The following is a 71,224-nucleotide window of genomic DNA, read 5'->3' as shown; positions in this document are numbered from 1 at the left end:
TAGCTGTACTCATACTGCACGTGTTCATGGAAGAAATACAAGTATCCTGGAAATGGAAAGAGAACAGAATGGGCTAATTATTAGACAATACAGTACAGTAGTGATGTTGAAAAAAATCCTACTTTTGTGTACTTCTGGATATTTGAGACTGGGAGATTTTGTGTTACCGTAGTGATAAGCAGCTGCATCCACTTCGTCTTCCATTCCAGGGAAATCTGTCTCAATGGATCTTGGGTAGCCGCTGTCCATGGTGCCGGTGTTCTCATCATAGCTATAGGTGATAAACGCAAGTAATACAACATAGATGAAATACAGAAATGCTATTGGGATGAATGACTCAAGTAGGCCCGCTCACCAACATTACTGTTGACTACAATGAGTATATAAATTATAAGGAACAATTGCTCTTTTTCCACAAAATAAGCTCATCAGATGAATGCAGGTCAATTATTTTCCCCTGTTGAATCCACTTCAGCTATCAAGGCATGAGACACAAGTTTTCAGTGTTCTTCATGTTTTGTACCGTCAGTGCATCTCATCAACACTTACCTCCAATAGTCCTCCTCAGCGAAGAATAGTGTTTTCCCTGTGTCTCTGATGTACACAGCTGCATCAATTTCCCTTACGGTCTTGGGAAAGCCCAGTTTGTGTATATACTTTGGGTAGCCCTCCACAAGGTCGTATCCATTCAGGGCCCACATTCGGATCCCTGTTGAAAGAGTTTTGTTGCAAAATCAGGCATATACTATCTGAAAAAAACAACAACAAAAAAACTAGCACCAATTGTTTGTGTGTTTTTAAAGGATAGCTGGCAATCATTTTTTCAGCAAAATGGATATATAGCACTAGGGGATTTAACTCCTAATGCGCTCTTGATTATACACCTTAAATGGGTTTGTTATTTTGAATAGCTCTTTTAATGCAACTAAAGAAAAACTTTTGTGCTTATGAGTGGAGATTAGTGTTCAGCTGATAGGAGAGGAAGAGAGAGGGAGACAGAGAGAAAGAAATCAAATATCAAATGCTGAATGGTATCAATAGTCTACTGTCTATCGTCTGTTTTGCACTGTGAGTGAGTGTGCTGTTGCACCATGACTGTCAGTATGTGCTGTGAAACTGCAACTTGTCAAGATACCAAGACAAATTCCTGTTTATCCCACTTGATGATTAACGTGATTCTGGTTGTGATTTAAGGGCAACCCACCACTAAATATGAAGACTAGATCCTTCTCTGGGTTCTCGTATGCTGCGTCCACCTTGTTGGGGATAGAGGGCCAGGTGGACTTGATCAGTGTCTGCTCAGGCTCAGGCATCTGCGGGTGGAGACGCCAGTAGAACCTGCAACATGGTAGCACGCTTTAACAAATGCATAGTGAAGACAGAAGATGATAAAACCATTCTACAATATGTAAATTTCATCAATGATACATGCAATACGTTACGATATGATACAATACAACAGTCCGGACAGGAGAAAACTCCATTAAAAGAGCACACTGTGTATTTCCACATAGGACTTTTCACACTGCATTCTTAGCCAAGGGTTATCGTTAACTCTGGGTTAACAGTTAGCCCCAGGTTAGTTCAACCCCGTTTCACACACACCCTATTAAACCAGGGCTTGTCTTAAACCAGAGGCAAAGGGATTCACACTGTGCTCTTCTTATCCCAGGGTTAAAGCTGCACTGGGCAACTTTGCATGTTGGCAGCTCCAACGGCGACAGTTGGCAGTGAGAGCCAGCTGCCTGAAAAACTTCAATACCTATAAATCAGTGAACTGCACATTATGCTCCCGTGTAACAACCATACAATAGCTTCTACTGTACCTATCTTTGAAGATGATGGTTTCCCCTCTGAGCTCTGTGACGGCATCGAAACTTAACATGGGGTCACACTTGTTTGGGGCGTCAGGCTTTGGCTTCACTTTCCTATGGTTTGGGTTCGGGCCTGCGGTTGGACATTTGACATTGTGTGATATTTCCATAACAAAACAATGACAAACAGTGTGTTTAACTACTCTTCATGTTTTGGTAATCTCTATGGAATGAGTCAGAGTCAGTGAGTCAGAGTAAGAATGCTGCTCACTGTGCAGAGGCAGAGAGACACACGCACACACAACCATACACACATACACACACATGCATCCATGACATACACACAAGCCCATGCCACATACATAAAAATTTAGATTTTTTTTTTTTGTCGTTCCCTGTAAAGCATTTGTGTCAATCCTATTTTTTTTTTTAAAGCATTTTCTACATACATTTGATTTGACTGCTCCAGTCTTATCGGTATTTTCATTCTCTAAATGAACAGGAATCCTGTGACTGCTCACCATAGAGAGACTGAATGCCTTCAATGTCGTCTTCAGACAGTGGGTAACCTCTACCATAAGAGTAGACAGGGAACATCAGGGCACCCGGGTCTGAGGAGTGGGACAAACCAAGGGCGTGGCCAAACTCATGGGTCGCCACTAGAAACAGGTTGTACGCTGTTGGCAATACAAGTACATCAGTCAAAATATTGTTAATATCAACCTCACTGATTACATCCTTTAGGGGCATTATTACAATGGTCGACTGTTATCACGTCATGCAAAAGACTTACCGCTTGAATCTTTGGACCAGTGTTCGTCCTCGTCAAAGTGTGTGTCTCCTCCGATGTCCTTGCCAGGCGGATAGGCATGGGCCAGCAGTCCATCAGGCCCATCAAAAGGGTTGAAGTCTCCATGCTCTGGAGAATACAGGAGCCATGACAAGGTGGAGGAATTTTAGATATGGAGAGCTGAATGTGCACTACTATAGTCTATTAGACCCACCAAGGCTCATGTATTTTTGATGTATCTTTTTCTATTCATCTTGCTCATGGTTCACTGGACCAATAGCAATGCACTGATTAGTCTCGACACTTCTCTGTATAACTGCAACCATAATGTATGCTACACTGCTCCAACACATAGAGCTATTAAACAGTGAATATATACATTATGAGTGTGCTTTGTGTCAGTAGTAATGTACTAAACTACTGAGCACCATCACCAGGACAAATTCTTGTACATTTATTGTACTTCACTGAGTCCATCTACCCTTTCTCCACATGAGAACCATATCACACCCCTCTGAATAACAAGTAGATGTTACGATATTTCAAGATTTCATTGTAAATCTTGAATTCTAAAAGGAGAGTGGCTGCCCTAAGGTACACACTGAATGTATAAAATATTAGGGACGTATTCCTGATATTGAGTTAGAGCCCATCAGAGTATAAAAATCCTTCCTTCTATGCTTCTCTTTATCTACATCTCCTCCTTTGAGATTGATAGAGATTTAATAATAATATCAATAAGGGATAATGGCTTTTACCTAGATTCACCTCAATAGTGTACTACATGAAAAGAGTAAGTGTCCCTGATATTTTGTACATGTAGTGTATATCAGAATTAATACTAAGGGTTTATTGTACCTTTTGTTCCGAAGCCTATCATAATGTCAGCGTTGCCCTCATACAGTTTCTTGAAGGTCAGAGGGGTGACACCGGCCCAGATGTTCAGAGCGTTGCGGATGGCTCTGTCCACATCAGCCTTCTCCAGATCTGGTGTATAATTCACTATCCTGGAACATCAGGGGATAGAAGACATGTCACTGGCAGGGAAAGTGAATGAATGAATGATGATGGTGTTTCGATGTATGAACGACAGTGGAATTCATCGCAGGTTTTTCTTTTTGCCGCAATGATATGTTTTCCATTACATTCACATGTATTAGGTTGATACACACCTGAAGGTGACATTGTTGTTTTGCCATTTGAGGTTTCTGGGGAAGTGGTTGTATTCCCCAATATCCGGGACGCCGCATCTGGCCAACTTCATCACTTCCAAAGTGTTGGCATCCAGATTCCCTGTCACCTTCAGAGGCGGAAAGAGTATTGAAATATTTTACAAAAGTAGATGTGCTACTAGAGTACTTTTTGGTTTCTTTTTACAGTACAGTACTTGTTTAGAAAGTTACTCAAGTAAAAGTGTGTTCCAATAAAAAAAGATATGCTAAAGACATTAAGATTTTGCCCCTTCCTCCCCCAAAAAACACAAAAATGAAATGTACAGTCTTGGAATCACAGGTATTCACAAGAAAACATGTAGAGAGGACTGCAAGAGTATTGTGGATCAAGAGTATCTACACAAGCTGGGGGCTGATGGGTTGCCTCGGTGAGGGTGTTTGATGTTGAAAGAACCTAAACACCCAGTGATATCAGGTTACAACACCAATAATGTGTTTAAGTGCATTACAAGATATAAGTTTAAATCACATCTCATTGTACTCACCTCTATTTCGTCTATGAATAAAACTTAGCTTCCTGAAAATACTCGAGTAGAAGTAGTATATTCTTTAAAAAATGCTTTGAATATCTGCTCGATCTCAGTAAGTACAGTAGTTGTAACTAGTTACTTTCCAGATTTGGTCACCTTCAGTTTGAAGAAACTCTGCATCTCCTTGATCTTGGTCCGCATGCCATCTGAAGATTTTTGGGTTCCAAAGAGACCAGCTGGAAGGTCATAGAACCGCCGAAGGTATTTCTGTATATAGAGAGAGAACAAAAGCTGTCAACTGAATTGAATGACATAGGTAGTGTTTAAAAAAATAAGGATTGAATTGGTGGAGCCATTCTAACACTATGTGCAGTCTGAAGATGTATATTTTTTCTTAGCTTATGACAGATGTAAGGTCTCTCAGCTAATTCAGTTTTACAAGATTGAGTAACAGGTAAGTCAAGCCTAGTAGTATTGATGCTTTTGATGCTTATTTCAATTTAATAAAAAGTCATAAATAGAGACCCCAGATCTTACCTCTGCTAACAGCCAGTTGTCTGTGTCCCCAGTCGGCAGAGGCAGAGCAAAGGAGTGAGCCGCCATCAGCAGGAGCAGTAAAGCTGTCATTGCTGTTGTCTGTGTGTCGTCCCAGCCAGTCATTGGGGTCGAGGAGCTCTGAGGGGTATTTATAGTGTCTCAGGTCCACGTTTTTTCTAAGGGTCCCAGTGATTCATGTAAAAGCACCTAGCCACTTCCTCCATGGTCATTGCAAAAAGTGCTTGTAGCTCTGAAACCAGAGTGCCTGTGGTTTGAATGGACTGCTTTGAACCCACCTCAAATGCTATGATATGACTTTTTTTGCCAAATGGCCATGATTTAACGAGTTTCTCAATAATTTCATTGAATCTAATGTATATATGGCAGCATGTTTGACTTTTCAATGGACTTGAAAGAGTTTTTACAAAGGAATATACAGAGAATTTGGTGATTCTGATCTTATGTTGTTGGCAAATTTAGAGGGGATGACTTTTGTTGGCAGAAAAAGACACAGGACGTCCTGTCTGGCTTGTGTAGGAGGATAACACACCTTCTCTACATCTTCTAATAAGAATTATGGTTAGATATTTATTAAAACCATCCTCTTCGCTTTGGAAAAAATAATAATGCCCCACTGTACAAAATGGAAGCAGTTTTGTGTGTTCTTTGAATTATTCAGGCGCTTGTCCCATGATAGTCATTCTGCTTATTGTTATTTTAGGATAAGACATCAGAAGTGACTAACACAAGCCAGTCACACTAAAAAAATAGATTAAATTTAACATTAAAATGTGACATGTTGCTTTATGCTATATTACGTAGCCCTTTATTTTGAAAACCAATGAGCTGGTTCCATGCAAACCGGCCCAGCTTGATTTTTGTCTGGTTCTAATTAAAATGTGTACTCCCTGATTCAAGTCTCTTCTTGTGGCCACTTTGTCTGATTCAGTTTCCTGTAAAAACTGAGCGGCATTAAAATGACTAATTGAATAAGTAAATAATTCCATGTTTCATTCTTCTTTCATTCATTCTTCTGAATTATGAGGAACTCCAGTAAACATGAATGGGTTTTCTGACTTTCTGAATTGTCCCAACCCTAATCTGTGTTATTTGCTTTTATTTTGGTGATGACATTAAAACACATATGTGGATGCAAACAAATTATTAATCATTCTGTAAATGTAAAATTATTGAGGATAACCCTGAGGTCCTAATGATGTTAAGATGGGAAGGCCTTAGAAGCTCATAGGATGGGTTGGAAAACAGAGAGGGTAACTGTAACAAAACCTGGTTTTCTTTGGATAAGGTTAAAGTATCTCGAAGGGAACTGACAGCACTGCTGCAATATGAAGCTCATTTGGATGAAAAAGATCTGACAAACTATGTATGAGTACACTGAGTCCAAAAGGTCAGTTTATTGACATTGTAGTAGCACTAAGCTATACATAAGTATAAAATCAAAGAGTTTTGATGTGATTTATTTCTGAGTTCTACAGCAGTACTGAGACAAACTTCTTCTTGTTCACAAGTTCAAATGATTGGCTATCCAAGACCATGACAATGTAATGCCAATGAAATGCCATATGAGAATGAAAGAGTATAACTGTAGGTGGATACCTGGAGTCAAGGCAGGTCAAGACATGCTGTCTGTTGCTGTGTTTTCTACTGCATCCATCCCCCTGTGTGACAACTAAGGTGTATAATTATTAGCAATTGCTACAACAATGGAATTCCTCAACTTCTACGTACTCTAAGGACTACATATGACCATCAGTATGTCACATTTTGAAATACCTTGCATACATCCTTGTATTTCAAAGTGAAAATCCACCCAAAACCAGAATTCCCACATGTCATTGCTATGAATTTGGCCAATTTATATTTGTATACATGAAGAATTCTCTCCCAAAGACAAGCATCCAAAGACTCTTTCTCAGTTCAAGCAACACTTGAACTGAAGTTGCTCCATTGACAAAAATTAGGAGATGGGTCTAAAAAGCTAAGAAAACATTCTGTGATTCCACAGAGTCACTGTTCCAGTCTCGTCTTGTCCCAGCGTTGCATGATTGAAGTTCATCTTGCACCCAGTTGCAGCTTATGTAATTTTGTAAAGAAGTAGCAATAGTTAAAACTCTGAATATTTGTCACATACTGGGAGTTAATGTGACACATTAACTTTGGTCACATTATGATTACAGATAACGCCTACAAGCTTCCTTCAAGAAAAAAGAAACATAGTAAGTCTATCATACATTAGGGTTAGGGTTAGAGGGAAACTATTCAAGTATGACAGTAAAATTCTAATAATCCTGTAAATCCCTATGGTAATAATGTGTAATAATCTGTACAATCATTTTGCCACAACACTGCTGTCCCAGAGCGAGATATCTGCGGAGTAACATCATTGTTTAGACGGTGGTTAACAGACTGCTCCTGAGTCATGCTAGGGGAAGTTGGCAGTTAGGGGGATTTTTGGTGTTATTTTGAGTTGGTCACTGACAAACACACACACAAACAGAATGGAAGCAGAGACACTGCTGATCACTGTTGTGACCCACTGACTGTATTCAAGGAACAGGCTTGAAGCTAGATAAAAAGTTGCAGTATTGTGTTCTGAGAGATATGTGGTTGTGATCTTAACATTGTCTGAATGGCAGGTCTGATTCCTGGAAACTGTGGCCCACATACAGTACATCTGGTGCACAGAATGATTTTACTTGCTGGGAACCTTATTGTTAGAGAAGAAAGCATGTGATCGATGGTTGCTGGTTTGAATCTGAAGTAACCAACATACCAGTATGAGCCTGTTGGCTACTGGAAGCTCATATTTGTGGATATTTGTAGCCTACCCTCCCTCCCCCTGCAACTATTCCCAGCAGGTCATTGCTAAATAAAAATGTAATCTTAGTCAACTTGCCTTAAAGGAAAAATCCATCTTATACTGTTAAATATCATCTTTTTTTTTTATATTTAATGCATTCCAGGAGTTATTTTGTGATTCATGTAATTTACCTTTTTGTTTCAACCCCTTTTTCTCAACCTGCCTAAGAATTCTGACCTTTCTTTTGTCAACATTTTCTCTTTCAAAGTTCTTCTTGTCTACACGAATGATGTACAGCAAAGATGTATTTTCAGTAACTAATCATTTACCCTGTTGCCCCACCATTGCCACTGACTGCATCAGCAGCCCAGCCAAGCATTCGCTGCAATTATATGGAATACACAATTTTCACTTAAACTGTTAGTAGTTGTAACTACACACAACAGGATATTTACTAAGTATTTAGTATTATGTGTATCAAGCTGGTGCTCCTCAATTAGTTTTGTCTTTCACATCATTGTGATGTGTTAGGGTCAATGAGATTTCGTGTTCCCCTAGGGGCCCTCAGACATGCTATGTGTTTTAGATTTTATTTTTTGATAAATATTTGCTAAATACATTTTTGATGATTGCTAAAATTTAAACTTTAAACCTTTAAACCCTGTGTAGCCTAATTTTAGCCTATAGACGCCTATATAATTTTTTAAACGGCTAATCAACGTAAAATAGCTCAGTGGTACATTTATATTTTCCACATACTTAAGAATATGTTGTTTCAACATACAAAACTGAATGTATTTGTACCTACCTGTAGCTCAAATTCAGTTCAAATTCAGTTTCAGACTTGTATGGCCAAAATATGTTTTGGTAACCTTGCGGACATGTTATTGTAGAGGGTTGGAAATAAAAAAAAAAAAATGGTAATGACAGCTATTTACTTTCATCAGTAGGTGTCGCTATAACACCAACTCAAGCCATAGCCAGTCATGTCACGTCTTGCTAGTTGCAGAATAAACAGCTGTTCACACTTAGCACACTAATCATTTCAGTGTCCGTTTCCTTATTGCTCCACAGGTATGTAAACACTTTAGAAACACTTTATTTTGGGATAACACTGTACTAAACCGTTACATAAGCATCCGGTTAGGTTTGTGAGTAACAGGAATGTTTTATGACCGTTTAAGGGCAGTTTTGTCGAGGATTGTGTTCGTGTCTATCTTCCAAGCTAACGTCGAAGGCTAGCTTCAGTTAGTGGTAAAAGTGAAAACATATATTTCATGGGTTTAATTAATCTGTACAAGAAGTGTAATGTGATTTGAGATAATACCAGTTAGTCATGAGTGTTTGGAAAGAGTATTTTGGTTATTCTGAATTCATGGTATGTGTTCTATAGGTAAAATACAGTAATACTGTAACGGCTACCCCCACTTCACCTGGGTGGGGGTAGCCTCAACTTCACCTCAACTTCAGTCTCTGCATGCGCATGCCCATGCAGAGACTGAAGTTGGTAAATTGGTGCATCTCAAATTAATGGCATCTACATGTATATAAATATCTGGCAAATTTCAGTATTGTTTCAAGCATTTCTCAAAATATATTCTGAAATATTTAGTATGTGAAATGTATTTTGCAGCATGGGCTAGCTCTGATGTAACTGAACTGTGTCTGATCCCAGCAAGCCATGAGCAAACTGCATCTTGACTTTTCTCAGCCAGGTTGCAGGCATAACTGTGATTGGAAACAAGTCACTTAAATTTCAAACTACAATGTTGGTATTCCCTGGGGTAATAATTGATTCCCTGTACAGGGTACAATAACGTAATTAGGGTTGACTAAACAAATATTATCGGTGCTTAAAGGTTCATACTGGAAAAAGGCCAATGTAAAGTGCTACCCATGTTTCTATTAACTACATACAGGATGTTCTGGAAAAAATAAATTCTACACCTGAAAAGCTAAATTGAAGATGAATAACTTTTCTTTTTTTTTTCCTAAAGTATCCCCTCAGATATGATAGGAGGTAGTAGTAATAGGTAATAGTAATATATAGTATTAGGTAGTAGTAAGATTAGAGTGAGCTAACTTGTGGCTTAAAACAGTGAAATTGCAATAGGAATTAGCAATTAAAAAGATGTTTTCTGCATAAAAAATACGGTATCTTACAAATTCCAAATATTCAGTTATGTGTTTTTTAATCATGTGTACTTTATAAACTATGTACGAAGTGGGACATCTCTGTCATCAGAGTTTACTGGGCCTGAGCTTCATCTGATGAATCATAATGCAGCTGGAGAGAATGCAGCAGAGTTCATAGAATTTAGAATGTCAGTGTCATAAAGGAGCGATTGACCTGAACACAGACTCACAGTTTCATCTCTGATCGGTTCACCTGCACATTGAGAAAGAAAACTCACATTTGTTGCATTAATTTGGAGAAACATCAACAATATCTACCTTTTAGAAAGGAAAACATGGAGAGTGATTTCCATCTTGGTAAGCCACATGTATCTTTAATTCTATTATTTAACAGAGAAAGATTAGTACAGAGGATTTTGCTGAACGGACAAACAAGAGACTGACAGTCAGGATAGACTAGTTGTTTGTGTTGAAGGATTTGCATTTGTGTCCAGTTCTTCCTTAGTTTGATTTACATTGTAAATTCACAGTTAGATTTGTTGTTGAAACAAAACGATGATGAAAAGAATAAGATGAAGCTATGATGAAGCATGTTGACATGAATGAAGGTACATCAGGTGGCCTTATGGTTATTTGATTAAGATGTTGCCATTGCATTTCTTTCAGCATTCATGCAAATGGTCGCTCACCTCAATGCCTTTAATGACGATCGCAAAGAGAACATCGACTGCATGTTTGCGAAAGTCCTGAATAAGGAGCAATACCTTTATGCTGAAGCCTCTAGTTTCTCTGGAGTGACTGCTGAGCTCGACTGTGACCTTTCACCTCAGTCTGCTGTTGGTCTTGGCTCCAAACCTGCTTGTGGATTTGAGAGCCTCAATATATGGGAACCAATAGTCAGCACAGCTTCATCAGCATACAAACTTCTCTTGGATATGGACAAAGGAGACCTTCCTCTCACAGAGAAAGAGTCTCCTCTCATGACCGAAGACACAGCGTTAGGTAATGCTGGAGCATCCTTCCACCCAGCTCAGCATGTTGAGGCTCAATCCAACCTGCTCCGCCTTGTTGAGGATCCATCCCATGAGACTCAAATGACTGATGATTTCAAAATCATTGAGAGATTGAGGCTGCTTCAGCACTCCCCCGTTGGTTTTGACGATGACTACCACCTGGAGGCAGTTGGAAAGAGATACTTCTATGCTCCCCCATGTGACACATCTGGATTTGTGGCTGACTGCTGCTTACCCTGTGGATCCACTCTGGACTGTCTGGATGAGTGGGAGCCACTAGTCAAATCCCACTTTGACTTGGAGGAGGGATTTGGTGAGGAGCTCCTCTACCTATTGGCAAAACCCAATACAAATATACAGTATATGCCTTTACACACTTGTTTGCTGTCTGCTGACACTGGGCATACAGTTAGCACACTGCTTTATACAGTAGTCGATTTGTACGCAAATTTCAAGGGGGATGGTGGGGTCTTATGGAGAAAAACAATTTGGTATCTCAAACAAATCTTCCATTTACAAAATATAAATAGAAAAACCCATTGCTGACTGCATCATTAGACATAGGACTGCAACTCCCAATATAAACTTATTTGTGGTACACCAAGCTGAAAACATCAGCACATCTTTTAAGCTAAATTTCTGCTTAGGCTGCTGTATTGATTGAGGAGACAAAAAAAGTAGAAATGTAATGTTCCATCTGTGTTCAGAGTAGTTAAGCTGAGATATTAAGCTTCTGAGTTCTCACATCCTATAGCAGATTGCAAAACTAATATAACCATCTGTATCAAGCTTCAGCAATATGTTAAGACCTGTTTGTTTAGGGCTGCATTACTGTATATGAATAAATTATTTTTGACTAAAATGTTAACTGGAATGTTATAATTCCAAGGTCATGATGTGACTCCAGGATGAGACAAATGTAGAGTAACATTTCTGTTCTGTTGCAAGTTGCGCTTCTTTGGCTTCTTCTTCAAAATGTCAGCTTGCCAGGTCAGCAAGCTTGGCCATCATGCTGTTCTCTGCCTTGGCCCACGCTTGCTCCCTCTCCTCCAGGAACCACTCGGTCTCATTTTGGATCCTGTGGAGAGTGGTCTTCTCCTCCTGTTACTGGAGGAGGCGGCTGTCCTGCTGCTCAGCCAGCTTGACGGAGGCCATGATCTCATCTTTTTTGGCACTTGTCTCCTTCTACTGAGCCTCCTCTTTCTCCCTTTGGAGAGTCTCCTCCAGCTCCTCTTTTTTGAAGGCAGCCTCCTTCTCCTGCTCCAAATGTTTAAACTGCAGGCCCAGGATTGTAGCGTGACTTTCATCTGCAACCTGGGAGCTCAGCTGCTTCTCCCTGTGGAGCATTTCATTTAGCTGCTGCATTTCTTTGTCAAGTGCCCCCTGCTCCAAATCAAAGGCCTTGATCTTGTTAACCTGCTGCTGTGCCTCATTTTGAACTTCCTGAAGCTCAACCTGGAGCTCTGGGATAGTTTTCTCCAGCTCAGCACTGTTGGTCTTGATGGCCCGCTGCTGCAGCATCTTCAACCAGCCTTGGCTAGCAGACACAGAATAGACCAGGAATGCCCTCTATAGGGATGTGAATGAATTTGTGCCATAGCTTAAAGGATTTGCTATGAGGACCTAATGATAGAAAGAGTGTGCTTCTCTTTCAACCATAAAAGACTTGATATACACCCCACTTTTGGCAACAGACTAAGGAAAAATCAGTTTACAGTTCTGGGCTTGTTACAGAATAATATGCTGTACTATTGTGCAATCATGGTCACATTATGCCTTGAGTTGGAAAAAACATTGTTAAAAGAAACAGTTGGAAAACGGATATGATCAGCGAGCCAAAACATGAATCAGCTACAACAAAGGAAAGACTTGAATGGCTGCCAACGCTAAGGCCAGCAGAATCAGAAATTACACAATATGTAAAAGCAATACTAGCAATTTCAACTATGCACATTCACAAATAAAATACCACTAAGGGTTTGAAAATACACAAAAGCTGAGCGGCCCTTCAAATTCAAGCCAAAGTACACTGCTGTGTTATTGATGCCCACTCAGCAAAATTCAGACACCCTATTGATGCAAAGAGATACCACAGGAGGGCAGCAGAGACTCTAAGAATAACACCACCTACTGTTGTACAGTGGCAGCATACAAACCTAAGGCTATTGCTCCTTGACATGTCGCTCATCATGTCCCACTGTTATATAACCTGATGTTGAAATGTTGAAGATCAACAGAGGTTAAAATTAAAGCATATATATAGAACAACATTCTTTTGAATGTCAGACTTCCTCCATTGCCAAAAGAAAAAAACAGGCTATTTTTGTGAATAACTGGAATTAACCTCACAAAGTGGAAAAGAGTTGCATAAACTGCTGTTTATAAAAGCACATTTCAGGCTTTTGAGGAGTTGTAGAAATTCCTGCATTTCATGAGGCTACAATATCATAGAGACAGAAATATCAGTATCACCACAAAATGAATAACCGTCATACAATGAAACAGACAAGAGTCCAGTCTCTTTCACAGACCTGTTGCCTCATACAAATGGCCGAGCATATTTGTCAGAGGCAGCAAGTCTGTGAAAGACTTTACAATTCTAACCTTATAATTCTTGTGTGTTGTTTAGTTGAGGTTAAGGCATTCTGGTAGGAAAACATGAAACTAGTTTGCTATCTAATTTGGTTCCCTGTCATTAGCCTCATCTCTTGCTTTTAGAGCATCTCAATGAACTGGAGACATTTTGTATTGATGGTGAACACATTTTTTGTTGGTGTTTGTTTTCATCGCATGTGGTTAAAAGCAAGCAGACTTTGGTGCAGATTGTGCAATGATGGCATGTACATTAGGTAGCGTTGCATGCCCTTTCTGGCTCACTGGCCTCAGGCTATGGATTGTGAAACTTCTGAGAGGAACAAAATATTATCATTGTAGAGAAACAGTGAGGCTTTTTGGAGTATGAAGTTATGTTATTTATCGAAGAATATTGCTGTGGTTTGACAAAAAAAAGTTTTTTAAAAAGAGAAAAACAATGAAGAGTTCAAAACATTATGTAACCATTTTGAAAAGAAAAGCAAAATCATTATCCTTCAGTATTTAAAATATAGAGAATCCAGTCTGTGTATCAACTAAGGAGAAGAGTTACCTGCTATGCTTTCAAAGGTATTATAATTTGTTCTAATTTTGTGCCATCAATCCCAGTAGGTGTAAGTGTTTGGAACAAAACCCCTAAAGTGTTTACTTTCTATTCTTTCAATTTTTGAAATTATACAACGGGATTTAATCAGGTTTCTAGGGCCGAAGGGTCATGAAAATTACCCAACATGTAAATGAGCATCCAAGCAATCAATTTGAATAAGAATTGTATGTTTGGACCAATATTGGAGTTGTTGTAATATGAATATGTGCTGTGTTTCAGGAGTATAGTTGATAATGGTGTCTAACACTACCAACAGGTTTTACATAAAACAGGACAAAGAAAGAAATCAGAGGCAGAGGAAAGTTAAACATTTTGTTTGTTTTTGACAAACATGAAGACAGGTGCATTTTCAGAGGGGAGAAGGAGACATGACACAACATGAAAACATGCATTTGTAGGTTAGGATTGAGGTTGGGTTTGAGCGGGTATATAATTGATATTAATTGATCTATGTATTATCAGTAAATCTCTGTCAGGCATTGATATCATTATCTGAAGGTTCCTTAAAAATGGTAATCACTTAGTTTTATCTCCATGCTCTAGCTTCCTGTAGTCTTTTATGATGCAGATAGTCTCGAAGTGCCGCACCAAGCAGGAAAACATAGAGAAAGCTTTTGCCTCCTTACCTAATTTGAATAAATCATCATTATAGACAAAAAAGATGCTTTACATGATAGATATGTTCACCTCAGCTACTTGCTCTGAACAGATATGTAACAGCTCTGGCACTTTGTGAGTGTGAAAGTGTATGTTTGGGGCAAAGCAGCAAGGCTTCTGCTGGTCTAATTACCATGGCGGTCGGAATGGTCTCTCCCAGCTTGTAACCTTTCAGCTCCAAACTCCGCTCTCTAGATCACTACTGCCTAAAATGACTTCATTACCTCGTCTGTTCGACCATAAAACCAGAGCAACAAAAATTCTTTAAATCTTTCTGCGAAAGAGCACGATGTATCCTGGAAAAGTCGGCTCATGTTGCCTCAGCAAAGGAATGCTGTTGGTCCCATAAAGCCCCACAACGCCCAATCAACCCTAATTGTACCCTGAATTTACTAAGGCACCGCCCTTGCCACTCCAGGCGTCCTGGCTGGCGGCCATTTTCCTTTTCGAAGGCCCCAAATCCATCCCTGCAATTAGAGTCAGTTTCAGTTCCTTTTCAGAGAGCTCTCTCATTGAAAGGACTTACATGAATTTGCTAAAACGGGACAAGAATGGGCTTTGATTGGGTTATTTTGGGAGAGCCTGCAGAATGCGTGGGACTGAGGCAGTGCCGCCCAGTTTATTGTGTTGCATCAGTCTGGATGGATTCGGTTGAGGTGGCCATCCCGTAGAGAAGCTGTGCAAAGGGAATCATTTATTCAGATATCACAACTACTTGGTTTTTGACTGGAAATCACATTTCTGCTGACCACATTCATATTGACAGTAATGAGCAGATAGTGCCCAGTAAATCTTTTTATATCTCCTCATGTTGTACATAGTTTCGCCATTTCTTTGGGATTATCTGTGAGTCAGCAACTTGTGCTCTAAAAACTGCCAGCAAAAACTCTGGGTGTTAGGGACTTACACACGTCACAACATCAGTTATTAGCAAAGTTTAATGGGAACAAATTATATAAGTCCAACATTTATACAGAAATTGTTGAAATTGAAATCATAAATTCAATATTATATCCATATGGTCAAAGGAGCAAATATATCATATGAAATAAAATGTTAAGATTCTCATTCTTTTCCTTTCTTTTTTTTTTTTTTTTTTTCTTTTTGCTGTCCTGCTCTAAGCAAACCCCTCCCTAATTCCATAGTACTGTCTGAGGCTTCCTTGGCTTTGGCGTGGTATGAGTCACAATAACCATTTAAAAGGCTTTCTCATTAACCAGAACTTGCAACTCCATGTGTTTAAACTAGGCCACTACAATTCCTGTAGTGTTACGTCTGTGAAATGCCTATCATGTTGCTCTCTTGCCTCTGTATCTTGGTCTTGGTTTTGCCCGGTCCATGTTTCACGGCTCCCGCATTTATTCCGGAGGGAGAGAGGTCTCCATCCACAGAACCACAGATTGACTTGAAGCTTGCCACAGTAAGTGCATAATTGCATGAGCTGCATTACAGATATTTGAGATTGACTGCATGTGATAGCATCTGTTGTACACTTTCAAAACATGCTAATTTGAAACTAATTATATTGAGGGAAACAAAGTTGCAAGGATCCGTGCTACCAGACTCTGCTGTGTGTGAGATATTGAGTTAATCTTTTTATCTATTTCTTTTTTGTGTGGGTGGGGGGCGGAGGTAAATAAATGCACTGCCCTCTGGGTCTTGGTAGCAATTATACTGTATGGTTTTACAGATTCTTTTCAGCCGCTTCATTTTCTCTCTCTCCCCATCTTAATTTCCTTTCTCTTATTTATGTTTTTTTTCTTTGGTGATAGGAATGTTTATAACAGGCAATGATGGATGAATGGGATGTTGCATGCCAAGCATGTATTCAGTTTATTGTCGAGATTCTTTTTGTTTTTTTTAAGACAAAGTATAGCTCTAAATGCTGGACAGTTGGTGCTGTTAATCTGCTCACCAAAAGGTTGCAACACATTTATGCAAATGAATTAGGAATTAACATAACAGATGCCATTTAATAGATGCTTTTATCCAAAATGTTTTACAGTACCAGGAGCCCATACATTTCTAGCCTGTGAAGCCCTAAGGAGAGTTAAACCTTTAACCCTGGCATAGTCGGTATTCATTGAGCTATACAGGACCAATTAATTTCACTGACTCTTCAATACAATATGATAAATATGATAGTGGATGTTGAATCTGCTCACAGGAATACCTTCAGCAGTACTACAACCTGAAAAAGGAACCTTTTGGGCGCAGGAAGCGGAGCTGGCCCTCCTTCACCTCCAAGGTGAAAGACATGCAGATATTCTTCGGGCTCAACACATCAGGTGTCCTGGACTCAGAGACCCTGGAGGTGATGAGGAGCCCTCGCTGTGGCGTCCCAGATGTGGAGGACTATAGCCAAAACCAGGGGACACGATGGAACAAGAATATCATCACCTACAGGTATCCAGGTTTCTGTTGAGAGCCAAAACACAAAGGTCAAGTTTCTTCTGCCTGTTTCATTTCTCTATATCATCAGCGTTTATTGTAGCAAACTTATAATCAGATGTTGGTGTTCAGTTATGAAGTGTTTACTAAAAGATACTGAAAATACTATCAATCTTTTACTTTCCAGTGCATTGTTGAATTACTAATTGAAACACATATGCATTTATGAGATAGACTGATCTTGTCTTGCACAAATGAATGAATGTTTAGTTGGCAATCATGCCAATCCTAAATTCCAGGAAGACTAAAACACTTAAATTTGCTGAAAGGATTTCAATTTATTTCAATTGGGGTGATACGTGGACAATATTTTGAGGCAGCACAAACAGCCAATAATGCCTCCGGCAGTGATGGGTAATGTCAACTGTTACAAATAATCACGGATAACAGACTTTTGGGCTTGGGACTAAAGGCGTTTATGAGTTATAATCTATTTAAACTGCCTGTTGTGAGGATTTCCAAATATAGGACAATGACAATTTCAAACAACTCAAAAGTCCATGCAGTATAATTTTCTGTAATCGACAACTTATTTTTCTAGCACTGTCCCCACCCATCTGGTACTCAATGCAGGTAAAAAAAACCCAACACTAATGTTTAAATGCAACTTCTATCTGACCCTGGTCTGCTGGATAACCCAGTGGGCTATAGGCAACAAAACTATAAAGAAAAAAATCTTCTAGTTATAACTTATGAAAAAGTTAACCATTTGTCATTGTTTGAAAATGTAAAGTTAATTTCCAAAAAAGGCTTTACATCCATATAACATCTTGAGAATATGAGGGAATCCAGTCTGTACAAGTTTCGTAAACCAAGGACTTCCTACTATCTTAAAAAAAAAAAGTATAAATATGGTGCTATCAATCAGTGGATGTAATTTTTTTTTTTTTTTTATTAATTAGTAGATAAGCCATTTTGGAATGATACTCATCAAACGTTGCCCACATAACCTGACATTTGCTTGTTGCTGTTGCAGCATTGGTAGATACACTAGAGATTTGCCTCGCAGCACCGTAGACTCTCTGGTTGAGTCAGCTCTCAGCGTCTGGGCCAGAGCCAGCAGCCTGACGTTTGTCAGGTCGTACACCCGTAACGCTGACATCATGGTGGAGTTCGTGACCTATGGTGGGTTTCCCTTTTTATTTAAAATGAGACATTGATAGCAGATATTGTGGGAGATACATTTCATGAAGCACTGCAGTAAACAGTTATGATAATTTGAATTTGTACATATCAGTGGGCACCTTTATTTTTATTCAAACTACCTAACACCTACACAAGGGGCCTCACTGGTAATTTACAGTAACCCCTAACCCGGGCAGTGTTAGCATCATGCACTACTGACTGAACTCCACAGATTTGTTTAGATGAGGTGAACAGAGGCCTGTAATTTTCTTTTGGCATAAAGAGTGAAATGTTTTCTCAGTGGTTTCTATTTTATATTTTGGCTGGGCTGTATCATGAAGAACATGGTGACTTGTATCCATTCGATGGCCCCAGAGGAACACTGGCGCATGCTTTTGGTCCAGGAGAGGGAATTGGCGGGGACACACACTTTGATGATGCTGAGCACTGGACAACAGGACAACAAGGTACTGAACTGTGTCACGTTTCCTCTGCAAGTTCTTGTACTACAGGAATTTGATGTATTTGTATATATTTTCTTTGTGCTGTTGCAGGGTTCAACCTGTATTTGGTAGCTGCACATGAATTTGGTCATGCTTTGGGCTTGAAGCACTCCAGAAACCCAGAGTCACTGATGTATCCCACTTACAATTCCCCCCGTCCAGTCAACTTATTATCCAGAGAGGATGTAGCAAATGTCAATGCACTTTATGGTAAAACATTAAACACATCTATCTATCTATCTATCTATCTATCTATCTATCTATCTATCTATCTATCTATCTATCTATCTATCTATCTATCTATTAATTTACAGTACTTTACTATGACTACAGGAAATCTTTTTGACTTTAGAGTATTTAGAAATACAGACAAGTGGAACCCCACACTTAAGTGTCTGCTGATGTGTGTTAGGTCCAAACAGAAGTCGTCCAAATTACCTTTCAAGGTATGGCTGGAGCGCTCAGCACAACCCTTGGCTGTCAGGGCCCCAGTTCCCCCGACTAATGCAGAACAAATGTGCCGCGGACCTGACGTTTGACGCTGTCTCCACTCTCGGGGATGCCACCTTCTTTTTCAGAGAAACGTAAGTTGATGATGTTTCTTTACTTGCAGAGTTTATTTACATAAATCCTCTTTGAATAAAAAAGAATCAGTTAATCTTTCAAGGTTGATAGATTGATCTTAGGATCTGAAAATTTACTCTGCAGTAGTGTTATCACTTTCAATCATTGGCTTATGTTACTTTCCATTTTTTAAAAAGTACTATAATATCAATCAATAATCTCAATAATTTTACTAGATATTCCTTTTTTATAAAAGGTGGTTGTCTCATTTTGGAACTAAACTCCTAATTTCTTAATTACTAATTACAATTTCTCTTTTTTTGTATCATCATGCTAAAACTTATGATTAGTAATGTGATTTGCATAACACAATGATCAATGATTAAACTGTGTTTTCACCTAAATCATAATCATTTTCCCATAAGGTATCTTTGGATTAAACATAACAAGCAATATGACATCAAAGAAGGTCCTATCACCAACTTTATGCCCAAGATTGAAACCAACATTGATGCTGCCTTCTGGGTGCCTCGCAGATCCACTGCTTACCTCATTCATGGTAACTATTCTTCATCGTTGAATATTGCAGTAGCTTTCAATAAGTAAACTGGTCAATATAAACAACCAAAAATATCATCCATATACAACTCAACCAACAACAATTGAATAGCTACTATATACAGTATCTGTTCATTTGAGGAAAAAAGGAAAACCATCATCACCTGAAGTTTAGCATCCAATATCTACAAACGTAGGTGGTCTATAAAGATGCAGGCTAATCATTATGACAACCACTGAGTATTTCATTTAATTCCTATAATTATATTTGTTTTTATGTCATTTTGTGAAAGCAAGGTATCATTTCTTTTTCACCTGGATCTGAAGATGTTTCATGTATTTTGTCAGAATCCATGTTCTGGACAGTGAAAGGCTCCCTCGTGAAAGGAAAACCTAGACCGCTAAGCCACTTTGGCTTCCCGGCCTGGGTGCAGGACGTTGATGCTGCAGTGCACATAGTGAAAACAGGACGCACCCTCTTCTTCATCCATGACATTTACTGGAGGTAAGACAACAAGTAAACAACATGAATCCATTAGACATTATCAGTTACATAATGTATGTTTTGCTATTATGTATATAACTTATGGCAGTACTGTGTTCGGTACTCTTGAGTTGGATTCACTTCTCCTCATATCTCAGCTTTGACTGTAGATGAATCAGACTTGGATTCAGACTCAAACTCAACATTTAATGAGAATAAGTAACACTTGTGACTCAAACTGAACTTAGCCATGATAGCAAACGCTGCCAAAATGGTGACGGTAAATTGCACTCACTATTAGGTGCATTCCTATTTCCCTATGTCCATATCTCCATATGTCCATATCTCCAGTCTGGTTTGCTGATTCTGATCATGTGTGTTTACATGAGCGTGCAGTATATGCCACTTGTACACTGGGATGAGGATGCTCAAGTTCGGGATTGGGGAATGCCTTCTTTCTTTATGTGCAAAGGAGGCTGGAGTAAGTCTGGCACCATGCATTTGTAAAATATGACATTACACATCCAACGTTTTGCTTTTATCCTGAACAAGTGCTTGGTGGGCAGCTTGGGGAATGGAAATAAATTTAAATGATTTGATGTAGTGTTTTGACTGTTTTGATGATTTGTGTATAAATGTAAATATTGATCTTTATAAGCGCGGAGTCAAATCAGCAAACATTGGTAGATATAGGAGGCACTCCAGCTGGACTTGAACATTGACAGATGTGACTCAGACTTGACTGAAACATTTCCGCTGTGATGTGGACTTCACACAGAGCTAAAGGCTCAATTTGGACTTGAGGTTTGATGACGTGACCATGCTAGTAGCAGCTATAAACAAATGTTTCTTAGCTTCGAAACACGAATAGATGATGATGAGTAATTAGACATTACACACAGTGAGACACATTGTTTATGTCATGTCTTTTGCAGTTACAATGAAAACCGAAGAATTATGGATATCGGTTACCCAAAATACATCAGTGAAGACTTTCCTGGACTCAACACAACAATAAGTGCAGCCGTTCATAAAGAAGGTGAGCTATTGTTTTGTTTATTATTACAGACTGTATGTCTTCCATCCAAGTTAGTTGTTCAATTGATGCATATTTATTTGCAGAATTTGATGTGTAGATAGCAGACAAACCACATAATGTACAAGAGTTGGCAGACTGGGTGATGTTCAGGTTTGTAAGTGCAGTAATCTTGTTTACGTTTAGCAGGCACTGTACTTCTGTCTTTACCTTGAGGGGCTTTTGCACTTCACATTGTTTTCAGGAATGCTAATTTACAGACATGCAACATCGGTCGAGTGGAATTGGTGTGGTTCACCTCTATCGTTTAACATTTATAATGTACCCACGTTATCACTTAAAGTACTTTATATTATATACTGTAATTTCAATTGCTAGCAAAAGTAGAAATTAATTTCCAGCTGCATGCTGCTCATCATCATTGTCACCTCACCGCCACTACACCCACCACCACCACCACCAACAACAACAACATACAAGACATGAAGAAGGTGAAATGCATAAATCACTTTGTTTGCCACTTGAAGATTTGTTTTTTGTCATCTTAGGCTTCATCTACTTTTTTGTCGGACCACAAGTCTACAAGTACGACTACACCCAGAAGCATATTGTTGGAGTTGAGAAAGCAAATACCTGGCTTGGATGTTGAAATACTGCAGTTCCGTGAAGGCAATGAAGACATTTCCTGATAACCTTTATTAAATTAATTATACTAAACAATGACAAAAAACACTGTGCTTTTTCAGTTTTGAGTGGAGTTTTATTTATCAATAAAGTGTAACCTAGGTCATATTTTGTCAAAATAAAGAATTGGAATGTAAAAGACATGAGAAGTGTGTTGTTTTAGTGTTGTTTACACTGCAGTAAAATGGTCCCAGCAGAGCAGATCAACTAATGTGGTGAGTTTATTTGAAATCCTTCCATAAAATGTGCTACCCATCATCACTGCGGTTGAGACTGATATATGCAAATATTATGCTGCACTGACAATGTGGGACCGCCTCACCTTTGGCTACATGTCTGATTGATTCAGTACATGACAATATAAAGTAGTCTCCAAGGTATTTATTTATTAATGTTTTTGTTGTTTCCAATTATGGCTATGTCAAATTATTATTGAAACCTCATTCAAAATCTTTTGCAAGAACTGAATCTACAAATCATGTGCAGCACTTTTGGCCAGAGGTTCTTATACTGTAAAACACACTGTATACACATGGGGAATCATCTGTTTTTCCCTCAAGAGACAGGGAAAAGCCCAGACACAGCATGTAGACATTCCCTGAGGTGTTTTTCACCCACAAAACCTCCAGAAAATTGAGCCAGGTAGACAAAGCTGTAACGTCTGGATTTAAGGCTTTTCGCCCATGTGATTGCCCAACAACCTCAAGAATGCTCCCGTATATAAAATCTGAAGCCAGATGAAAATGAGCTTGCTGTGATGTTCATTTAAAAGATGGAGTTGTTCTGGTCATGGATACCTGTGTTGGGCTCTCTGATGTTTGTGGATATCTTGTGGACTTTACCCATTGATCAGGATCAGTGGCTGAGGCCTGAGGATGTGGAACTGGCTGAGGTTTGTGCATGGAAGACTGTCTTGCAGAGTTTATATGGGAATCATGCAGATGCAGAAAGAAGTCATGAACAGATATCCTATAGAAATGTCATAGGTAGTAAAACTATATTACATGTTTATGAATCATATTTTTGTTGTGAGAATCCAGTAAAAATACTTTAATTTAGAAGTGTAACCAAGTAAGGTTTTATTACTGTACCTTCATTTAAGAAGGTCCCTTTTCTAACTGTTATGCAGATTTGTTTTACTAGGTTCCACTATGGGGCAAGAGGTAGCTACAGTATACTGTAGTGTAGGTTTGTCCTCATCTATACTTCATAGAGGAGTATATATCTGTTGATATAATGTTTTGACTTTACAAATGCTTCTTAAGTGTAAAGATTAGTAACAAAAGAATGCTTCACTACTTTGAGACAATCGTAGAGAGGTTATTGGGTACATTTAGCCACGGATGACGTCTTTTCAGGACTAATTTTGGTTTTAACCTCATTAATAGATTGCCAAATGAAAATCAAACCACAATATCATACTGTACATGCAAGATGAAACTTGTGGTCTGTTATGGCTCCATGTAAGCAACATTTATCTATCTAAAAGAGAATTCGCAATGCTCTAATCTGTCCACAATGATGATGACCTGCAGAATTTGAACTCACTGAAAATGGTCCAGGACACAAAATCTTAATGGTGAGATTGAGGCTTGGGCTCCACTGTAGTGTCAGAGTTTATGGCGCTACTCTTGTATAAACGTAGCTGTCAACAAAATGTAATAATCTGCATGAATAATGGACAAGCCCTAGCAAGTCTTGTTTGGCACTGTAGTGGAAACCAGGTTGATGCATCTGAAGCATACACCACAGAAGACACACAACACCTGATTCAGATAACATTAAGACAACTTTTCATGAGAAATCAGAAGACTTTGATGAGAAATAGAGATTTGGGGAGTCTTTTAGTACTTTCCAGACCTAAAGTCCTTTCAATAACAGGGCTACCTCAGGAGGTTCTACAATCTGAACCCCAACAGCAGAATTAGAGTGGCTGGGAGAAGAAGGGCCAGATCCACTTCAGCCATGGAGGAGAAGATCAGGGAAATGCAAAGCTTCTTTGGTCTGAGTGAGACAGGCCGCCTGGACCCTGACACCCTGGCTGTGATGAGGGAGGCGAGGTGCGGTGTTCCAGATGTTGAAAACTTCAGCTTCTACCCTCGAAGGCCCAAATGGAAGAACCACACCATTACATACAAGTGAGATGTTTTGTGTCACTTGTGAAACTCATCTCTTTTTTTGGACATTATTCAGCCAGTAATGTCCTGTTTTCAACTGTTTCTTTTTAGAGCAATGTTGTAATACTGTATTACTGTAAAAGGGATTTTAGAGATTTTGATTGTTGTCCAGTTATTTACGTATCTATTACATCAGTGTTGCCAACAGAGGATGTATTACTGTACCAGCAGCTCTGGAACTTGTCCGCCTCTGTCCTTGTTGCTCCAGATGCCTCATGTCTGTGTGTTCACCTTTGTCAATGGCATGCAGGATTGCACAATACACTCCGGACATGAAGAGAGAGGATGTGGAAAGCTCCTTTCGCTTAGCCCTGAAGATCTGGAGTGACGTGGCACCGCTGAGGTTCATCCAAGTCCACCATGGCAAAGCTGACATTGTCTTCTCCTTCGCCCGAAGAAGTATTATCTTCAAACCGCTTTTGAGAAGTTGTTTTGTCGGTTAAGCTACACTCAGTACAAAATAAAGTGCCTTATTATGTTCAACAATGCCATAGGAGATAAAGGTAATGCGATGTTTCCCATTAACAGCGCACATCAGACTTTCCTATAAGCCCTGTGGGTGTTTTTCTTCCCCGGTAGCTCATGGAGATTTCTTCCCCTTTGATGGGCCCAGGGGTGTGCTGGCCCACGCCTTTGAGCCAGGAGAAGGGATGGGAGGGGATGTGCACTTCGACGAGGATGAAACATGGACGATGGGGAAACAAAGGCCAGGTTCGTCACAGCCAAAACATGCTGTCAATATTGTGCTACAAGCAGGTTAGATAGTAAATGAAATGGGAGATAAATGAAAAAAGACATGACTAAGACATTTGTGGGCAGATTGTCCAAAAAAAAAATCTGTATTTTTTCTTACGACTTCTTGTTGATCTGCATGATTATTTTCTTGCAATGTCATGGAATACCTAAGAGGAAAGGAAGACTCTTTAAATGGACCTGATGAAACTGTTGCCTGTTATTTCAGGTTACAGCCTGTTCACTGTTGCAGCCCACGAGTTGGGCCACTCGCTGGGTTTAACTCACTCTAAAGACCCCTCTGCTATCATGTACCCCAATTACAAGTACAGCAGTACACAATACACTCTACCAAAAGATGATACGCTTGGGATCCAAACACTGTATGGTGAGTACAAGTTCAAAAGGTAAAGTGATTATCAGCACACAAATGGAAATAAATGGATTAATGCATAGTGTACGATGATGTATCATGACATATGGATATATATTGCACTGTTTCCTAGGCAAGCCCACTAGAAAACTAGAAATGCAAACTATCCCCAAAAAGTGTGACCCCAACTTCTCTGTCGATGCAGTGGCAGTGATGGGAAATGAGATTGTTTTCTTTAAAAGCAGGTACGTTTTAAAGGTGTGTGAATAATGTGTTTGAATGAGGTCTTTGAATATGTTTGCACAACAATTTAGTCTTGATTGACATGCAGTACTTCTGTTTAAAACCTGCACACATTCACTTGTTTCAACCCAGGTACATGTGGATGAGGACAACATGGACGACCTATTGGAATCGCCTGAGAGAGGGCCACAGCAGCACGTTTCTACCGAGCATTGACTCTCACGTAGATGCCGCTTATGACATCCCTGCCAAAGGCGTGGCGTACATATTCACTGGTAGAGTAATGGGCAGTCTGCAAGGCATCACTTAGGCCTCAGCATGACAAGGCTGGATTTCCAGTAGGAGAACGCCATGTTACACCTAAATTACAGCCTTGTGCAACTTAAGTGTTGCACTTCATGCAAGAGGCTCATTGAGCTTGGCAGCCCTTGTGGTATGTTGCTGTTTTTCATAGTGTCCCAAAATGCAGTGACACGGCTATGTTTTTCCAGGTCATAAGTACTGGGTGGTTCAACAGCTTAAGATGAAAAGTCATGCTGGCTCCATCTACGAGTACGGCTTCTCCTCCAGAGTCAAGCAGGTTGACGCTGCCGTGCATATTAGTGAATACGGGAAAACATTCTTCTTCATAGGAGAGTTTTATTACAGGTAAACTTCTTCTCTGCCACCTTGGTTTGAATGCATCACCAAAAGAAAGAGATACTCTGCTATGTTTTGTTCATATCATCAAAATAATTTTAATAAAGCATCCATTTTCTCATAGCCAATAGGAATAGATGCTTCATACCTGTACAGTAAGCCCACCTCAAGTAAATAGGCAGTATTCCAGTGCCAAACAGTTAAAGGCTGCCACCTAGTGATTTTTTGATGCCAGGTTATTCAGTTTTAATGTTTGGACCATTGTCATACTGTAAATCAAGTAGCGAGAGAATCCTCTAGCAATGAATGGGCCAGTTCAACTAATTTATCAATACATTATCAATACCTAAATACCTACAATGGCCATCCAAAGACAGTTTGTATCAGTATGTATGAAAAACAGACAAAGTATCACCGTTAAAAAGACTTTGACTAAAAGTAAAATTAAATGAATGCTCAACAACACTACCTGAAACCTAAGTGAAGCTAAATGGAAACTAAATAAAATGAAATAAAAACTGAAATTATAAAACTGTAATTTAATGGTTAACAGTTTAATTGTTTGACAAGACATGCAGGTCAGGTGAATTGAAGACTCTAAATTGCCCATAGGTGTTGAGTGTGTTTGTGTGTAGTGTGGTATATGATGTATGTATATGACATAGTATATGATGTATAGTATGTATATGATGTAGTAAATGATGTATATGAAGTATGTATATGATGTGTATATATATGTGTACAGTATATATGATGTAGTATGGTATATGACATGTATTTGATGGTATATAAAGCCCTTTGAGACTTGACTGTGATAAAGGGCTATATAAATAAACAAGACTAGACTAGACTACAACATTAGCCTATATCTCTCAGACATTGTAGCATGCTGCATGCACTGTGGAAAACACTTATATAATGAGATGGATATACTGAAAAAGAAGGTCCAAGTTGGTTATTCATGCACTTGTATATGAATGATGCAATCCCCAGGTACGATGAGCACAGAAGAAGGATGGACCCAGGCTTTCCCAGACTGATCCAGATGGACTGGACTGGCATCGTGAGATGGGTCGATGCTGCGTTTGTGTTAGATGGTAAGAAAGGGAAACCTGTCACAGTTTCATCGTGAAGTTGGTATTATGCAGACCCTGGGCTGCAGCATACAAATAGAACACAATAGAAATAGCACTTGCAAAGTCTTTATATAGTTTGTTTTAGCCTATTTAAGTGGCAGATGGGTGGGGTTTGCCACATAGGACAATACAGGGAGTGCCAGAGAGTTCAGAAAATCATAGGACAGCACTTTTCTGTAACTGGTAATTTTATACTGAATTGTACTGATGAGGTAAGCCCTCCCTATTTGGTGCTACAAGCAAGTTAAAACAACAACAAATATGTCTTAATACTATTACAACACAATTTTACTGATAATACTGATCAACCCAGTTTTAGTAAAATGTAATTGCTCAAGTAGACTTGTTCCGTACAGCTGAGTTTTGGTGTTCATGTTTCATTTCTAGTATATTTTGACACAACATGAGGGGCTAACACACATTTTATATTTCAGCACATATTACATGTCTCTGTATATTCTTATGGTTTTGAAAACATAATTTTTTTTGTATGATTTTCTGATGACAGGTAGCATCTACCTCTTCAGTGGGACAAAATCCTACCAGTACGACTTTAGACGAAACCGGGTGGTGAATATAATTGCAGTGAATGCTTGGCTGGGCTGCTGATGCAGTCAGTGGCAATGGTGGGTCAACAGGGTTAAATGATTAGTTACTGAGAATACATCTTTGCTGTACGTCATTCATGTAGACAAGAAGAACTTTGAAAGAGAAAATGTTGAAAAAAGAAAGGCCAGAGTTGTTAGACTGAAAGATCAGAGATGTTAAAATGTTAAGTCTGTGATTGGATCATTACACCCCTTTTTGAAGCAAGTGTGTACCTGCTCCTTCTTCAGACAGTTGAATACAATCCCTTTGGGGGTACGATGGTGCTGGTACATCTCATGTGCAAGCATGTACCTAATACTTATAATGTGAATATCAAGTGCAAAGCTCATCAAAGCTTTTTCATATTGGGGTGTGAATTAAATTGTTGTACTCTAATCCGCTGCATCCAAATTCTACATTCAGAATTTCTCACTGGCGCCACTTAAAAATGTACCTTAACATAGCTTTGGAAGACTGGCCACATGAGGCTAGTGTACACATCACCTTGTCTATATTGTAGATTTGAATATGTATAAATAGGATGCATCACATGAAATGTTATTTCAATAAAATTGAATTTCCTTATTTTTGTATTATGCAGTTGTTTCATCTTTGCTCTCCAGAGTCTCATGCAGACTCTCAGACTCTTTTTGAAGCATGCAGTTTTTCTTAGACAAATAGATAGATAGATAGATAGATAGATAGATAGATAGATAGATAAAGAGAATTTGTGAACTTCAATACCCAGACATCATGTTAACATGACATCAGTAAACTGCACACAGCATGCTCATGTTTACCAACCAAGCCGGACTGTGGTCGTCTTACATCAAAGGATACCAAACGGAGGAGTGAAGCAAACAAAAGAACATTGGTGAGTCTAGTTTTCTGTTGACTTTGTGCGTGCTTGCTGCTGTTCTGTATTCCGCTCGTCGATTCGTCTCTTCCTGTGTGCAGAGAAGATTTCCTGCTTGTGTCCATATCCAACACCAGAATTTCATTCGGCCAAATGGAGCAAAAGTACAGGGAGGATAGTACGCTCTTCTCTTTGGCTGATAAGATGTACTTTTACATAAGAATCTTGCCTAGTGCGGCTTTAAATTAGTTTATAAATTTGCACATATAATGTAAATGACACAAAGAAAAGATAAAAACTTTGAGTAAATATGTGCAGGTGGGATAATGAAACCCTTACTGGGGCTCATAAAAACATCTTGCTTAAAAAATCAAGATGATAACAGCACAAAACTCAATTGAACTGTGTTCCCATGGTGTTCCTATCACTAGTAATAACATCTCCTCCTACTCTGTTATCAGAGGAGTGACTCTTTACACCCCTTCCCCTCTAGCACAGGGGCTTGTCCTGACATTTACTGGAATGCACCAGAGGACACGGCCTTCCCTGGCATCTTATTCAAGTGCTATCAGAACAATACACACCTCAGGCTGTCAAGGTGGACTATATAAGACAGTGGATGGGAAGACAAAAAGTAGTTTTTAACAAAATGGGCTCACTCGCTGCTTTTGGGACGGTGTTGCTGGCTTGTCTGGCTCTGTGTCATGCTGCCCCAGCGGGCCAAACTTCACCAGAAGAGGAAGAGCTGGCTGAGGTAATGCAATGTACATTGAGTAAACTTTAGGAACTTTCAATGAAATAGACTGACCGGGCAAATCCAGGTGAACGTTTGTCCTTTTTTGTGTTCATCTTTAAATCTGCTTAAGTCATGAGGGGGAGATGTAAGTGAGACAGGTTAAAGAAGGATTTTTAATGCTTTAGATAACTGAGACAAGTGAAAGTGGAAACTGTTCTTAATATTTTGTACAATTCAGTTTAAATCCGATTTGTGAAAAACTACCCTCTAGTTATAGTGGAAGAAATAACATTTCTACTATCTAATAAGCATGATCATTATCAGATGAAATCTGAATCACTTTCTATTCAATCATCTTCCTTATCTCCATATCAGGGATACCTTTCTCAGTTCTACACTGATGTTGGGATGACCAACTCCTCAACGCGAAGCATCACCAAGTCCTCGTTCAGCCAGAATCTACAGGTCATGCAGGCTTTCTTCGGCCTGGAGGTAATAACAAGGAATAGCAAGGTTTTGCACTTTTAAAGAATGAGCTGAGATTAATTGAGATAATTTGTCAATGTCCGATTTCTCAATGTCCGAAAAAGAAATGCCTGATATTTAGTGGGTTTTTTTTATTTAGTGGATATCTCATTTTGAAATTTGAAATTGAAATAACTTTTTCAATTATAAAAAAGACATACAAATCTATGTGGCCGTTATCTCACATCATCCACCACCATTGACCACCAGGTGACTGGCATCCTGGATAAGGAAACTGTGCAGGTGATGAAGGCGCCCAGGTGCGGCGTGTCGGATATCAGCCGATATGGACACTTCCCCGGGAAACCCAAGTGGGAGAAGAGGCTGATTACCTACAGGTACTGTGACCTAGAGAGGTGCAACACTTTCATTACATTTGGTTGAATTTTAAGTGGCTGAATAAATGGGCATTGCCCTGATATTATGATGATGATGATGATGATGATGATGATGATGATGATGATGATGATGATGATGATGATGATGATGAGACATTTTTTGTTGTATCACTCCATATTGCATTTGTCTTTCAAACGTGTTAACATGTTAAAATATAAATGTACAGCATAAGGTAATTGTAAATGTATTTCATATACCAAACCATTATAACCGGATGTGAACAGGATCACCCAGTACACTCCAGATCTGAGCCAGAGTCAGGTGGATGCAACCATTGCTCAGGCCTTCCAGCTCTACAGCGACGTCATCCCGCTGGACTTCAAACAGATCTACAGCGGAACTGCGGACATCATGATCCTCTTCAAGGGCGGATGTGAGTCTAGATGAAACGGGACGTTTTACATACAGAACTTCTCATAGGAAATGAGTGGAAAACATGCAAAGAAAAGAACAAAATTTATTGTTTTGTTTGAGTAATAATACGTTAGAGACTTACCCATAATCGCAAGAAAGATTCTTGTGATTATGGGTACATCGGTGATGTCAGCTGTAATTATCAACATGGTTGGAACGTGTCTTTGACCAATCAGATTGCTTGCCTAAATCTACCAGTTGTACTAGGAGAATTGCTTTCTCTCTGGATCAAAGTACAAAGACATATCTCATCTCTGTTCAAACATACTCTCATTCGTTTCAGCAAATAAACTACAGATTGCATTATCTCCTTGTCCCAATACAGATCATGGGGACTTTTACCCTTTTGATGGGCCAAGTGGAGTGTTGGCCCATGCTAACTCCCCTGGACAGGCGCAAGGAGGGGACACACACTTTGATGATGATGAAACTTGGACTCTAACCCAAAGAGGTAAAGTCTTATGCCATGTCATTTTAGCAAAGCTGGAGCTGCCCTGATCTGAAATATTGAAGTGGATTGTTTTTCCGCAGTCACAGATTCATTGAAGTTTGAATCGTCACAGATGGTATAAATATGACGAAGTTTGATAGCACACAGTTATAGTGAAGTGTCTTACTCCTGACTGATTTACCTGAATTTGCCTCTTGATTAAAAAAAAAAAAAAAATAACCACATGAAAAATTACTATTAGTATTTTAAATGAAATATGTATGATACCTGACCATCTTTTGAGTCTCAACTTACTAAACATCATTGCAATTGTTGTAATCAGGTGTGAATCTGCTGTTGGTGGCGGCCCATGAGTTTGGCCACGCCCTGGGCCTGGACCACTCCAGGGACAGACGTGCACTGATGTTCCCCACCTATCAGTACGTCAACACAAACGGATACAAGCTGCCAGATGATGACAGGCGCGGGGTTCAAGCCCTCTACGGTAATGAAAGCCTTTAGATCCCATGTGATGATTAATTTAACCAAAGGATCCACATTTATCAAGTCTATCAAATCAAGGGGAGAGCGACAGGAGGCCCAGACCCACCGGAGCAAAGGGGCTCTGCTACCACCAGTACAAGGGAGTGGCCGGTGAACAGAACTCAGTGCACTGCAAAAACAATCTACACACGTTAGTGATCATAAGTCAAACAAGTGAATCTATAGTGATTCAATAGGTGATAATTACTACTTACCAAAAGTGAACAACCAAACCTGAACCAAAGTGTTAATTTAACTAAACACCGATACCATCTCCCGCTCACACCAGTGGACCAACAGAGAATGATTCCCCTCCAGTAATGGGCCTGGAACCAACCAACAGCATTAAAAGGGATGTAGGATAATAGAAAATACCATAAGAAAAAGCTATGTTATTGCATCAACCCAATTACAATATTATTTTATATACACAAACAGCGGCTGGCAGCCTCAGCCACGACAAGGCTTTCCTGCAACACAACAAATACAAATGACATTCAACACAAATCATTCACTTCCTGTAGTACAATACCTCAGGGAGACCACTCCCCTACAAATACCACTAACAATGTTTATTTACCTTTTATGCACCGCACCTGAACACTCACAACACAAGGCAGGCACCATAGGTAGCACGTCTGGAATGCCCTAAACATGACACAAGGTTGAATCACTCCAATCAAACAATATGTGACAGCAATATCAAATAGGGCATCCTACCTCATTGTGGTTCTCACCCTTCCCAATGTTACTGCTTGGAACACTGATCACCTAAAAGTTATGAATACATTACAATCATAGAACATGATAGAAATGAAAAGCAAATGTTTAGCTGTAAACATACCAAAGTGTATGGCAACTCCTCAAGGTGGGTTGATGCTCCAACCACCGACAATAAGCTGTTTGCTTCACATGCATCTCACACAGCCAGTATTCACCAAACAATGCAGCTTCCAAGTACAAGCCAGAAGCAGGCATCTTTATCCTCTCATTAGCTCACAGGTGACAGTGATTAGCTAGTGGGCAGGTCCTACCTGTCAATTATCTAGTGGGCAGGTCCTACCTGTCACATATACATGTTTTTATCATTCCTGTCATAGTAAACTATGACAAGTCTGATGTAATATGCAGGAATTTAATTTTCTGGTGGTTCGGACTTCATTTGCACCACTGTTAATCCAGTTGGCTGTAATTATAGTAATTTACTAGCGATTCAGACTGCTCACCTGGCTCTGATTGTGCAACATGCTACCTCTGTTAGTTCATTTTGCCTAAATAATCCAAATGTTTTAAAGTCCATAAAAGCCTGGGATTGTTAAGTCTAAGAGGTCTGCTACAAAATCAAAAACTTAATGTTAACGTCAGTCTGACCCTGACATTTTGCTTCTCACTGAAACATGGTTAAAAAAAAGCGTTGCTAATTCAGATGTAGCGCTAAATGGCTATAATATCTATGGAGATAGTAAAGGAAGGGGTGGTGGTGCATCCAGTTATGTCAAGTTCTGTTTTACTGATACTGTACTGCAATCTTTGGTGATCTAGATTAACACAGGCCTGTGTTAGTCAACCTGTTCAAACTTTGAAAAACCCAGCAAAATCAACCCTCATTGATCTAATCTCATTAAACAGGCCAGAAAAAATGCACCGCAAGTGGTGTTTTGATCTTTGTGTTATTGCTTGCATTAGAGACACAAGAATGAAGAGAACTCAACCCTATTTTGTCATCAAGAGGAACCTCAGGAGTTTTAATGAGCAAGCTTGTATGCATGATCTCTACCACAGTGAGCTATCTGACATGCTACAAATCCCTGAGGCTGAATTGGCATTAAGCTGCTTTGTAAGCGCTTTGAACTCTTTGCTTGATAACCATGCTCCATTTAAAATGTTCAGGACAGTGGCTAAACACCCAAAGGAACCTTCTCATTGGCTTGCCTTCAGGCAGCTTATAATAACCTCCTCTTTGAGAAAAGCCAAATCATAATATTACATCAACTCAATCAGTAGCTCTTGTGCCCACCAAAATTTTTAAAGTAAAGGCATTGCCTCTCCTCCTGCTCATATTAACTCATATTAACTGTAGATTGTTTAATAACTAGGCAACAGGAGATAGGCTCTGCCTTGCTGCCAGCCATCTCTTAGTATATTAGGATCAGCTTTGTTATATTAAGTTGCATCCCCTTTTGTACAATCCATGTCAAGTGTAAAGGCTTTGAGATCCTTCTTCTTCTCCCATGCATGACTGAAGCAGAATTAAAGGTAAAATCGATGAGGAATGATACATTTCACCTGGACTGACATGTCTGTTTAATAACAAAATCAAGCGTTCCTGGTATTTTATTCCCCACACCCAGTGGATATAGGTATTTGGCCCTAGAGTGTGTTTGCATCATCAGTAATGACTGTAGTGTAGCCTCAGTACTGACTGATATATTTGTGGTGCCTGATTGGCTGATACTGTGTTTGTCTTACTGGGATGTAAAGGAGGGTAAACCACCTAATCTCAGTTTCCTCGTCTTTGTATTTGCAGTAGAGTTTACCACTTTTTTAGGCACACTGTATATGATAGTAACAAACTGATAAAAGGTTTTTGTTTACATTGGTGATATAATCTTCCAGGCAGCCGCACACCTGCGCCCACGCCAGCACCAAAACCCAACCCACCTCCTGAACCAGAGCCTGAGGAACCAACAGAGGATCCCAACCCAGACCCTCAGCCCAACCCCCGAGATGAGCAGTGCAGCCGGGACCTGGTGTTCGACGCTGCCACCTCCATCAGGGGAGACCTGTACTTCTTCAAAAACGGGTACATTTCGGAAAATGTCTTTGTTCCTCGGTGATGATCTTCTGTTTATATGGAATTCAAGCATACATCCTTTTTCTGATGAATCTTATTCAAAGTCCCAATAACCAGTTTTTCTGTTCCTTAATAGTTACTACTGGAGGAAGAGTTCAAGTTTCCGAGGAATCCGGTTGATTAAAGTGAACACAAGATGGCCACGGATTAATGCGGTCGATGCTGCCTATGAAGTCCCATACAAGGATGTGGTGCATCTTTTTGAAGGTATTTTTCACACAGGTTGAATCTGCTCAAATAAATGAGCTGAGCGAATATAAATCAGCAAGGAAATATCCATCCACCTCCTGTAAAGCTGTACTTTTAATTGGCATAATACCCTCCAACTGTTTTTCCACAGGTCGCCAGTACTGGGGCATAAGGGCTTATGCAAAGACAATCATTTCAGGCTATCCAAAGCCCATCACCAACCTTGGCCTCCCCTCCTCAGTGAATAAGGTGGATGCAGCCGTCTATGTGCCGACCACCGGAAAAACACTCATTTTTGTGAATAACCAGTATTGGAGGTGGGAGTTACAAGTCATGATCATATTGTTATCATGTTATTATTATGGCGTGTACCTGTTTGTCTTCACTGGATGAAAACACAGTATAGATATACACAAGCCAAGCTAACTAGCATTTCCAGCAGCATTTCCAGCAGTTTAGGCCTGTTAGCATTCAGTTCTTGCCATTTTAAAATGTGATTCATCCAGATAATTGATGTGCACTTTCCAGCTATGATGACAGCAGGAACCAAATGGACCGTGGATACCCAAGATACATCACTCAAGATTTCCCCGGCATTGGCTCCAAAGTAGACGCAGCGTTTGAGAATTTCGGTGAGCGATGCAAAATCATTCCCATTAACGATTTGATCCTTTCCGCACAAGTCAAGATCCATCTTTTTTTTTTACATAAGGATGAAAAGCAAATCGACTCATTCCACACAATTGCAGCAACATACTCATAAACTGAACATTTCCTCCCATAGGATACCTATATTTCTCAGATGGCCCAAGGCAGAGTGAGTACTACCTCGCTTACAAGACAGTGATGCGAGTTCTCCTCAACTACGGCTGGCTCAACTGCTACTGAAGCCTCGCAGACACTACAAGACTTTCTGTCTAATATGTCCAAAATATGACTTGTCTTAGGACTGTGTGCATAACATGAATCAATGATTTGCATAAGAGGCAGTAAGATCGAGGGCTTATTCTTCTCTGATGAACAGTTCTCTGAGTCTTGTTTTGTAGTGTAGCCTATGCTTGGCTGTTGATTTATAAGAAATTAAAAAAAAATACTGGGTCTAAATTAGGATGTGATCAGTAATCAGTCATCAGTTTTTTATTATCATTATATCACTCCTGTTTTAAAATGTTTTTGTTCCACATTGTTCTGTGTTGAAACTGCAAAGGAATGTACTGATGGTGAATGTATTTCAATTGCCTGGAGGGTTTTGCTCATTTGATTTACTTTCAGTGATGTCAAATTGCACAATTGGGGCTGTAATGTGAGGGGTAATCAGCTTAGACTGTTCTGTCCCTACTGTAACGTCCTCTGAACATACCCCAGGGATTCAAATAAATGTCAGAACTGAGTTACGCAAGAGCATTCCTGCCATTTTTTACTGTGCCCTCTAGCAATAGTGGGACCCAACTTCCAGACTATTTTTTATTTGATTGTATCATCTTGCCCTCACACTCAGAGCGGGGGAGAGTGAGACAATTTGAACCACTTTTTTCCTCGATCATCTCTGAACTATTTCGTTGTGAAATGCTCCTACTATCTGGCTCACGTGCACTCCAGCAGGATGCTGCAGCTTTAAAATGAGGACCAATCAAAAAGAAGTTGTGTTGCTCAACTTTAGCCACAAAGGAGATGATCCAGTATACAGGGTGAGTCACCACTGTTTTGAAGCACGTGAATATAGTTTAGTATTTTATAGTGTTGTATTGCATGTGTACATGCAGTAATAGGCTATCCTGGTTGTGGCACAGAACAATTACAGGCCAAGGAAGTGAGCAACTGCGGTGGGAAACAATAATCTGGGAAGGGAGATCAACATTTTAAACTACTCCTGGAAATCCGGTGGCCTTAAGACAAAATGACAATAAATAGCTCCTTCAGATGTTCAGGAAAACAATCCCTGTTATCTCTAGAAAATAAGCAATAATGCTAGTATCGTGTGTGAAGTCTGTCAAATGCTTCTCTCTTGGCAGCCCAGTCACACAGCAAATCAGTTCAACCTGTTTCAATTTCGGACAGGGTCACAAATCGCTTTAAGGGACTTGTGTTTTATTCTACCATGGGACAATCCTTAATGGCTCTAGGTGTGGCATACTTAGGCTCTGTCCCTGTAATCTGAGTGTTGTTCACTGCACATAAAAACAACCACACAAGCATTTAGGTCCGTACCACAAAGTTCATTTTGCAACAATGAAGAATGGGGAAAGATGTGATTTGGAAAGAGTGCTTTCATGTGATTTGGAAAATGTGTTTTCATATACACATCAGAAGAATGATTTAGTTTGCAGCACACTGTCATAGAGGTTATTATGGTGTTCCCATGTGAAGGTGCCAGATGGAGAACAGCAGAACATCGCAGTAGAAAGAATGACCCAGAAAGACCTGAGTATTTTTGGGAGTTATCTTAACCTCAAAGACGGCTTTCCAGATTCCCATATTACCAGCTAACAGTTACAGGAGAACAACCACAGTTGAGAATAAAGAGGTCAGCAGCCAGCTGTCAGCCTGAAGAGGCTGAAAGGGAACTGGAAACACTGACTCAGTACCTGCTACGTCAGTTACATTTGTCTAGAAAACATATCTGGAAAAAATAAAATACAGTGCATAACTTCCCAAGAGCACTCAATTAGGCCTACTTTCAAGCAATAATGATCCAAAATGAGACACCATTTTAAATATTGAATTTTACAAAATGATTCCTGACATCAAAGTATGTGTGATCTAAAATGTAGGCTAAGCTATTAGCCAGATAAAGACTTTTGTCAACAAAATACTTATTTCTGAGGATAGGATAACTAGAAGATACAGATGTTTTAGAATTAGATCCTTCAGTTGGTCTCAAAATGTGTGGGGTGGACATTGCTTTTCCAGGGTATTTCATTAGCCAGTGTCAGATAGGTTAGGTTATATCACAACATCCTTTTAACCTTGTAAAAAACTTAATTATACCACTACTCAAAACCAAGGACTGTAAAAAACAACAACTTAAAACCCACTCAAAAGAAGCATTTTAACCCCCTCACCTCTCATATCTTTGTTATGTGTTAATTTCAACCCGTAATGAACCGTGGGATAGTATTATATTGTCGAAGAACACACTAATTCAGGGGGAGTCTTGATGGTTTCAGAAAAAAACTACACTTCCCTACAATCCAACATCAATTGAAAAGGATATCCGGGGAATGTGCTCTCAGTATTATGTTCGGTGAAATCAACTAACGGTCTGCCTCTAGTTCCTGTAACAGTCGGTTTTTTCGACTATGTTTTTTTCCCTTTTCAACACTCACTTTTTAAGCAAATTGTTGTCCAAATAGCGAAGTAGCCATTTGACTTGTCTGTAGACACAACCTTATACTACACATTCACGACGGAGCCATTTGCTAGCTAGCTACCGTTAGCCGTTTAGCCATACCGACACCGTATGTAAACAATGCGATGGACAGAAGTGAAGGCTCCCCGATGATACACGGAAAAGAGCAATCCAGAGCACGACTTGAAAGAAGTGGGGTAGGGTTTGGTGCAGTTTTATTTAGGTCTATGTGTGTTTTACCTCAACCCTAACCCCAGACTTGCATATTCTGTTATAAAGTAGGTTAATAGTATGCAAGCCTTATTTCTGCCCTGATAAGCCAAACAGCAGTAACGTTAACTGTGAGTAATGAAACTCACTTCAAAGTTTATGTCCTTCCCTCACAAAAGTATTGTTGGTATATCATTTAGTAGCATTTACAGGTATATGTTTATATGATACTAAATCTAAACCCATGCCATTGCCTCTGACCTTTGAAACCCACAAAAAGTAACAGTTGTTGCTGTTTGGTTCTGTAGGGCAGATTATAGTCTCTGAATGGATGTGTGTATGTGTTATGTTTTACCTCTAACACTAAAAGTCATATTAACTGTGAGTGTGTGAGAGAGAGACAGAGAGAAGGTTGGCTAGAGAGTGTCTTGTTTATGTTTCAGCCGTCTACAAGCAGTACCCAGGGCAGAGGCACGTCCCTGTCTCCTATGGAGTCACTCAACACGTTTGAGTCCGAGATGGAGGCAGATGGACAGGGGAACTATTCTCTCTTTCCTGCTTTGGACAGCATTGCAAGTCTGTCGGGGACCTCTGAAACTCTTGAAAGGTTGTTGAAAACAAGTTTGATTCCAAAAAGCTGTGTTATACTTTAGACTTTTAAACATTTTCAACTTATGTTCATTGCTTAAAGTTACATTTGGCAAGATCTTTATATAGAAATACACCTGTTTTACCAGTCTAGATCACAGTGGGGCTGCGATAGAGAAGAGTATCCCACGCCCCTCTAATTGAGACACCATAGATCCACCTTATTTGCCCAAATAAAAATCTGGTGTTGGATATGTACATGTCTCTGCTCATGGGAAGTGACAAGTCAAACTTAAGAGTGAAATACAAGCTGTCTCCTAATCAGCATTGAGCGAGCGCTCCGTCCAGAGGAAACTGGACTTTTTATCTTTTTGATCTTTTCATCATTAGATCTTTTTCCTCTCTCGCCCCTTTGACATCTTTTGGTGTAAAGCATCACACTGGCCGGGTTGGCAAACATGGGTGAGCTGTGTGCAGTTTACTGACATCACCTTACAGGACTTCTGGGTATTGAAGTTCAGATTTTTCAAACAGTTAAATCCCGCTGCCGTTTGGAGCCACCGGTGTGAGAAGTTGCCCAGTGCAGCTTTAATATTTACTTAAATGCAGATGAATACATGCTCTAAAATGTTGCTATTTTATAAGCAAAGATTTACAATGCCACTAACTTAGGTATTACCTCAGAGTCGGGTTTACTTTCATATCAGGGGGCATTATTTCGAGTAGGTCTCACATTTTAAAATGGTGAATATCTAATTTTTGAATGGCCTCCATATTCACTCCTTTGGATGCTTCTGGAAAAAAAGGTTTAGATTTTATATTCTATGAAAACTACATGCACAGGATTTGTGGATTTGTCTGTTACACCAGATGATGCTAAACCTTTTCTATACACAGTGAACCGCCCAGTGATATTGCAGAGAAGCCAAACCTCACATGGCTCGATGCTGCACAGGTATCTTCTATTTCCTCATTACATTTCCGTACAGTGATATTAAAAGGATTTGCTATCAGTCATTGCTGTGAGGGATTTTCATTTTTGTTTGGTAACCAGTGCTTTTTTTTCTTCCCCTTTTTTTCATGTAGATTGTCTTGGAGGAAGCTGGACGTCCAATGCATATAAAGGAGATTAAACAGAGAATCATCGACAGGGGACTCGTTCAATCCAAGTACAGCAATCCTATCAAATTACTACGCATCAGCTTGTCCGTATTCTCATGTGAATATCTCTGTTGTTGAAAGTCAAATCACGAAACGATGACTCAGGCTATTTTGGCTATTCAGCTTGCGATTATTCTGGAGTTTGGTGATTAGAATTTCACAAGATCCAGCTCATTATAACTTTATAAAAGTTGAGATGGTATTCGATGGTATTCGGACAGAGTTGGCCCAAGTTCATAGAGACTGAGTTTGTGCGTGACTCCCGCCCTGCTACTTAGTGAATCATAAAAGTAGTCAATAAATCATAAAACTAGAGGGAGATTAGGGTGGCGGTGGGATGTGAGAAAACAGCTGATACCTTGGAGCAGCTCTGTGACAGTTTGAATGACATGGGAGAATGAAAACAGTATGATTGGAGGAGGAGAAAATAGTTAAGGCACAAGATAAATGTGAAGCAGTAGGTGTCTTGTCCTAACTGGTGTTTAGTGCTAAGGACAGTCATCTTTCTGAAACTAATTTTAAACTCTGCTTATGTCTGTTATCTCCTTGGCAGTGCCAAGTCGAGCCTGGAAGCTGTTATGTACCGTGAGGTAAGAGGAATGATGATGCTGTCTGACAGCAACCTCTGCTGTTGACTACAATAGATTGCACTTCCATTCTGCATTTCTGTTAGTTCAGTTAATACATGCTTCATCTGTAGTTCTGTCTATTATTATCTTTTATTTCTCCATATTTTCTCATCCTGCTTCTTTGGACTTACGTCCCTTTATTGAAAGAGAGGCAGATGTTAATGCGCTGTAATCAGAGTAAAGGATGCTTTGTGCTCAGATGCACAAGCCTTAAACCTAATCTAATACTGATGAAGTTTGACTGGACTCTCGGGTTTAGCTCAACCCCAGCTTTTGGGTTTGAGTTTGGCTTTTCCAGCCCCATGCTTTGGCCTCAGTGTCCCACTATGTTTCAGACACAAAAAGGCAGCAGGAGATTCAAGAGGATTGAGAACAGAAACGGAGTCTTTGCACTGTTGGTGAGTGATGTGGCATACTAACAGGGAAACCCTCCTTAGAGTCGTCACGGACATAAAGAAAGACTGGGCAGAGATAAAGTCGGAGTAGAATCAGAATAAAATGAGAAATTATTTTATTTTTGAATTGCTCATGTCCATTTTTTTTTCAATTATTTTCATTATTTGTCGTGTTGCAGTTTAAAGTATAAGCTACATCAGTTATTATTTAATCATCCATATTTTATTCTGTATTTTCATACATCATCCTGAAGGCAAAACCAGCACAAGCCTCAAGCTCTCCTGTTGCACAGGGACTGATCTCTCTGGTTCTCTCCCTCTGCCCCTCACAGACCGATGAGGAGCGGCAGCAGGCCCTGCAAGCCTTCAGTACCCAGTCTTTCCTGGGCTCCCCTCCCCAAACTACCATCTCCAGCTCCGGCTCTGCCGCCTCGGTGCCTGCCTACCCCTCCCCCACTAGTTCTTCAGAGCATAAGGTCAAGATGAAGAGAGGTGCGCGCAAGAACCAGAACGAAAAGTACCGGCTCAAGTACCTCAGGCTGCGCAAGGCAGCTCGTGCCATGATATTTGTGAGTAAACTTTTATGTAATAAAATTGAAATACTAGGCTACTGTGTAGTATCATGGAAAGTTATTGTTAGGGCTGGTTATTAGAATGTTTTGGAAACCAATATTGGTGATGATAGTTGAAATATGACTGGTTTTGAAACATTTCCTTTAAATGCGTTGAAGTAAATTTCTTTCTTGTAAGCATTTATAGATGTGATTTGATTTTAAAGTCAGATCTTAAATGGGTAACAGTTTGAAGATTTTTGATGCCTCAACATATATTGTTACCAAAAATCAGTATGTTACGTTCGATACCCAGCTCTTTCATTAGTACAAGCCTAAATGAGTCTTCGGTGTCCTAATGATGGTTTACCCACAGGAGAATGCAGCCCTCTGTGATGAAGTTGCCCACTTGGAGGAGAAGTTTCTGAGAGCAAAGGAGGAACGGAGGTGAGCTGAGGTGCTCCAGCTATGCTGATGATTCCTGTAAAGTAATAAGGAATTGGTAGAGGAATAAAATAATTGGTTTCTATGCCAACTGGTGTGGTCACTAGTTAGACCTAGTTAGTCATCCTACTTTCTCCTGTTTTTTATTCATGTATACTGTTTGTTCGTTACTTTTCGAAATGGTCACTGTCAGCCTAGTATGTAGAAACAAATCTCCTAACAATAGCTGGTAGAATAGAAAAAACTTACTATCATAGCCAGAATTTACCATTATTTGTTTGGTGGCTGGTATTAAATTTCCTACCTTGTATACATATTACTGTTGTTTAGTTAAAAAAATGATGTGGGATTCATTCTCATTCCAGGTTCTTACTGAAGTCCTTGTTGCAGTACCAGTCTCTGTCTGAGGGGGAGCTGTTGCCCACGCCCAGCACCAGTTCTCATCCACCTGTGCCGCCGGTGGCCTTAACCTCTGGTCCTGCTGCGGCTTCAGGCCTGTCTGGGGGGCATAACCTGGGCTCAGCAGGGTCAACAGTGGAGGAGGGACCTCATAAAAAACCCAAGAAGGAGAGGAGAGAGCGAGGCAGGGAAAATGGAAAGGAGGAAGGTGAGCTGTGAAATTTTTTTCTTATGTATATATAGATATATTGAAAGTTAGTGACTTGAGTCTTCCCAGCTAAGGTTCTTGGGGATATATCATTACTGTGAACACTTATTTGTTTTTCTTCAGTTCCCAAGAAGATGTCTAAGAAGAGAAAGCTAGCGGACGGATCTCGCAAGCTGGTGCAGCCGATCCCACTGGACTCCTCTGGGCGTCCTGTGTTTCCCATCGTACTGGGGGGGCTGACGGTCTACAGCCTGGGAGAGGTCAGTGGCTCACGTGACACAGACGGTGACGGCTTTGTTACACCATTGTGCACCGATGATAATTTTCTGACCTCCAATCCTGTGTGTTATGCATATCATTTCCTAGTCATAGTTCAGTGGACTGATGCCATCTGAAAAACATCTTTCTATCTGTATTGGTCTGTTTCAATATATTAGCAGTTTCAGTTTGACAATATCAACTGTGTCCATTAACTTCTTAACATTATCCATATGGGTCTAGTTTCAAGTTCTATACAAATTATTGAATGTTTCATTGCTTAATGTTTGACTTACCACATGTACTTTTTCCTTTTGTGCAAATAAATATATATCAAGACTAACCACTGATTACCAAACACAACGTTTGTGTTGTCCAGATCATCACAGACAGAATGTTGTTCCATGACCAGTGTGCCATCTACCCAGTGGGCTTCTGCAGCACACGAGTCTTTGCCAGCATGAAAAACCCAGACCAGCAGTGCCTCTACACCTGCCAGATCAAGGATGGGGGAATGGGCCCACAGGTACACACACACACACAGTGCAGTTGTCTTAACTGCTGCTTGCTAATTTAGATACATAGGTAAAGTAAAAAAAAAAAAAAATGAAGAGAAAATAGGCTTTGGTCCCCCAATCCATCCACACATTTTTAGATTCCCATTCAAACCATTTAAGACGTGTTAGCATGTTTGTCTCTGCTGTCAGCAGGCTGTAAAATGGTAAGAATTAAAAACTTTGTAATACTAACGTAAAGAGCAACTGGTAGCAACGCAAATGAATTAGCTGTACACTGCAAGTACATGGATTGTCCATATGTATCTATACAGCTCTATGGGCTTTTCAGTAAATGATCTACTAAAGGAAAACCGGTCTGTTTTGTTTTACAGGTTGTTCCTATTCATCTTATTTGTCTTTGTAGTGCAGGACGGCCACCAAAGTTAGCAGTTTGTAGTGCACAAGTTTCACGCTAAACTGGAACCATCAATCAAAAAATATTGGTGGACAGGATTTTTTACTGTGTACTAGCTTGTTTATTAAGATCTAGTTGGCTTTTTATTGAAACATTTTCATTCATTATCAAATGGTAATATTTTATACCTGGTCCTCAAGGAAGTCATGTATTGGGACACACACACAGGACTTTATGTTGCAACGGAGGATTTGTTTGCTGGATGTGTTAAATGTGGCGATTTTCACACTTTTTTCATCATTTTCCCTCTAGTTTGAGATTGTGCCTGAAGAAGATCCTCAGAATGCCATCGTTGCCTCCTCCGCCCTGACCTGCCACTCCAACCTGCTGAAGGCCATCGCATCTGTCAGGTACGGCTGCTTTAATCACCTGGGCCAACTTACTGTTTAGTATATTCAATTATTCATTCAATATCTTTTATAAAAAAAAAAAAACATTAAACATAACAACATAAAAACATTTATTTCTATAGTTGAATTTGCCTGTTGTGCAAAATGTATGGACCTTACAAACTTAATAGATTTTGCCCTTTGCAGAGACGAGGCAGAAATGTTTTGTATTTATTAAGCCATGCCATGTCAAATTGCAAAATGCACAAAAGAGGTCAGTGTACATTTTAAAAACAAACATGCTTCAAGACTGCAGGTTCCTACATTCTTTTCTGTCAGTTTGTATTTTTGTATTTTTCTGTGCACCAACTGCTAAATAGAGAGGAGCAGAACACAGCAGTCTTCTTTGTTTTTCAAAGTACTATTTTAAATGCTATTTTGGGGCAGCTAAGTCTATTTTATTTAATGTATTCCATCATCCAACCTGTCCACCTTTAGATCCAAGTCTGTGGCGACGATCGTGCCGTCAGGAGCAGACTTCTTTGGCTTCTCTCACCCCACCATCCAGAACCTGATCCAGAGCTGTCCCGGAGCACGCAAATGTAGCAAGTAAGCTCACCCTGCTCCCTGAGCCTCGTTTGTAAACTACACTGCAGGACTTTCACTTGAGATCTCTTCACCTGAGAATGGTTTGTTAGTAAGCTCTGCTAACTAACCAGACTGTTTACCTCTTTAGAACTTTTTTGAGCAGCAAAGCAACATTTACATACCAGAATACCAGGAAAGAATAACATTTTTACGTCACCGAAGCACTCAGACTTCATGGAATAGTCATGGAAAATTCATGGAATTTTACATGAGGGCCACAGTGGGAGCTCTGCTTTTTAATTTAAGCCAACCAACTGCAACTTCAAAGTTAAATCTACCTTCCCAAACCTAAATAGTGTAGCTATAATTTGTTATGGAACCTCATTAATTTAAAATTCCAAACTGAAGATGAATGCCAAAAAGGAAGATATTATATTTTTGATTTATGCAATTACTTAAACTGCAAACTAGACAACGAATTACAGGACATAATATATCCCGATCATGTCAACATTTCACTAGTTCAGACAACCTCCATTCCCTAGGAGTTAGGGTTAGATTTCCCAATACATGGTTTTAAGAACTTATTGGCTTCTTATTGTGCTTACACAGCTACCAGTGGATACGTTTTGATGTGTGTCGGCCTGGAGATGGACAGGTTCCTCACAGCCTATCAGAGGACGATGCCTCGGTCAACTTTGAGGCCTACCAGAGACACCAGGGCTTTGAGGAGAACGTGAAGACGGAGCACATCACAGGTTGGTTGGATATTAGATTCATTGACCATATTGACTATATTCTTAGCTTGGCCTTAGCCTATCTCTGTCATGTGTTTTGTTATGCCTATGACATTTTTTGTTGTTGGACCTTGATTACAGCGAGTACAAGAATCTATACACACTATACATTCACTTACACTGCAGTCTATGTGAATGTATAGTGTGTATAGATACACCGCGGTATTGTGTGGTTAAGTTAATTGAATAAAATGAATGAGGATGTGACTGAATGAGTGAGAGAATGTAAGAATTAAGATTTCACAGTATGAGCATAGCCAAACTTTGTTATTTTCTAGCACTTCTTTATACTTTTTGCATGATCATCTTCACCATGCTGCATTTCATAATGCCAGAGTGATGAGAACTCAACCCATGACACCGACAACAGCTCTGTTTCCACCAAATGATTAATGAAGCATCTCTCTCTTTCCCCAGGCCAGACACCACAGTCTCCTGGCTCCTCTCATCAGCACCACCTTACTTCCCCCACCATGAAGCCCTCTACCTCCTACTTCAGCTCCTGAGATTCTGGTCCAAAGCGAGCTGAAATTAAGGTCATCTCCATGTAATTCTCATAGACCTCCATTCTTATTTACAATGCTTCCATTTTTTCTTTAAGTTTCAAAACTACCTACATGGTCCAGTTATTAATGAAACGGAGGCATGTAGTGTGGTTCTTTATTGTGTTGTCATCTTATAGTAAGTCCCTGGATATAACACCATTGGGGATCTGTGCTTGAAGCTAATGTACTGGATGTGGCTAGTGAGTTAGCTTTCTGCTGTACCTGCCTATAGCAGCCTACATGCAACACCTCTGTACTGGAACTTCTTTTTTGTTTTTAATATTTTTCAACATCTATACTGGATTTCAGGGACTCTGCCCCAGCTGATATTATGTTAAAAAGACACTTAGCATTGGCTTTCATACCCAGAGGGATTATACAAAACAGGAAAACTTGCTTCCGTATATAAAAGTTTCCTGTACATAGTATACTCTCTCAGAAGTAATTAACTGTTGGTACCCTATGTAGCTGTCATAATACATAATTATTAAAGTTGATTTTTTCCACTTGAAATATCTGTAAAATTCATCATATCACGTTTGGATAAAAGAATACTTTTATTACATAGTGTGTCTCTCTCTCACTCACACACACACACACATTTTTAAGTGTACAAATGATGCAAGTTAAAAATACATTATTTGTGTTGTAATCATCAGAAGTTAAAAATATTGTGATTTTTTTTTTACATAGAGGGTGCTTTCACACTAGCCTTTAGTCCGTTTGAATCGAACCCCGGAGCGTTTACCCCCTTGGTTCGGATCGTTTGGGGTGGTGTGAACACCCTAATCGAACCCTGGTGCGGACCAAATAACCGCTCTCTGGTCCACCTCGAAGAGGTGGTCTCAGGCTGCTTCCAACTGTGGAGCGGTTCATTTCTGGTGAGAACACCATTCGAACCAATCTCAGGAAGCGAACCATTTAATCTGAATTTTATTGGTTAAAAACAACGTCTTCACATCCTGTTTTGGTGACTGGTGAAACTAGCGTTTGCATGGATCAACTTTTTGGGATGTTTGCATGATTGCAATCGTCAGTTCTATAGTTTGGAATGGACCAACTTGTGCCATATGCTGTCCCCATTACGCGATGCCAAATGCCAAAAACTGTGTCCCTCTCATCATTACGCAATGCCAAATGCGCAACGTGCATGTCCTGTTAACCGTCATCACACATTGCCAGTTGCTAAATACGTAACCTACAACCAAGAAAACCAACACAGTAAATATGTAAAAAGCACAGCCCAACAAAAAGTCATGAAAATAATCTTCATCCGACACAGTCGACGCACACGACACACCCGACGTACAACATACCCAACGCACACACACATTCTTATAATTTCAGCCGTCAAAAAAATCTCTGGGAATTTATTTTTTTCCATCCTGGGAGACTGAGGCCAATTACCAGAGTCTCCTGGCTAATCCGGGAGGGTTGGCAACCCTATCTGGACCGTTTGATTTTTGACTTTGTGAAAGCGAACTGAACCAGCTGAAAAACGAAAAAATGTATCATTCTCGCATCAGGTGCGAACCAAGGAAGCGAACTATCAGGTGTGAAAACGCCCTCAGAGCAGCAATACTTTTTTTGGCTTTGTTTTGGACTTAACAGCACGGATTGGACATGGGGCAAAAAAACCCCACATTTTTATACCCATCTGCCACGGAGGCAGATGGATTCCAATCTTCACCAGGCACTTTAATTATTTTACAAGACAGATTGATTTTTATAGTAGCAAAAAAATCCTCAAATGATGCTCGGTGTCCTGCCAGAGTAACTGGTAGAGCAGCAAACTTTCCAACCCTAGCCAAGACATACTAGACTGGTGGATGGTGTTTCCCATCCTGATTGGAAAATTAAAAAAAAAACACTGTATGCCCAGAACCTATGGCCAAATCCCAGGCACCTCCATAAGACCTGCAGGAGTATGCAGTAGCAGTGCATTTATGGCAACTATTTTGTTTGGATGCTCCAGTTCCTGCTGTAAGAGCGTATCCACCCTTATGTGTCGCCCGGCCAGCGGTTGATTTTAAAGGGAGGTGCAGGTAAAACCCCAGTGCCGCTGTAGACTGGACAAGCTTTAAAGTCACACGGCCAGTCTTTCCACGCATATCGAAGGGCAGCTACTTTGTCTGTAGGCTGGCACATGCTGGTGGACACCTGGACAGTGGTCGGACCCCACTGCATGATGGGAGCTGGGACCCAGAGGGACTGAGGGCCACACGGAGCTGGAACCTCTGAGCAACAGATCTGGAGAGAAATTGGAGCGTTTTGTTCACTTTTATATTGGTTTTATTAACTTTGCAGTTTGTCTTGGAAATGATCAGACCACACATTAACTACAACTAATGGCTATTTAATAGTGAATTTAATATGCAACTAATGCAGTAGTACCTTAAGAACATATTTAATTTCTTAAGAAACACATCATGAAAGTCCACCTTGACTATTATTTTGTCCTGGTGGTGTCTGTGTGTAGACACATTCTTGTGAACACAGTAACTCAAACAATACATGATAGAAACTTCATACTTTCAACACAGGTTCCCCCTATAGGATAGATGATCTGATTAGATTCTGGAGCATCAGACTGTGGTAAGTCTGGTAAAGAAATGCCAAACCATATTGACTACACTGCTGCTAGCCTTACCTCAAAGATGTCTTCAGATGAGGTGACAGAGACTGTCTGGTCATAGGTGATGTTGAGGTACACCTGAGCGATCAAGATCTGGCTAGGGAAGGGCCCAAGGAAGGACACATTCTTCTCATTATAAGCCACTGCCCTTGCTCCCAAGGTCAGTCTGTACGCTACATCCTGCTTGTCTCTGGGATGGATGCTGGAACAGAAATTCAATTGAAATCGTCATTGTCGCATAAGGAAAATTTGGTCTGTAGATGAGGTTTAGAAATACCTGGCAAATGACATCATATACCATTCAAACCATCAAGACCAACAACATCAAGTACCAGTTGCTAAGAATAAATAAGTCATTACAGTGGAAAAAAAAGCCTTGTACACCACAACAGGCCACATCATCACATGTGCATATTAAGTAACCTAATTACAGTGGGGGTGAAGTTTGGTCACTTTAAAGCAGCGCCCTGAGGAGATCAGGACAAACCTCAGAGAGTAGCTGAGAGTGGCTTTGGCTAGTGGTGTAACGGACCGTAGTTGATCCGTGATCCGTACGGATCCCCCCCACGGTTCGGCACGCATGTGAACCGTGGATTAATTGCAAAGTTTAACCATCATAGCGTGAAATACAGTTTTACTGCCGCTGTTACTTTTTAAAGTAATAATTCCCTAATTATTATCTCGATGCAGCGTTGCAGTGAAAAAATACAGACAAGACAGATGCGTGCTGTGTTTTACTCTGAAGCGCAATGATTGCGTTAGGGAAGAAAAAAAAAGGAAGAGCGACTGATTTAAAAGCCGTCGATTTCGCCTTCATTGAGTGAAATCCCGTAGGCTGTGACTTCGAGCATTTTCAGTGGTGGAACTGGGAAACTGGGCATGCTTGTCATCATTGAAATAGATCACAAGACTGTGATGTTTATTTCAACTTCGGCAATATGCTGCCTTCCCTTCACACACAGCTCCGCTCGGAGAAGCTCCAGTCTCTTTGTGCCTGTCTGTGGCATAACCTTCAGTGTTGATAGGCTATTACTCGTGACGTGTAACCAATCAGATAGTGCTGTGGGCGGGACATTGAGCGAGACCACAGAGTGGTGACTACAGACAGAGAGGCAGCTGCATCAGAGCCAAAGTAACATTTTTAAATTAATTTAACCTTAACCTTTTTTTTTTTTTGCTGATCCGAAAAATCATCTGATCCGTGACTCAAAACCGTGATACGATCTGAACCATGAGTTTTGTGATCCGTTGCACCCCTAGCTTTGGCCTTCTGCACCACATCTCTCTCAAAGATTTCAGTTAGTTGTGCCTGTCTCCTGATTTATAAAAATGTAGAAGCTTTTGCTAATCAGAACTATAGAAGTGAAGGGAGAGCGAGTTGAACATAATCGCTTTGTATGTATTCCTGTTATGTGAAATGCATAGGTGGAGGTGTTTGTTGACAGGCCGGTCAGTTCGTTCTAATTGTTAATTTATCTCTCCACATTTTGTATGTCTGAATGTGTGAGTGCTTATGACTGTAGAGTGGGCAGGGTTCCCATGCAGGCCTGGAAAAGTATGGAAAACTCATACTGTTCAATCCCAGTTCACATATGAGTACACATTTTGTGATATTTGATAGTATACTTTCAGCATACATCATACTGAACTCCAACCAAAATCATGAAATTAGTGTGTGGAAAAATGGGTATACACACAGGTATAAACAAAGTGCAACACTTTTCAGTATTATGAACATGTCATCTCCTGCTATGACTACATATAAACATTCTTACGTGCCGTACGGTGACTTCTCATCTGGCAAGTCCATAGCTACGGCCATGAAGGTTCTCTTCATCCTGGGGTTGGGAACAAAGCCAGTGTCTGCTGTCTGGTGCCAGCGGATGTTGGGAAAACCTTCATCTGTGGAGCCTTTTTTGTAGGTGGAGAGCTGCAGGCACAAAGGCTTCATGGATCAGCTCTAGGTCAAATAGTATTTGCTAATACATTTTGTGGTTTGTTTTAGTTTACCCAGATCTCAGGTGGGTGGGGTTTGCCACATTGGACGATATAATGAGTTCCAGAAAATTTGAACAATTACGAGAAAGCCTCTTGATGCTATCTGAATGGTTCTGCTGTGGTATACCCCTACTTGCTTCAATTGTGTAAATAAATAAATTCTAAAATACTAGTACAAACATACCTGGACAAATCCAAAGGGGAAGTCTGAGGCCGTCTGCCCCCCTGAGCCCTGGTGGAAAGCCATCCTCCAGTCATCGATCATGGCCGGGAAGGAACAGTTGTACTCCTCCTGATGATAGGCCGCGTTTGACTCACCTTAGGAAACAGACGATAGCTAACCATAAGGTGAACAAGGTCCAGTGCAAACGCACAAAACATTAACTTTTACAGATAATTTACTTTTCAAATAAAGACTTTACCCTTCACCCTTTAGCAAACACTACAGAATCAATCAAGGCAGATACCACCCCACATTTCAGATGTTTGCTGGTTTTCTGTAAAATTATCCATTTTCTGATCCCTTTTCTTTCTTTCTGTTTGGTTTTTGAGTGTCTATTTTTAGTTCCATTTCTCAGCAACCTTTGTTTTGTTTTGGCATTTTAGGGACAGAAAACTAACTTCCCCAAAAGACAGGTCAGTGTCCCAGCACTCACCAAAAGCACTATTTATTTATTTGAAATAGTGGTTCAAATGATAAATTAACTACTGAAACTTTGTTTTGGGGGGGGAAATGAATGATATAAACTGAGTGACTAATTCTTTATTAGCTGTTTGGTTGTATAGTGGAAACCAGGTCACTACCAACCCTAATTTTCTATGAGCAAATAAAAAAAAAAATAGCTACATGACTCCCAGTGTCTGGTGAGTTGCTGTACTGTAATACTGGAAAGGCTGTACAGAGGAGGCAAAACCTGAACACAGCTGCTGCTGCGTGGTCAAACACGCTTGACTCATGGGTCTCAATTAAGCAATATTACACGAGAGGGTGTGCTTTACCGTCATTATTGGCACGACAGTGATGCGGTCAGTCAGTCCGTAAGCATCACTGAAGTGTTGTTGTGTGTGTGTTATCTCCGTTTCCCTGGAAATACATGGGGTCTGACTAATAACTGGAAAACAATCAGTGACGTCAGTAGACTCCTATGTAATGGAACCTAGTTTACTACTCCAGCAAGTAGGCGGAGCCTTAGTAACGACCTAGCAACAGAGACGATTTCTAGTCCCTGTTGAGTCAGCCAGCCAACTTGAGCTAATAACTAGTAACTAAGATATCTGGTGAAAAAAATAATTTTTCCATGGACAGATTTAGCTACTACGTCCACGAACTTCACATGTACTTTACATATGCCAGAGCGTCTAGTAACATCGAGGCTGAACAGAGTTATATTTAAATATATTGTATAATAATATGGCGGAGTAATATTTAGTGATGAGCACAGCTAGGTGTGCTGTCATGCTGATTTGATCACGTTCTAAATGTCTAGTTGACCAATCAGATTGCTTGTTCGGAATAAGCAGAGTTGCTGCATATCATTTGTAGTGTTTGTTTCTGTCTGCTTGCAGATGAGCGGGGTTTACTGCAGCAAGACAAATCAGATGATTAATGGGCTTATCTGTATATTAACCAGCTACTGGTGACATAAAGATGCATCAATATGGCTGTAGAAGCATGCTGTGCTTAGTGGGCCAAGTCGTAGTCTTACCTTGGTACCAGATGGCTCCTTTGAGGGTCATGTTGAGCAGCGGGTGGATCATGGCATTCCACAGGATAGAATTGTTATGTGGGCTAAGATCATAAAATAATGGACAAAGTGGCAGTGCAATTAATGCAAGTTAACCATGCTTGGTTATTGCACAGAATTATTCACAGCACACATAAATGCAAAATGAAGAAAAGGTAAAAAGTTGTTTGTATTGTACTTTATTTATATATGTTAAGTATCCCTAAATACCCCTACCCGTTCTCAAGCGCCTCTAGCCCACACTGCTGCAGCGCTCTTGAAGACGACCAGGCCTCGACAGGCGTGCCCCCCCAACACGACTCCACTAGACCTATGGGGTACTTCAGCTTGTCATACATGTAGCGGCCGAAGAGCCAGCACACTGCAGAGAAGTGGATCAGATCTCCTGGAGATGCACCTGTCCATCAATCAGTCAGTAGAATGGAATTAGTAGTAGTAAGTATTTAAATAAATAAGCATCATGCTTGATATTTGACAGTTCAATATGTTCACTGTGCCATATATGTTTGACACAGTGTGAATTTGTCAAATGAGATTACACAATAGCCTTGTTTCCAATTCTCTACTAAGATGACTCTACTGTAGTGCTACAGACAATAAGGATATTCAGGAATAGCTGGAAAAAAAAGTCAAATGTTAACTCTGATCTGCAGCAATAAATATAACATGATATGTATGTAGAGTATATCTGTATAGGGACAGTGTAGTGTCTGCGTAAAAGTAAACACTAGGTTAGGATTAGGAACATACAGCACTCATGTTTCTATTAAACAGAAATGATTACTGGTTCAAATGCAGTTCAACGCATCAAACCAAAAACCCTTCACTTCAAACAACTCTTTGATCACTTCAAAAACTAAAAAAAAAAAAATCTTTCCCATACTTGCTGTGGGCACAGACCAGGGCACCTCCACTTGAACCAAGTCGGTCAGTTCAGTTTCATTGAGGGTCATGGCTGCCATAAAAATCCGCACCTGAGGATATTTCACTGCAAGGGCCAGCTCCTCCGACGCATTGAAAACCTATTAGGGTAAAGAAAAACAAAAAAACCCAGAAATATCACATATAGAGTTTTGTCAGAACGCTTCATTACCACTAACCCATTTGTGCAACCATTCAAACTATTAAGGCCACATTAAGAATGATTTCCAGACTGGGTTTGATTGTCTGCTTTTTTCCTGTTATTCTGTTTAATGCACTTGCAGCACCAGATGAGAGGGTTTACTGCATGTCAGTTAAGCTGTCAATCACAGAAAAGGACACTCAATTGACTTTCATACACCCTGAACTTTCTGGCATTCATATTGTCCTTTGAGGCAAACTCCCGACTCTGGTACACCAAGCAGGGTTTAAACAACGGCTAAAGCATATTTTATCCAAATGTGTTAGTTCAGAGAAAGTCTGTGTTTTTAACGATCTGTGTCATTTAATAAAAAGACAGAGATCAGGTGTTGAGCTGGCTCGGCCTACCTGAGATGTTGCGAAAGCCATGTTGCTCTGCCCTCCGCACAGCCAAATGTCTCCAAACAGCACATCAGTCAGAGTGACGGTGCTCTGCTGAAGGGCTGCTGTCACATTGTAGGGACCCCCAGCTTCAACGGGGTCAAGGGTGACTCGCCAGATGCCTGCGTGTGTTGATGGAATCAAGTCATCGATTGAACAGCCATTACATACGCTGAGTCTATACAATATTGGCAGCAGCTGGTCTTTCTGTGAAGTAAACTAAGCAGATGAATCAAGATGAAAGTTTATTGATTCAACTTCTGGGAAATGTAGATGGAGGGGTGGAGGTTTTTTTTAAACCTTTAGACAACTGGGACATTCACTGTGCAAAAGCAGCTCCAACTCAATATAAAGAAGGGGTTCCTGATATTTTCTACACAGTAATGTAATTCAGAACTGCTACATTTGATGTGGTGTGACTGGCCAAGTGTCCTCTGTGTTAGGAGGTAAGCAACTTCAAAAAAGACAGAAAAACTTCAAAGTTCATGTCACAGATACTCCATGTGTTCCATTAAAGTACAGCTTCAGTCTAGAAAGATTCAGTCGCAACAATGGAAAATGATGCTAGAGCATGACGCAATAAACATGTAACGCCTACAGAAAGTGGCTGACAACTGATTTCCAAAATTCAGGTTTCCCTAACTCTATGTGCAAATGAACTAAACTAGCATTTCTGTGATTTCCATCCCCCTCAGGAATGACACATTTTACACACTCTGTTTATGTCAGGGTCACTCAGTATGGGTTTCACCTGCACCCTGCAGATGTCAGCACAAACTTCTCTCTGGTCAACAAGTGGCGGGGCTCACCTTTTGTCACATTGACCGGTGGGGTTTTGTGCTGTGTCTGTCCTGACAGAGAGACGGTGACCTGCGCCCCCTCAGGCCCGTAGCCCCACAGCACGGCTCGCTCTGGAGCCTTCTGCAGCACCATGTGGTCTCCATAGTAGGAGGCAAAGCGCAGACTCTCATCTACAGGCAAGAGCAATTCCGCATTTCTGAACAGTTCCTCAATCTGCCGGGAACTGGCATACCTTACTCATTGAAAACACTGTAGCAAATTAAACTACCTTGGTATGACATTTGAATTAACTTTAAATAACCAAAATCATATAGAATGCAATGTGGCATAATTAAAACATGTCAATTAGTATTCCTGGTAAACATTGTAAGACAAGTTAGACTAACCTGTTTGAATAATTAAGTCACACTTTAAGGAATCAAATCATAATGTAAGGAAACATAAAATGGCAATGATTAATTCATGAGGTGATACTAAACGTATTTTATAAAAGTTGTGCTGGGTAACTGTTGGAAGAGCAGGAAGCAGACTAGAGCTGCAACGATTAATCGATTAGTTGTTAACTATTAAATTAATCGCCAACTATTTTGATAATCGATTAATCGGTTTGAGTAATCTTTTAAGAAAAATAAGTCTCTGATTGCAGCTTCTTAAATGTGAATATTTTCTGGTTTCTTTACTCCTCTATGACAGTAAACTGAATATCTTTGGGTTGTGGACAAAACAAGACATTTGAGGAAGTCATCTTGGGCTTTGGGAAACACTGATTGACATTTTTCACCATTTTCTGACAATTTATAGACCAAACAACTAATCGATCAATCGAGAGAATAATCGATAGATTAATCGACAATGGAAAATAATCGTTAGTTGCAGCCCTAAAGCACTAAAATTCGACAAAAATTACAGATCACTTCTATTTGATACTTCAGTATAGGAAGTAGGTTGTTTGGCTTCGACTCTGCTAACAGCGGTGTAATGCTGACACACATTCTGACTTTACCTATTGATTTTACTCACCACAGCTGTAAAGAGATGCAAACAGTGTAACGACAACACAGACACATATTCTCCCAGCCATTGCAGGCAGAGTAAAAAGCAAACTACCGCGCGGCTATATAAGAGGAAGAGGAGTATCTGTCATGACACCGTCGGTCACGCTGCGGGAGCTGCCTGGGTCACAAGTTGCGTTACGGAGAGAAAAGATGTCCTCATATACATAGACCAGCCATTAATAAGGAAGCTTCACACTGTCCTGAGATCCCTTTCTAGAAGCGCAGCTTGTGACTTCCGCTTGGCGCGTTCAGCCTTCAAAATAAAAGCGCGAACGTAAAAATATAGATTTAAACGACCTATTTGTTGTATCAATCATCCAACCCAATAGACGACAACTCAGATTAATGTTTTATGTCATAGTAATGTTGAAAAATACCACAGTGTGCACAATTTCTAACGAACAACAATGAACGCACACAGCACAGCAGCCATACTAAACACATGATAAATTGGACACTGCACTCCACCTTTTATTGTTGCTGCACAAACTCTATGGTAAAATAGGCCTACTCCTACACACCAGCACTTACAATATACTAAGATTTATGATGGCATACTTAGGGGTGTGAATATGAAATTTAGCTAGCATTATAATAAAATTCATTAGAAAATATTGGTTTTATATCTACTGTTGTATTCAAGAAAAACAGATGAGAGACATCACTATGTTGCCAATTATAAATCTGGAGATATCTTTCCACAACTTTTTTGTAAACATGCAATACCAAATTGATGCAATATTGCATGAGAGTGCAAGCATGAGGGAAGTGTATGAGGTTATTTATTTATTTATTTTTGTAACAGTTGAGTGATTCATGTTCTAAATCATAGATACTCTTTGGTGATTACACACTTTCTTGGAAAGGTTTTTGAATGACTGCAGCTCCTGCATTAGACACACAGTGCAAAACAGGAACCACATGACTTCTAAGCCTGCAATATGCTGACAGTTCCCTTGCAGATTTGTGACTTAAGTAAACCCTGGCTAGCTAAATAAATAAATAAATAAATTAACAAACTCCTACTACAACTACAAAAAGTACTTGGAAAGTGGGAAACTTTAAAAATAGACGATAGCATAATAGATGATAACATGCAGTCCCCTGAATTTGCCTTCCAGACCAGCAAAACAAAATGGGACGTAGCTGTGAGTGGAATCCTTATGAAGGCCAAACTAATTAACATCTATATAGACTAAAACAACAACGTGAAAAATGAAGGCAGGTGTAACGTTAATTATCCAACGGTTTATGAGCCAGGTGTTTGTTTAGCGAAAGCTTTTTTACACGTTTGCCTGTAGTAAAGACAAATGGACACGCCATGTTGTGCTGGCATGCAATTTAACAACAAACTTCACCACTTGTACAGAGATTAGTGATGGATATAGGCAATATAATGGGGAAAGCTGTTGTTTGGAGCAATAAGTAATGAGAAAACTTTTTAACTTAAAAAGTATAAGTATAATTGTTCAACATATAAATGTAGAGGTGTGCGTGCGTGCATGCTCTGTTTTATATCGACCCTGCAGCCTACAATGGGCATCTGCTCTGCCAGTTACCCAACCAGTCAAATGCCAAAGATAGTACACAAATCTGTATGAGGGTGACAATTTACAATTAAATAACACATTTATCTGCAGATGAACTCAAGGCCCCGGGGCATGTAGCTTGTATATCCTGCAGGCATGAACAGGAGCCAGTTGTTCTGAAGGCATGCCTCATATACTAATGGAGTCTACAGTATCTGCATAGCTGAGCTTACTATGTTTTGTTTTTTTTTGCCTAGGTTTTCAATGCATTCACCTTTTACTGTCGGTTTCATAGGCCATCGACTTCTGCTAATTGACATAGCTGTCAGATCCTACTACAAGCCCGTCAGCGCATCTTTGGATGTGCTTCTAACACAGCAGCAGTTGAACATATGCCATTCAAAACATTTTCATCATGATGAAAAGGAACTGAAAGGGGAATCATCCTCTCTGTGTTGGGCTGTTTCCGAGAGGTCTGTCTGAAAGGCGCAGGCTCTTTGATGTGACTGTGTGTGAAATATTGGATTTTCATAGGTAGACATCCGTTTTAATGCATGTCTTTGTGCCAGCTGGAACGTAATCCTTGTATCTCGCAGCCGTTACATTTTAATACTCACACACACCTTGTCAGCCCTGATCATAAACATGAACGGGAAGCAGACTCTTGTTATCACATTGTAGGTGCATTTGCTTTCAGACTGTAAAGCGGAGACACAAAAAAAACATACAGAAGGGAAATTAACCCACAGATTAACCCACATGTAGTTTTGTTTAGCATTATGTAGCTGGTGCAGATAAATATGAATTTTACATGTTTTTGAGATTTTAAACAGTTTGTTTGCAGGAGTAAATGAAGCTGCATTTTGAGTCATGATAGGTTAGGAAAATTCTAAAAGCTTATTTTAGTCAAACTCTTCAGAATTCAGATATTTTCAATATGCCTGTACTAAAGATAAAAAAAAAAATCCAGATTGTGTCTTTAACTGCGAGGCAATGAGAGTGTTTGAGACAATTCATTAAGGAACATGGTATGTCACAGGTGTGTCTCAGTGACTTCTACTTTACTGTATCCATGCCATTACCCATTGCATGACTTTTCTTTATAATTAGGACATTCAATTCACATACACTGAAAGATAATATTGCATTGACATGAGATAAAACCCATTAAATGCTGCCTGAGTGGTTTTTACTTGTATCGTTGAGCGATAAGCGATAATCAGAGCTGAAAGGCTTCAGTTCCGATGCAAACCATGTTGTTTCCGCTGACTGCATCAAGTCAAGCTCTACTTACCCTGGAACTTGCTGTCAGTTAAAGTTATTGACTGAAATCAACAAGGACACATTCTGTTAGAGTGGACACTGCTCAGTTCGCATAAATGGTTTCAGAATATTCTGTAGCTCATTACGCAGCAGGGAGGCTTATTAAGCAGAGAGGCTGCTCTTCAGCTGGAGGATTCAGAAAGCGTCCTGCTGCAACACACTGCGTCCCTCCCAGCTCCAGCTGCTGCACTGCAACACACCCTGACCTCTGACCTCCCAGTGGAGGGGGCAAGCAAGAAGAGAATTTCTCTCCTAATTAAATTATCACTATATCAAGCGATAAAATATATATTTTGTGCTTAGTAAGTTGTGGATCATCCAGAAGGAACATGCCACAAGTGTCATGATTCAGATGGGTCATATATGAAGCAGTGAAATTTACAACAAAGGGTTATTATTTTTTCTAATTTTATTATAGGTTCATCATTACTAAGGATACCAATAATTCTGAAGTGGATTGCAAATGCACAAATATATTTCAAAAAAGGAATAGTGAAAATAAATCCTGTAAGATTCCACTGTGAAAATCCACTGGGTTCCAATAGGAATTGTAAAGGTTTGGTCTTGGTGTGTAAATATAATTATTTTTCCAACTGGATTCTTGAAAGATTTTCTTCACGGATAATCTCCAAGAAGAAATCACTTTTGACAAGTGATTCAGTGCTATTCACTGCTGATACTAATCATGTTATTGTAGATGACATTTAATTCTGTGGGGAGAATTATATTTGTGAAATTGCCTATTCACCATGAAAATTCAGCCACGCCACAACTGCACATTGTGTTTTGATACTATTCTACAAAAGCCTGCATCAGTAATTCATCAAAGAAAAATGCTTGTGAGAGCACCAAAAACTGAAAAGTAGAATTCAATTAAGAGAATTGTATTGATTGTATCCAATGCAAAAAGGCCACAGTGGAAGAAAAATGATCTGGCCCAGACTTCTTAAAAGTATTGTAGTTTTCGAACATCTTAACATCTTCATTCCCTTGTGTCCTTTACTCGACTGCATTTTACGCCAGGCTTCCTTGTAGACATGACAGTGAGTTTTTGACTTACAGTGGAGAAAAAGGTTTGCTATTGTACTCAAATGTGCAAACTATTTTTTTGGTAGATTTACAACTAGCAGAAAACTGAAGTGTTGCATTGCACAATCTTTCATTTCCCTTTTTTTTTTTTTTTAACATTGTTGCCGTTAACATGAATTAGGTAACTGAGATTGTGTATAAACTGACTGTATAATGCAGAGAACTTGGAGGAGCATTGTACTTTTTTGCATGTGCACCATAACCACTTCAGAGTTCAGAGGAAATACAATAGTACAATAGTAGGAAAGCTTTGTGGTTTTTATGTTTTTTTTATGTTTTTTTGATAGATTATTGAACTATACAACACATTCAGAGCTTTAAATGGAGTGCTACATGCAAAAATCAAAGCATTATTTTATTATATATTACAACACATATACAGTATATACAATCACATACACTCACGCAACGCAATAGAGATAAAAGCCTCTCACAGTTTTCGTTACACCCTTCTCTCTCTAACTGTGTGCCATCATGGACACTCCAGATCTGTAATTTACGTCTCATGTTCCCGTACATGCAGACTATATTTAACTAATGTGACAGTGCACTTCTGTATGAGTAATGCTTCAATATTACCACCACATCTCTGAATCCAAGCCAGCGCTTATATTAGATTGCAGAAATTGGGTTGGAAACTGGCTATCCCCCTCTAGCGATCCGTGGAATGGGCTCTGGTCTATTCCATCACATTTTACAGCTAATTTCATGTGGTGAAATGAGAGATGCAAATGTGTTTGTGGTTTCATGCATGAACCAAGATTTATGACTGCTGTCGAGGGCCCTCGTAGGTCTCTTAACACAACCGCTCCAATCCATCATGTGATAAATCCCACAAATTAGTGCTTCCCTTTAAGTCACTCAGCAGCTATTAGGTGCATGAGAGGAGCCGGAGCGTCCTGTCCGCAGCTTACATTGTGCTGAGCTTGTCCTGCTGCAGATGCTGCACACTCACTGGCACCTACATCAGTTTATACATGAGACAGTGCTTTATGTCTGGGTTAGGGTACGTTCACTTTCAAGACACTTTCGAGTCAATTCAGGAAATAATTCTTAATTTCTTTCAAATTCAAAATCCCTAACTCTTGTTCTCATGTCCATTATATGACAAAATCATTGAAACAGAGGGGCTCTATAGTTGTTATATGAGCTGCAGTTTCAATTCACAATTTGAATTGAGTAAATTGAATGTGAACTGACCCCAGTCATGCAGTATGTCTATCAGAATACACCTCATGTTTACCATGTGTGACCGCTGAAACTAGCTCTAGGTATTAAAAAAAAGCAATACCTGCAGGTACTGTTACAACTTTATTCTGAAGCATTTAAAGGTATCAACAACTTTCAGTATGTTGGATTATTACAATGGGATCTCAGGCTTTCTGTTTGCCCAGTATTCTATTTAGAGAGCCAGATGGCACGTACAAATGTTCCACAGAAAATATCTCACTCCATTGCCTCGTGAAAGTGTGTTCTTATATCCAGCATCGAAAAAGTATGAAAAAATATCCCTACAACCAGGAAATTGAAGCAGACAGAGTCAGACACAGAGTCACTTACACAACACCCCAACCCTCAGCCTCCTACACAGATCTAAATAGGCTGACGATAGACTGAGCATCGTAGCATCAGTTAGTCATGCTGTTGCTGCTGGAGGAAACATGGATACTTACTGATCGGAGAGTGAGGGGCGCTGGTAGTCTGACAACGTTTCTGGGAATCATCCAATTCGTCCTTGCTACTATTTCTGTATTCTTGACTGAGCAGTGAGCCTGAGGTGTCCAAGAGTGTCACAAGTGAAGACATGCAGTTTAAAGAGACTCCAGGTTGTTTAGGCTCGCTGTCCTGCATTCACCTCATACAGCTGTAACAGCAATAACTGGAGAAAGGCAGGGAGGAAAATGGATATTGGTGAGCTAGTTCTGTCTTCCTGCACAACTGAAAAAGACATCGCAACTGCTGTATGACAATGATGTATATTATATCTAGACAAACACTTAACTGTAATTTACTCTACCGACCATGCAGCAATGAGAAAAGTGCTGTTCACCCTTTTGTTATGATTTCTGCGTGAGTGCGGAGTGCTACTACTCCTTGTAGTATCATAAAATAGTGTGGATAACCATAAGGACGATGCAAAATATCCACAAAGCAAAATGCAAATGGCCTGTGTACCATTATTGATGACCTTTTGTATCTCAGTGGCAAGCCGTTAGATCATAAACAGAAGACTACATTGATGCGAGCCTCGCAGGAACACTTCTGGGGGAGTGTCAATTTAATAAATGGGACTATCAGGCTCATCAGCTATTGTGATTTTTGCTTTGGAGCAAGTAGCATAAGTAGATATGCCATGCACATTGTTCAATCATCACCCATATAAAGCACTGCAAGTGGTCATATTGTATTGTTATAGGAGAGGGTTGGAAAGCTGTTAATATGCTGTAATCTTTGTCACTGTCACACTTTTCAAAGCCTGAAGATGATGAATACAAATTCATTCACATTTCGATACAAACTCATCTTTTTGGCAAAGATTAATAAAGTTTTATTTTATTTTTTTATTTTTTATTTTTTAACCTTCTAGACAAGCTGTGTTGCCAAGCAACCACCTCTCAGCTCCTTGGCAAAACAAAAGGCTATGGCTCTCTTAGATTGCCTGGATTATTAGACAATAGCATGCATAGGGACAGACAGTACACACAAGTACAATTATTCAATCATACTGCTTGCAATTAAGCCGCACTGACATTTAAATCATTAATTTACCCTTAGAAACCTGCTGTTCCTATTAAGGCTGTGTGTGTGTGTGTGTGTGTGTGTGTGTGTGTGTGTGTGTGTGTGTGGGTGTGTGTGTGTGTGTGTGTGTGGGTGTGTGGGTGTGTGTGGGTGGGTGGGTGGGGGGGATACGGACATAAAAGGATGTTCCTCATTTCAAGACTTATTAGCAAGATTATCAAAGCATCTTGGGAGGAGGGAGAGAGAGAGTTTTGTTTTTTGGTAAATATGTTCAGTATATATAATAATATATATATATAATACATATTATACATATTAATATAATATAGAAGAACTTAAAACAGAAACTCTTGATACAGAGACAAATCTGTGTCCACCAATGGTTTTTGAAGTCCTCTGTTCCTTTGTCTCCCTTTGAAACAGCAACCTTTAAGCAAGAGAGAGAGAGAGAAAGAGAGAGAGAGATCATCGTTTTCTCCCCTCATTCTTTCAGGTACACTCTCCGGAGTTTAATCATGGCTGCTCTGCTAGCCCTACCTTGACGTCTCCTCTATCCTCCTCCCTATAAAAATGAAACATCACTTCAGCTCCTTCATCATTAACAGGCTGCATCAAAGGCTCCAGCAATTAGGCTGCATGGTGCATCCAGTGCCTTTCCTCTCATTCACTGAAATATCGCACTATTCCCTCCCTAGACTCCGGATGATTTAGGAGCTTTAAAATAAACAATAAAAGCCAGACCAGGGGCATTAGTAAAAAACAAATTGTTGTGAAAACAGCTGAAGTGGCTGTATACCTATGCGAGGTTGATTTTATTTCCTATTGGACACATGGGAGATGTTATGGTGGAGATGTCAGACGGGTGCTGGGCACACTTCAGATCAGCAGGTGGCACTCTCATAACAGAGAAATGGGCTTTGGCTTTCAAACTCTGATATGAGGATGTGAGGAAGGAGCGTGCAGCACGGAGGAAACTGATGTGTTTGCATTTTAGTTTGTCTTGAGCCTCTCAGAGCGCACAAGCTCAGTCATGTGGATTACAGCAGGGTCTCAAGCATGAGCCGCATCAAACATGCAGATGGATGGATTTCTGTTTTCTTTTTATGGATAGATAAACATGAATATTATTAGCCATACTCAAGTGCTCTGTTTAAGAGTTGGTGCATTTATAATGACCTGGAAATACATACTTATACTGAACCTCAATATAATTATTGGATATAGCAGTATTAGTTGGAATACTGCTGCATATACAGGAAACACATTATCCCATTTATTATTGTTTTGTTTCTTGCATTCTATGTAAGTTCTGTTAGTTCCATAGTAATAATATACTTTGTTTATTCATGTGTGTCTGTGAATGGGATATGAAATTGCATAGCTTGCGCCAAATATGACCTTTACCAGGATATGAGCCAGTTTTCCACATCGCCCCTACTTGTGAGCACACACATTGCTCATGCTTTATGAAAATGTCGGTCACTATCAAGTTGAGAATGGGGACTCATCGTATGTCCTACTTTACCTTGCAATTAATTTCATTATTTCTTACTATTGCTGCAGTCTTGACAGCTACTTGTGTAAATGGGTCCATAAATATAAAGGATGAAAGAATCAGTCTCAGCACGCTTGCACTCATCACAAAATCAGCACAGGCACACACAGGCTGAATGACAATCAGCAAAATTTTCTGCAAATTTTCATTCATGTGTGAAGTGGTGAAGGTGAAGTGGGCAAGCAGTCATTAGCAATCATGTATCTGTCCTGCCTTGTTGACCTGCCAGCGATGCAAAATTTTCAGCGCACAGTGAAAAAACATAACGCTAGCATTCCCGGCATGCCGCTGTGCTGTGGCGGAGAACCGAGATCAGCAGAAATAATTGCCTCCGACTCTAACCCTTGATGAAATAAAGGCAATAAAGTTCCAGGCGTGGCAAAGGTCGCGCACTGGGTGAAATTAGCTGGGTATTCCAATTTTACCTTGGACCTTAACTTCTTCTGTTAAGAGTCAGGGTCATATATACCCCTGCCCCCTCTGCCGCTTTCCCTCAGTCGAATGCTCAAGGGGTTCCTGGAGCAATTTCCTTCAAATTCAATCAGACCTGTGTGAGGTGTTATACAGTGTAGCAGAAAGAGCAAAACCTCTCTGGCTGTCTTGCTCAGACACCTCTCAACATTAATAAAGTCCTTGAACATGTAGCTCTTCTTAAGAACAAAACACAGTTATCAAACCCGGTCAAAGTCTGTCAAGGTATAAGCCAGAGCCTCACATGCTATCAGTCTAACAAAGTGCAAAAATATGTCTCGGAACAAATGCTTTCCAAAGTGATTCAAATTTAATACCATGCAGCATGGAGAGATGCGCAATTTTAAAGGCAGCCTGGTGAATGCTTGTCTCCTTTAATTTACAAAATGAAAGATGCACTCCCTGCGCTCATATTTTTTAACTGCATACCCATTTCTTGTGAGAAGTGATGGGAATAAGATTCACAGAGAGAGGAAGCAGGGATGCTAATAGCTTTATCTGAGAGACTGACTTTGAACTACATCTCCAGTGAAAAGGCATCCCACAACTCACATATCACCAGGAGTTTTTTTTTTTTTTTTTTTTCCTCAACCGCTTTTAATCAGCTCTCAGCGTGATAGATCACATCCGAGATTTATTTTTATTTCCATGAAATTGTCTTTGAGCACACTCACATTAAAAAATGCAACTCCCAGATTTATGGATGGATGGCCGCCGTGGCTGTTTACTTGTGGACTAATTATCTATCTGGCTGATGGAACGTGCAGCTTGAGGTAATTAGTTGATTAGTGTGTATTTAGGCCTCATGTGGAGCAGCTTAAATACTGCCAGTCTGAACCAGACAGGAACTTTTTTTTTTCCTGTCCCATGCTTTAAATGTGTAAGCGGAACCTCCATCTTGATTTTCTAGCAGTAGAGGATTGGATTATTTTTGTTCCTTTTTGTTCCATTTTGTACATTCAGATTCCTACAAGTCTAGACAAGCAAGGCTAATGGCAGATAAGCCTTATGATGAACACCCGACTCAGTGTTTGGCTTTAAAACATTTTGAACACGTAACATTTGCCATTTCAACATAATTCTCTATTATATTTATTTTTTGTATTCGGTTCCTTGGTTTGATTTTAAAAATGGCCAAATTGAGACTTGAAGTAATGGTTTATGGTTCCTTCCTTATCAGTTTATCCTGCAGTGCCATCTTTACCATTTCTCACTCAACATGAGCAAAGCAAAACTGCAGCTATAAGACCATTGAAAGACGGAATTTATTGCAGTGTTCATGTGTTTCATACCAGAATGGCCTGTTTGAGTTTAGAAATTGAACACTTACTGAGAGATGTGGATTACTGGTGTTTAAATGTGTCACAAGCTGTGAATTTAGAAAGCAAATTGCAGTACAGTATCACCTTGAAGCCATATTTTACTGAAGTAAAACATTCTCACATCTCAGCATGCACACCTGGATTCCTTAACAATCGACCACCAACCGTATTCCAAATATTTTAACATTGTTTGTTGTGAGGCCGGGCTTTAAAATGCTATCTCAATTTATTCCACTCAGCCAGTTTGTGTCTCGTTTCAGAACATCATTCGCACAAGGTTAAACTACAAAACAATCCTGTGTTTTCTCCCTCCTCATACTCCACAAGGTGAATAAAACCTGGCCCTTCACTCTTGTGATTCTGGATTCTGAAAGCTTGCCAACTACTCAAAGCTCCAGAGAAACACAGAGCAGCGCCAATGTAATTAATGTCCAGCTGAATGGCATCATGCTCTACTGGATCTACTTCTGCTAAGGATGCAGACTCATAAACAGTATATCAGAGAAAATGCAAACGCTCGAATGTCATGAATGAATCAGAACTGTAAGGTTGCCGGTTCTAATCCTCAAACTGGCTGGCAAGAAAGTGAATTAGAAACATTCCGCCATTCCCCAACTACTGCTAAAGTGCCACTGAGCAAGACACTGTATTCCCACCTGCTCCAGTGAAGCGTCTCTGTGAACAGTAGAAGACGTGTAGTTGTGCTAGGCAGCATCCCAGGTGGTGTGAATGTGAAAAACTGTATGAATGTAATGCAGGGAGTAAATAAATAAGTCAGATTTTTACTACCCCATAGCACAAAATGACCATAATATATCTGCGGGGGTTGATAGGTTTGTTGATCAATACCAATGACTCAACGATTATTTCACCCGCTGCTGAGATTTCTGGGCTTCACTCTATTTTGGAGCAAAAATGCAATGAGCAAGCAACCAGTGTCACAACATGTAATTCACAAGACAAAGAAGCAGTATTATTATTACAGGGTTTTGTACTGTGATATGTAAGCTCTTCACGAGACGTTTCTTTTTGATCTCTGCTCTAATTAGATAGGTTACTTGTCTCTTGTGAAAATGTGACTATTATTCATGTCCTGGGTTGGGTCACTGATAGAGGTTACAGATCACCATACCATACACCTATTTGACGATTTCTTCTTCTTCAAAAAAATAAAATAAAAAAATATATATATATATATAAATGTAATTTCCTTATATGTTTATATCAAAATGTCATTACTTTTACTTCCCGGAAAATGCAAAATCTTTAGTGGTGACATCATTGTGTACCAGGAGGAGATACAAATTTCAACCAATAAAATCACCACAGATTTTTTAACAATCCCGCCCCTGTCCTTCCCAATAAATCTGCCTTTCTCTCCCTAACCGATATCCCATTGGTTTCCACTTTTGAATGATCCCTCCCTGCGTTATGTCCCGTTTCAGGAGGAAATATATCACATTAAGGGAGCATGGTGCTCTCAAAATGTGGTTTCATTGTGACTTTAATGGCCCTTTAAGTTATACTTAATTCGGTCCATTTACTTGGAAATGTGTTCAGCAAAGGTAGCACATCAAACCATGCTGAAAACATCACAGGCCTTTATCTACAGAAATGGAGCATTTTGTAAGTTGAGTTAGAACAGGTAAGTTATGTACTGCTTACAGTGGCATCCGCTGATACTAGCTCATCCCTGACACACACCAATCACAGTCCAGAACACTGATGTGACACTACTTTAAGATAACCTGCTGCTACACTAATTGATGTGTCACTGTTTCCGCTGATACAGCTTGGTGCTGGTAAACACTTCACCTCCATCACCCCAGTCACTGCCTGCTTCACTTTTCTTCTGGATGGGCTCGTTTCTTCATTCAATCCAGTTCGGTTAAAAACTTTATTTTCCAATAATCGATCAAATTTGGTTTTCAGATATTGTTTACAGTAAAAACACCTGATAAAAACAATAATCAAAACGAAATAAAAATAATTAAATACAGAGTAAACCAAATCTCGACAATGTACATATGCCATACGGACCAGCATCAGTTGATAGGACCAGACAGGGAGTCAATAGCTTAATATAGTGTGATGTAGTGCAGTAAAAAGTCCCTCATCAGTACAAGAACAAAGCACTTACACAGGCACAAGAGGCTTCATCATTTTATGTCCCTATTAAGCGTCTAATTAAAGTGGGGTGAATGAATCCCTGTGTCTGTTACTCTGGAGTGTCGGCATGTTGAAGCAGCACCCAGGGGGCATTGTGGCCTCCGAGGGGGAGACAGGCAGAATCAGCCTTCCTCACCACATGCCGCTCAAAGATTTCAGTTAGTTGTGCTCGGTGCACACCAGTAACCTTACTGGCTATTTTCAGCAGGCTCCTCAGTCTGTTAAGCTCAAAGCTGCCAAACCACCTTACAATACAAAAGGTTAAAACAGGAACAATAAAAATACAATAAACCAATCACATTCACATACATTTTCTGCTCCCAGCTGCACTTGAGCATGCTAAACCTAATGTGGGGAGCAGCCTAAAAAGCAGAGCCACTGAAGCCAAATATAGCTGTGTAACTATCTTATTACAGTAAATGGTTAACATTATGGTGAGATTTTTTCCTGACTGTAGTGGAATATAAAACATAGGATATGTAGAGATATATCATCATGCTTATGAATGCCTCGTAATAGCAAACAATCAAAAATGATAGTCACAGCAAGCACCAAAGAAATCACCCTACTCTCAAATAAATGATTCATGAATTTTAGCTTTTCTCATATCTCCCATTAGTTCCTCATCCAATCCAAATTTTGTGATACACCCAGAGAGAGGAGATAGAGAGGGATAAAGCCAGAGGCTGGTTGTATAAGGAGACAAGATTTAGCTATAATCACAGTGAGAATCCCAGTACATATGCTCAACATGGGGCCAACACTTTATCTTGGTTATATCTGACAGTACTTTCATGTAGGCAAATACCACAAACAGAGATAGGCCATCATAAATCAAACGAAGGGGAATAAGCCGGTTGATCCCCATCTAATGACTCCTATCCAGCTCATGAGGCAGGCAGCGATAACTGTGGAGGCTGCAGCGTTCACTCTGCACCCAGGAAAATAACACTAGCTCTTTCTTTGTAATGATTTTCCATACCTTACTCTCATAAATGGCTCATGACGTACTTCACCAGACATTAATAAACGAACAGTATAATGATTTTGACATTACATACCGTCTTATTTAATACAAAATGTGGCTTTTGAAAAATAAAAGTCTCTTAGATAAATGCAATTTACACTCTAATGTGCCTATAGCCTTCAACAGCTTTTACCAGTGGCTGGCTCTCCCCATTTCTCTGCACTTTCAAAATACAGCCTGAGGGAGAAAATGCTTCTAAAGCTCCCAACAGAAACAAGTGGAGGCAAGCTTAGTGCTAGTTACATGCTTGCCAATTGGGATGTTGCAAGTTATTTGTTGATTGATAGGTTGGGGTGTAGAAAACAACAACACGTAATGACAGTGTCATTACATTTACAATCTGATAGATGTTTAGCAATCTATTTTCAAGCTCGCCACTAAGTGGAGAGCTTCTGTATGCTGGTTTGTCTATAAGGACCTTTTTGAGGCACAGTAGACTTCTGTTCTTTAGATGTTCATTCACTTCCATTCACTTATATCTGTGGCAGTTGCCTCTACTGGTCAATAGATGATGCTATCTCCGTAGCATTTAGCATATTTCAAGTTGCTTTACAAATCTTCATGGACCGACTGTTGTATGTTGTATGTTTAGAGCTTGTCAGTGTTGTTGGTCACTTGGCTGTCATGCCTGTTATATGTTATCCTGTCGGCTGGTTGTAATAACTGTGTTCGGAATGGAGGGGAGACATGTTATGGTTTTCCATTTTATTGTGTGTTGTATTGCTTCTGTTGTTGGCATGTTGTTGATTGATCTGTCTTGGCTGATCAGGCCTAACGGTGTGTTCAGACTGCCATGAGGTCGCACAACAACTCAGCGGAAGTCCATTCTATCTCTATTGAGCCGATCAACCTGAGAGACTCAGCCGACAGTCCAGCCATCAACCAGTTTGTTGGCTGAGACAAGTTGACCAAAGCTGAACTTTTGGCGGTTATTGACCATCAGCAGCCAATCAGATTCTTTGGCTACTTTTTTCCTACCCTCTATTGTTGGTGCTACTGGTAAGTTCTTCCTATGCCACACATAGTAAGAACTTACTATGATATTATGAACTCACTAACTTGCTATGCCTCACACGTGAACGCGGTCTAAAGAGTTCTTTATGTGAAAACGCATCACATGTTTTTCGGAATACAGTTTTTAACAGTAACCTTAGCTAAACAGGAATCTTGAAACATAGCTTTTCCAGTTTAAAATGTAACTTTTTATTACAAAAAAAAGCAAATGATAGGCCTAACATTATAGACATGATGCATGAATGGATGATTTCCTCAGTGAACTATAGATATATTACTCTGATTAACATGCATGCAATGTGGATGCCATCAAGATTCACCCCCTCTAAGGCAAAAATCATTTATGGGCCTAGGCAGGTTGCCTTGCGTCTTCTTGATTATTGTTGTTAGTGTGATGTTGTCAGCTAAACCCAGATTCTTGGGATTATTGGAAATTGTCAATGTACAATTGATATACTTGGTTTTGATACTTGAAGCTGTCTCATATGGGTCAGCTTCACAGACCAAACAGGTGGCAAGCTTGAAAGTAGCACTAGTTTTCACTTATTTATTGCATGTAAGACAGTTAATACTCCATGTTGATAGTTACCATTATATACGTTTGCCTCCCACTCATGAAATTAATAGTGTGCAGAATAAAAGGACAATTTTTTTCCACTCTCCTAACACTTACACTATGTTTCTTATTACATATTACACTTCCAGGTCCAATATAAAACCACCTTCCAATAAAATGTATAAGCATTTCTCATCTGAAACCTTAAGGCAGATGCATGTATTCACCATTTAGCCCACATGTTGCTAAGTGTTACTGTTCAGAAAAGACCATTATTTGTGTAGCTGCCATTAGTGGAGCCCATTCAGGCTCATGCTATCAGTGGATGATAAGCAGATTAGTGGAGTGGGGGGGAATAAAAG

The 71,224-nt window shown here is 39.9% G+C and overlaps 5 protein-coding genes across 6 annotated transcripts in view; 3 read left to right on the top strand and 2 right to left on the bottom strand.

The window, feature by feature from the left end:
* Positions 1–4,949, bottom strand: part of mmp13b (matrix metallopeptidase 13b) — a 5,671-nt gene extending 722 nt beyond the window's left edge. Inside the window, exons 1-11 of the mRNA XM_071516633.1 lie at positions 4,844–4,949; positions 4,463–4,573; positions 3,777–3,904; positions 3,463–3,611; positions 2,608–2,733; positions 2,336–2,491; positions 1,827–1,947; positions 1,205–1,338; positions 550–709; positions 168–271; positions 1–46 (exon numbers count right to left, since the gene is read on the bottom strand). The exon at positions 1–46 is cut by the window's left edge and continues 722 nt beyond it. Of these exons, the coding sequence (XP_071372734.1) occupies positions 1–46; positions 168–271; positions 550–709; positions 1,205–1,338; positions 1,827–1,947; positions 2,336–2,491; positions 2,608–2,733; positions 3,463–3,611; positions 3,777–3,904; positions 4,463–4,573; positions 4,844–4,933 (1,325 nt within the window). The 5' untranslated portion in view covers positions 4,934–4,949. The remainder of the gene's footprint in view (positions 47–167; positions 272–549; positions 710–1,204; positions 1,339–1,826; positions 1,948–2,335; positions 2,492–2,607; positions 2,734–3,462; positions 3,612–3,776; positions 3,905–4,462; positions 4,574–4,843) is intronic.
* An 11,002-nt stretch (positions 4,950–15,951) lies between these two features.
* Positions 15,952–22,140, top strand: mmp20b (matrix metallopeptidase 20b (enamelysin)). The gene is made up of 10 exons (XM_071516647.1): positions 15,952–16,089; positions 16,837–17,075; positions 18,097–18,245; positions 18,587–18,712; positions 18,800–18,958; positions 19,161–19,332; positions 19,738–19,871; positions 20,219–20,375; positions 21,290–21,393; positions 21,939–22,140. Exons 1-10 carry the CDS (start codon positions 15,952–15,954, stop codon positions 22,037–22,039), a joined length of 1,479 nt encoding a protein of 492 aa, XP_071372748.1. The 3' UTR covers positions 22,040–22,140.
* A 703-nt stretch (positions 22,141–22,843) lies between these two features.
* Positions 22,844–28,501, top strand: mmp20a (matrix metallopeptidase 20a (enamelysin)). Its single transcript, XM_071516648.1, has 10 exons — positions 22,844–22,966; positions 23,956–24,212; positions 24,502–24,650; positions 24,831–24,962; positions 25,213–25,371; positions 25,490–25,601; positions 25,732–25,874; positions 26,091–26,247; positions 27,232–27,335; positions 27,883–28,501. The coding sequence occupies exons 1-10, from the start codon at positions 22,847–22,849 to the stop codon at positions 27,981–27,983; spliced, it is 1,434 nt and encodes a 477-aa protein (XP_071372749.1). The 5' UTR covers positions 22,844–22,846; the 3' UTR covers positions 27,984–28,501.
* A 1,446-nt stretch (positions 28,502–29,947) lies between these two features.
* tbrg1 (transforming growth factor beta regulator 1) lies at positions 29,948–46,335 on the top strand. Of its 2 annotated transcripts, XM_071516644.1 has the most exons (22): positions 29,948–30,046; positions 30,290–30,417; positions 30,703–30,851; positions 31,218–31,343; positions 31,666–31,827; positions 34,482–34,668; positions 34,796–34,926; positions 35,060–35,225; positions 35,437–35,540; positions 38,864–39,077; positions 39,953–40,010; positions 40,142–40,224; positions 40,770–40,806; positions 41,573–41,809; positions 42,168–42,238; positions 42,601–42,842; positions 42,966–43,102; positions 43,480–43,626; positions 44,325–44,422; positions 44,900–45,010; positions 45,602–45,747; positions 46,204–46,335. In XM_071516644.1, exons 1-22 carry the CDS (start codon positions 29,963–29,965, stop codon positions 46,290–46,292), a joined length of 2,907 nt encoding a protein of 968 aa, XP_071372745.1. In that variant the 5' UTR covers positions 29,948–29,962; the 3' UTR covers positions 46,293–46,335. The 2 variants fall into 2 exon arrangements, with proteins under 2 accessions (XP_071372745.1, XP_071372746.1); XM_071516645.1 differs by lacking the exons at positions 29,948–30,046; positions 30,290–30,417; positions 30,703–30,851; ... (4 more) ...; positions 35,060–35,225; positions 35,437–35,540 and adding exons at positions 38,192–38,454; positions 41,181–41,243 and having other exon boundaries at positions 38,911–39,074.
* Positions 46,336–48,216: 1,881 nt separating this feature from the next.
* On the bottom strand, positions 48,217–56,225 carry siae (sialic acid acetylesterase). The gene is made up of 10 exons (XM_071516646.1): positions 56,034–56,225; positions 55,022–55,183; positions 54,180–54,334; positions 53,593–53,731; positions 52,926–53,106; positions 52,671–52,753; positions 51,149–51,282; positions 50,742–50,896; positions 48,982–49,168; positions 48,217–48,581 (listed from the first exon to the last, which is right to left on the bottom strand). The coding sequence occupies exons 1-10, from the start codon at positions 56,092–56,094 to the stop codon at positions 48,333–48,335; spliced, it is 1,506 nt and encodes a 501-aa protein (XP_071372747.1). The 5' UTR covers positions 56,095–56,225; the 3' UTR covers positions 48,217–48,332.
* Between the last annotated feature and the right edge of the window lie 14,999 nt (positions 56,226–71,224).

The sequence above is a fragment of the Centroberyx affinis genome, unplaced genomic scaffold, assembly GCF_046629955.1.
Source record: "Centroberyx affinis isolate AG114_WGS23_722 - 3 ecotype Tasmania unplaced genomic scaffold, CSIRO-AGI_Caff_v1 ptg000419l_1, whole genome shotgun sequence".
Taxonomy (NCBI): Eukaryota; Metazoa; Chordata; class Actinopteri; order Beryciformes; family Berycidae; genus Centroberyx; species Centroberyx affinis.
Note: the sequence above shows the minus strand (reverse complement) of the source record. Positions and strands in the feature narration are given on the sequence as shown.

Coding starts and splice junctions, on each gene's coding strand:
- mmp20b (XM_071516647.1), top strand. CDS start 15,952: ATGCCTATCATGTTGCTCTCTTGCCTCTGTATCTTGGTCTTGGTTTTG. Junction 17,076..18,096: donor AAGAATATCATCACCTACAG/GTATCCAGGTTT, acceptor TTGCTGTTGCAG/CATTGGTAGATACACTAGAG. Junction 19,333..19,737: donor ACCTTCTTTTTCAGAGAAAC/GTAAGTTGATGA, acceptor TTTTCCCATAAG/GTATCTTTGGATTAAACATA.
- mmp20a (XM_071516648.1), top strand. CDS start 22,847: ATGGAGTTGTTCTGGTCATGGATACCTGTGTTGGGCTCTCTGATGTTT. Junction 25,372..25,489: donor TGGGATCCAAACACTGTATG/GTGAGTACAAGT, acceptor ACTGTTTCCTAG/GCAAGCCCACTAGAAAACTA. Junction 26,248..27,231: donor ATAGGAGAGTTTTATTACAG/GTAAACTTCTTC, acceptor TGCAATCCCCAG/GTACGATGAGCACAGAAGAA.
- tbrg1 (XM_071516644.1), top strand. CDS start 29,963: ATGACCAACTCCTCAACGCGAAGCATCACCAAGTCCTCGTTCAGCCAG. Junction 40,011..40,141: donor CATGGCTCGATGCTGCACAG/GTATCTTCTATT, acceptor TTTTTCATGTAG/ATTGTCTTGGAGGAAGCTGG. Junction 42,843..42,965: donor GGAAAATGGAAAGGAGGAAG/GTGAGCTGTGAA, acceptor GTTTTTCTTCAG/TTCCCAAGAAGATGTCTAAG.
- siae (XM_071516646.1), bottom strand. CDS start 56,094: ATGGCTGGGAGAATATGTGTCTGTGTTGTCGTTACACTGTTTGCATCT. Junction 52,754..52,925: donor CTAGAGGCGCTTGAGAACGG/GTAGGGGTATTT, acceptor TTATGATCTTAG/CCCACATAACAATTCTATCC. Junction 48,582..48,981: donor CATCTGAAGACATCTTTGAG/GTAAGGCTAGCA, acceptor ATTTCTCTCCAG/ATCTGTTGCTCAGAGGTTCC.